This window comes from Xyrauchen texanus, chromosome 1, assembly GCF_025860055.1.
Source record: "Xyrauchen texanus isolate HMW12.3.18 chromosome 1, RBS_HiC_50CHRs, whole genome shotgun sequence".
Classification (NCBI taxonomy): Eukaryota; Metazoa; Chordata; class Actinopteri; order Cypriniformes; family Catostomidae; genus Xyrauchen; species Xyrauchen texanus.
The window spans coordinates 46,718,435-46,779,382 of record NC_068276.1 but is presented as its reverse complement, the minus strand read 5'-3'; the positions used below and the strand labels follow the sequence as shown (position 1 = coordinate 46,779,382).

Here is a 60,948-nt window from a genome sequence, read left to right as displayed (position 1 = left end):
ACAAATATTTGAATATTGTTTAAAAGAAGGTACTTAATGAGAAAAAGACGTTGTAAAATAAATTATTTAGTCATAAAGGTTGCGTCACTATTAAAAAAAACAAGCTTCTAATTATAATCAAAACAAGCTTATATCATGTCCTGTGTGTGTTTTTATCCATATTTAAACAAGCAATGCGTGAAAACAAAAAAAGAATAGAATGAAAGCATTTATGCTCACGCAAAGCAAAGAAAAAGAAACCGCTAATGACGTAGACCGACAGTTAATGTACAGGACGAGCATAAACACTTGACATAATAGTTATCATGTTTATATTGTATACATAAACAAGCATATCCATGTGCTCAGTAAGTAAGGAATAATTGACGACGGGCCGTTGAATTATTAGAAAAATAATGCACACCCGGTGTGGTAATGCGGTCACGACGCGAAGCGGAGTGGCCGTTACACCCCGGGTGTGCATTATTTTTCTAATAATTCAACGCCCGGAGTCAATTATTCCGCTTATACTACAGTTACCACACCTCGAAACATTGTTCAGATGATGTGATTCTAGACGTTTGTCAAGTTTTTGTCATTAAAACGCTCTTGTATGTAGGACTAATTTCTTACGCATCTAATCCCATGCCTCCGTTGTTAATTCCAAAACGTCATTTTAGAGTTAGTAACGGAGGTTTGAGCCACTGACAGCAGACTAATGCAGTTATTAGTGTAGTTATTAGAGAGACAGAGGTTGTAATAATGAGACAGAAAATCATGATGCGTCATATTATTTAATTTATTTATTAATTCATACGTTATAATTCATTCGTTAATTCGAACGAATTTATTTATTAAAATTAAACTGCACGTTAAACACATTGACAGCCCAAGCTGTTGTTTTTTGGTGTTTTCTTCATGTTTTTCGCCCTCGAGTCGGTCTAGCTGTTCTTCGCTGATTGTTTTATGTCTTTTGTTGTTGCCGGCTGCCTTTGATGTCCTCTTCTGTTTATTTGTTTTTTCATCTGAGCTATCCAATACTGCGGTCGCCCAGTTGTTAAAATGTTTATGTTCACCATAAATATTAAAATTTACTTCCGGAAAATCAAAATAGTCTGTCATTTTTTTTCCTCTTGAAGTTGAAGTGGATTTGTCGCTGTCACTTCTTGTTATGAATTGTATCCTATTTTCCGTTATTACAGTTGACTACGCGAAGTGATATGGAACTGTAATGCGGTCAAGACCTGCCTGGAACTACTTTAGCCGTGCGTTTCCCTGAAAATAATTGCACACCTTAGAATGTTCTCAACCAATCAGAATCAAGCATTCATAGCCCTGTAATATAAACTATAGTAATGTATACGCACCAGTTTAAATTATGGAATGTCCCTTACCTCAGCTAGCAAAGTCTTTCTCAGATGCCATGTTTGTTGTTTACAGAAGCATCGCGGGGATTACGTTGCTACGGGGATGCTGCTTTCTGATGAACTGCACATATACAATAGTAAAGTGTACACCACTTATCCAGTACATTTAAACAGGAGCCCAGCTTTCTAACAGTAAGCCTCATTCTCACAATAATCCGCTTTTCTGTGGTGCCCATCTGAACGTACTGAGTGACAGAACAATTTGCTTAAAAAATGTGTCTGAACTCAACAGTGCCACCCAGTGCATTATGTTACAACTGCCAGTTTTAGTTTGTGTGTTCAGGATTTAACATGCACTGTATATATGGCCAGCAAAACTTTTTGAAATTATTATCTGAATAATTATTCCAGAACGAATATTCGAATATTCGACTACTCATGCACATCCCTAATTGAAACTGAGAGTAATAATACAAATTATTAATAAAACTCTCTATTTTTTTTATTGTACTAACTAAGCCACATTCAAGAAACTAATTGGAGTACAGCAGCCAGCATTTCCTCTGTGCCTCGTTGCGCTTTCAACTTACCAGAATATTTGGATAAAGTATCATTACGTCGCCTGTGTCAGCGTTAAAATCAAAACATGATGTGGTGCTAAAGTGTACTTAATTGGTGCCATTTTAGTGCACAATTTAGTCTATCTTTATAAAATGAGGGTTTGTTTTGAAAATATTAATAAAACATAATTGTTACACGTTGTTTTGTTTTCTAAGTAACTAAACGCATTTTGACAAGAAAAGAAGTATATTTACAGTACAATCATATTTCAGCACTTTCAAAATTTGTGATTAATCACATATAACTAAGAAATTAATGCGATTCATCACGATTAAATATTTTAATCAGCTGACAGAACTAGTTTGCTGTCATTTGTCAAGTTTTTATGTAAACAGTACAACAGCAAATGTATAATGTGTAGAAGTGCAGAGTGCAATTCTAGAGAACTGCAGTACAAGTGTGGTAATTTGGACGCAGTATACCTGCAGTTTTCTATACTGCAGTACAAGTGTGGTAATTTGGAAACGGTATTCCTGCAGTTTTCTATACTGCAGTACAAGTGTGGTAATTTGGACGCAGTATTCCTGCAGTTTTCTATGCTGCAGTACAAATGTGGTAATTTGGAAACGGTATTCCTGCAGTTTTCTATACTGCAGTACAAGTGTGGTAATTTGGACGCAGTATTCCAGCAGTTTTCTATACTGCAGTACAAGTGTGGTAATTTGGACGCAGTATTCCAGCAGTTTTCTATACTGCTGTACAAGTGCGTTAATTTGGACGCAGTATTCCTGCAGTTTTCTATACTGCAGTACAAGTTTGGTAATTTGGACGCAATATTCCTGCAGTTTTCTATACTGCAGTACAAGTGCGGTAATTTGGACACAGTATTCCGGCAGTTTTCTATACTGCTCTACAAGTGCGGTAATTTGGACAAAGTATTCCTGCAGTTTTCTATACTGCTGTACAAGTGCGGTAATTTGGACACAGTATTCCGGCAGTTTTCTATACTGCTGTACAAGTGCGGTAATTTGGACACAGTATTCCGGCAGTTTTCTATACTGCTGTACAAGTGCGGTAATTTGGACAAAGTATTCCTGCAGTTTTCTATACTGCTGTACAAGTGCGGTAATTTGGACACAGTATTCCGGCAGTTTTCTATACTGTAGTACAAGTGGGGTAATTTGGACGCAGTATTCCGGCAGTTTTCTATACTGCTGTACAAGTGTGGTCATTTGGACGCAGTATTCCTGCAGTTTTCTGTACTGCTGCTCAAGTGTGGTAATTTGGACACAGTATTCCTGCAGTTTTCTATACTGCAGTACAAGTGTGGTAATTTGGACGCAGTATTCCGGCAGTTTTCTATACTGCAGTACAAGTGCGCTAATTTGGACACAGTATTCCTGCAGTTTTCTATACTGCTGTACAAGTGCGTTAATTTGGACGCAGTATTCCTGCAGTTTTCTGTACTGCTGCTCAAGTGTGGTAATTTGGACACAGTATTCCTGCAGTTTTCTATACTGCAGTACAAGTGCGGTAATTTGGACACAGTATTCCTGCGGTTTTCTATACTGCTGTACAAGTGTGGTAATTTGGACACAGTATTCCTGCAGTTTTCTGTAGTGCTGCTCAAGTGTGGTAATTTGGACACAGTATTCCTGCAGTTTTCTATACTGCAGTACAAGTGCGGTAATTTGGACACAGTATTCCTGCGGTTTTCTATACTGCTGTACAAGTGTGGTAATTTGGACACAGTATTCCTGCAGTTTTCTATACCGCAGTACAAGTGTGGTAATTTGGACACAGTATTCCACACTGCAGTACAAGTGCAGTCATTTGGACACAGTATTCCTGCAGTTTTCTATATGGCTGTACAAGTGCGGTCATTTGGACAAAGTATTCCTGCAGTTTTCGATACTGCTGTACAAGTGCGGTAATTTGGATTCAGTATTCCTGCAGTTTTCTATATGGCTGTACAAGTGCGGTCATTTGGACAAAGTATTCCTGCAGTTTTCTATACTGCTGTACAAGTGCGGTAATTTGGATTCAGTATTCCTGCAGTTTTCTATACTGCTGTACAAGTGCGGTAATTTGGATTCAGTATTCCTGCAGTTTTCTATACGGCTGTACAAGTGGGGTAATTTGGATTCAGTATTCCTACAGTTTTCTATACTGCTGTACAAGTGCGGTAATTCGGATTCAGTATTCCTACAGTTTTCTATATGCAGTACAAGTGAGGTAATTTGGATTCAGTATTCCTGCTGTTTCTTTTATTCTGCAGTACAATTTCAGTTTCCAGTACTGCAGTAATACTGCGTCAAATTTACCACACTTGTACTACAGTTAAAAACTGCAGTTATTTTTGGTATGAGTGGCATCTGCTAGTGTGATGCCAGTTCAAGTCATTTCATTCTAGCAAACATTTAAAGGAATAATTCAGTCATAATTTACTCACGCAAATGTTGTTTCCAACCCTCACGACTTTTTTATGCATGGAGATGTTTTAATGACTATCATGTCTGTCTTAATCAATACAAAGGCAGTGGATGGTGCCTCCTTTTAAAACTTAAAAAATAACATTAACTATCATAAAAGTAGTCTATGTGATTTACGCTCCACATTCCAAGTCTTCTGAAGGTATACAGTTGGTGAGAAACAACTAAAAAAGAATAGATATTTTTTTCATTTTTAAGTGACAATTTTGACATCACTTGCATCTTCATAAGAGCTTTAGGAGAAGGTTGTTCGCATGTTCACGCAGGAACTTGCGTTAGCACTAAAAAAAAGAGATGTCCTATCCACTGCAAATTCTTTTCTTGAATTGAAAAGATGGACTGAAATATTCAATAAATATCTCCTTTTGTGTTCCACATAAGAAAGAAAGTCATACAGGTTTGGAATGTCAAGAAGGGGAGTAAATTATGTTAGAATTTTCATTTTTATGTGAACTTTTAGCCCATTTAAAACTTTCCTCGGTTGAGTTAAAGAAAAAAAAAGGCTGATATTGTACATGAATTCAGCAAGTTACTGGCTTGGAGTAAATTAGGTTAATAATAGATACAATAATAAGGTCACTTCACTGAACATATGCTCTGCTGTGTATTGTTAGATTATATGACATTCTGTTATTTCATGGACAGAAAGTCAATAGATGGCCAAAAAAATAAATAAAAGTTATTTCAGAACAGCTTCAATCCATAGGTGCTTGCTTTATTTGTATTTGAATCATGTCCACAGCTGTGATATTTACTAGCTCAGCAGATGGTGTCTAAAATTAGCTAATTCAGTATCACTCAAGTCATCTGAGAATGTAAAACACTGACAAATGGGGTCAGATGTATTTCACACTTGCTGAGATTAATTTGGTCAAAGTCAATCTCAGATGTGATGACAATCCGTGATCTTTAATATGTGCATTTAAAGCGTCACAAGCAATTTTGGCTTTTCGGATTACATGATAACCACAAGTAACCCGTGCGACTGACAGACGTTTTAGGTGGGAGGAAATTACTGGGAATGTTTTATTATCTGAATAAAATGTTTTGAAGTCCTTCACATCTGCCTGTGAATTCACCAAGCCTCCAAAACCTTTATTCACGATAGGCATAATACCTTATTTTGGAACAGTGGCCCAGCCTTTTGTGAAGAAATATCATTCTTTCAAAGCAGATTTAAAGCCATACAAGAGACATTTGAGTTCCAATTTAGCATTTCCAACCAATCAAACTATGAAAGTGCTTGATTCTGACAGCTGAAACTACACTTTCAAGGCTCATTCCTCTTTCATCGATAACATGAGGTGTAAATGTGATTATACTGTCTTATGTCAATCCACTAACACATCATTATCACCAAAGAGAATCAAAACACCTTTAAATATAGACAATTGCAGCTGTTCTTGGTTGATGTGAGGAATTATATTTCAGTCTTTGTCAAGCTCTTGAACAAAACAGAGACAACCAACACAATATCAAATGCTTTCTGTACGAGAAAAGTATTATATTTTGTTAAGCCAAGTTATCCCATTCTCTTTTCCCTGACTGTATTTCAGCTACCTATGAATCAAGCACGGTGTGACAGAGACAGAGGAGGTATGTCCCACTTTTTAAACAGTTATCTAAGGGTAGTGATTTAGTAAGCAGTGGAGGCTTCTGTCTTTAATCTTTTTAAAGCCTCTTAATCATAATCCATAGCAGTGAAATTCTGACAACATAAGGTACTATATCATCTGTGCTTCTAAAACCACTGTAACTAGTTAATGTCAATCAAATTGCTTGTTAACTAGCAGGGGTGATATACTGTAAAGTCCCCTTATAGCAAAGAATGACAAGTGTTGTGCACTTATTCATATCATTGAGCTCTTGATGTGTAATGGACCCATTATGCTGTAAACAGCTGAGGAGAATGGACTCAGAGCATGTAATGAGTACACAGATAGCTCATTTAAATGCAATAAACTACTATAAGGAATAAATTGTACAAAAAACAGAGGGGTACTGGCTGGCACTTGGAATGTCCATTATGGAAATTATTTGTTAACAATGCTTACATGCAAATGCATAGAAAGCTTTGAGGCACCATTTAAAATGATACAGAAATCATTTCCATCCATAATCACTTTTGAGCATGGCTTGTGCTTTTGGCCCTGCCTTGCTTTCCTAACAAACACTAGTAGCTTCACGGGTTAACAAGTGCACAAGACTGGTGCAACAAGGCAGACCAGTAGATCAAAACACACCGCCACCTTGACAGGGTGGTGCTGAAACAAAATCCATCCATCTCTCTCCATCAATCCAGCTAACCTTAGCAAAACAAATGCCAGAAGGTTATGCTTGGAAAGATCCACAACATCTCTCCACAAGCCAATATGTGTCAGTCTCTCTTTACATCACTACACTGAAACGACAGTCCCTCTGAATGCTTATGTACCAGCTCAACTTAAATGTTTTGAACAAGTCAAAGCTGTATAATTATGGATTAGGCCTTCAAACCAAAAAATCACAGCACCTTTAAACTTTATAAATGTCCAAGATCACATGTAATTCCTAAGTCATGTTTGAAGGAGTTTTTTTCTCTAGTGAAATTTAAATTTTTTTGGAAAGATGTTTTTTCAACCGACTGTCACCTAAGTCACAGACTTGATTTCATTCAGGTCAAAAATAAAATATGGCGCTACTCTGAATAAGGTATAGGGTATAACTAGTTAAAGACCCCCTGGGGTAAAAAGGTCTTGATTTTATTTTCTAAATATTATAAAAAAATTATAATAATCATTCCCAAAGTATAAGTAAAAATATTTCCCTAAACACCTGTTTGTCACTATACTACACAACATTTTCCTGATCCATGAGATAATTGCGTGTAATGTCATAAGGTTGATTTTGAGGCAGTCTGATCATATAATAGTTCATTTCATTAATGCAAATAGTTGCAAATAGCTAATGAAAATCCCTGAAATTATGACGTTTCTTTTAAGACAAAACACTTCTTTGCCATTTTCAGTTCTGTTCAAGGTGATTCAATCAAAAGTATTTTATTAACTGTCCAATAAGTGAAAAGATTATTTAAAATTATTTAAATTATCCAAAAGGTATTTGGGGTACAAAAAAGGAAAAAAAAACTGTTGCAGTGGCTAAAGGCCCCCCATAAAACACATTGTGTTTCTTAAGTGGGGGGAATAGTTTTGTTATGAATAATGTTAAAAATGTGCTCACATTGACTGATCCAATCACAATGGAGATTCATTTGTTTATAGAATACTAATTTCATGTAATGAAATGCCAAATGTGATTTAAATTAACAAAAAATGTACACCCTTTTCTGAAGCAGGCCTAGTTATTTTGAGTAAGCATTTTCTTAATGTATTACTCAAAAGTATTTTGCCTAAGTTGACAAATTTTACCCTATAACGATTTCCCCCTTTTATTTACAGGATAGGCCTTTCACTCTAACCCCAAGTGTGGGTAAAAGGCGCTCCCTCGCCACCTTAAAAATAGTAATGATTATTGTTTTTAATCAAAACAACCCCAATTTCCTACATCACCTTGTTTATGCCTCAAAGAGATATCTTAACTGATTAATGAGATTTACGCTGTGTCGGGCCTGTGGAATTTGCGCACATATTCATCTCACCAGCGCGCGCGCTGTATTCACGGGTTACTGAAATGCCCGAATACATCCCATAATAATCAAAGAATCACAATTAACATCTGGGTCACGTTTTTAAAAATTAAATGTGACGAATCTTGACGTTTCCACCACATTCGCCGACCGGTTAATTTAGCTTTGACAGTACTCAGCAACTACTACAACGGTACATGGAAATGAATAGTAACCCTAAAAAAATCCAGCAAAAGTAGGAAAACAAGTCCTAATTTTCTTCCTCACCTTATTAGCTGAAAAAATACACTGCGATCATGCAAAATACAGTTATTCATTGCCACTCTTGGTTAATTACTGTGGAGACAAAATCAAAAACGCGTTTAAATATAGGCCTACTCGCTTTAATATATATACACTCTAAAAAAATGCTGGGTTAAAAATAACCATTGCTGGGTCAATATGAGCCAATACCGAGAATATAACCCAGCAAAATAGGTTAAAATATTTAACCCAGCGAATGGGTAGAAAAATAACCCAGCATTTTTTAGAGTGTATATATATATATATATATAGGCTAGGTTAATAAACCAGCAGACACATCAGTGGGCAAGCCAGAAACGCCACATACCAAGACAACCCGCGTTAGAAGCCAGATCAATATTATTGCACCTTTTATGAATGAATTACCTCGACCAGAGAGCAAGACATTTGAAACATCTGCCAATAAGCAAGCATTTGAAGAATTAGATGGCAGATTAAACCTACCGTTGCTGATGCTGAGCTGCGCGTATCGTGTGCAGAGCAGCCTGAGCGCGCGCACACAGACACACCAGTGCGCGTAGAAGAGAGTGGGTGTGGCCTGTTATCACACACATACTACGAATAAAGATGACTGAGATATGCAACAAATGTGTTCACATTTCTATGGATGCATTACTAATTCCAATCCACTTTCAATTTTACAAATATATACTATAGCCTATATAAATTAGATGAAAGTTTAATAAAATGTTCAAAAATCCTTTGCAACAACAACAACAACAACAACAACAACAACAAAAGTTATAAGCAAATCAAATTTGGCATGGTCCAGTTCAAAACTTATCAATTAATGTAATGTAATGAGGTGAGTACAACTGTGGAACTGCATCTCTCCACAGGCCTAATGTGTTCTTAATTTTAGAGGAGCCATCAATCTCAGTTCAATTTACTGCCAAATAGTTTAGTGTTTAAGAGCTAATTGATCAATAGTGCCAAAGAAAAAAACAGAGAGCAGATGGACTCTTGGTCAAAATGAAAGACCCAATTCAAACATTCTTAAGTCTGGCGAGACTTGCTCTTTTGTCCCAGAGTGTTCACATGAAAAATGTAAACAGAGTTATTTTCTGCATCACTTTCAATCACTTAAATATCAGTTAAATATATCACTCTCTTTTCTCCAGACTATATCCATTACTTCTGATTGAATGCTACCAGGATGTCATCATGATTCATGAATAACTGTTTGACACACTGTAACTGTTTAACATATACATAAACAATTCTATATTTCTCAGCTACACTAGGTGTTGTGGTGAGAATGACAAGATTGGGTCGGCTTGTTTAGCAGTTAATGTACAGCTGATCCCAGCCTGACAGTTGCAGCCAGGACAAGTATGCCAAAATCTAACCCATTAACTGCACTCTGTTGATTGCACAGTCTGCCTGGTTCTGACCACCTTCTTGACAATGAGCCAGGGCATAATTGGGTTTACAGTAATCAGGTGAGGTTGCTGTCAATTCAAAAGAATGATTACAACACATAAAAAATAAGAATACATTTATTGCATTACAATGTTTTAATTGTCAAAGAAGATTAATGTGTTTAGATGATACAAAAAGGGTTTGCATTTGTTAAATCACATCTAAATTGATGCCATTACACGATTATAAATAGACACTTCCAGACAAATCCTAAGCAACTGTTCAAAGCAGCAGTCTGGCTGCCGCGCCCTTGCTGCTAGACAGGCTGTGTCCATCTCTTGAATTATCTCCTTTCCTTACAGTCCCATGATAACAGCAGGCTCATCTTACAAAATGGTAGTGCATTAGCACAATACCACAGAGTTAAAGCATTTTCTCTACAAGATATGTGTGGAATAATTGCTTTGCTTTCTACAAAACCCCCATCTTTCCTAAGACCTTTGGTTCAGAGTCTGGGCGTTGGCTCAGGTTTCACTATGGTGCATGTGGTGCAAGATCCAGCCCAGCAATAAATGCCACCATCAGGCAGACTGGAGTCGCCTGAGCAGCATGCTGACACTCAGTGTTCATGTGCAGACTCCAGGGGTGTAAAGGACCAGAATCAATAACCCATCCTGAATTATTAATCAACACTAAAGAAAAGGACAACAGCTTCATAGGTATTTTTTTTTTACTCTTTGCTGGTGTTTCAGACAAGAGATTTGCACTTTTCTCTGTGCTTACGGTGAGATAATCACAAATTTTAAAGTGAGATAATTACAAATCAACGCTTCACCTAACAGCGCAAGTTTCAGGCTTGAATGTGAAAATTAGTTCTAAGCTCAGTATTGTAGCTCTCCACGTTTAGATTTTGCTGTAACAATGCAGCTGTTAAGTGCAGTAATGTCTACATTTCAGATTTGAAAAGAAATCCCCCATATACAGTAGATTGTAAAGAAGCCATAACCACACCATATAAATATCTAGAACTATGAACTATGGCCATTTAAAACACATTGGATATCAACAACATTTAAGTCTTCCAAAATAAATGTAAAAGCTGTGCATTAGAGGTGAGTACTGCTTCTTCTCATCTTTCTATCACTGGAGAGGGAGGTTGCGGTTACACATAAAAGCACAAGCTCATCACTCATTTTTCTCCACCCTGTCAATTTCCCCTGTTTATTGATTTAATTACTTAACTGCATATCTGGAAGCTTTTACAAGAAACTTGCTAAACATACAAGAGATAATAGCAGTGGGCTGTGGTTGCAGTGGTTAATGTGTGGAATGTTACTGAAAAGTCTTAATTAATTGAACAATGCATGAGACAGCTGAGGCCATGGTGACCATCCAGCCTCCTCCCTGCTGTCTCTAGGGACGAAAAGGCATCTGTAATTATTGTTCCAAGGCCCATCCATCAATGTCAGTTGTAAAATCCCTGGCTGATATTTCAGGGGAGGCGATCACTGAGCAACACTCATATGGGAATAGCAACACTTGCAGGTTGGGAAGTCTTTATTACACATTCATTTCATTATTTATTTAAAGAACAACACAGTGATCTTTATAATTATTCATTTATTTTAATAATTCTCTTTGTCTTTTCTTGAAAGGAATAGTTCACACAAAATACAAATTATGTCATAATTTCAGCAACCTCAGGTTGTTCCAAATCTATAGCATTTCTTTCTTCATGGAACACAAAAGGATATGTTAGGCAGTATATTACTTTCAGTCACCATTCAGTGTTTTTCATTATATGGAAAAAAAATATAATGCAATGAAAGTGAATGGTGACTGAGGCCAGCATTCTTTCTAATATCTCCTGATCCATGGAAGAAAGATAGTCATATGGGTTTTGAACAACAAGAGTTTAAATATATTTTAAATTTTTTAGTTAACTATCCCTTTAACACACATTTTTCCCTTTCTAATAACATACTTTCTATGTTGTTGTTGTTTTTTTTTATCACTGTGCATTCACCTGTCTTGTGAACTGTTCTTATTCTGTGCCTGACCTCTATTAATTTGTCCTGGAGGTTGTCCTGGAGGAGTGTTGCATTCAGCTGTCAGAATGCAACACTATTATTGCTCAAATCATAGTCCAGCTCAGAGGTTCCTTTCATGTCTCATCTCCAGCACTTTTCCTCTTGAGACAGAGGTCATGTGGGGATTTAGCAGCAGTGCTTATAAGCACAATTGTAGCTCTCCTGCTAAGAATGTGCAGACTTTCTTTAAAAACATATGTAATAAATAAAAAATCACTGATTGGGTCAATATTAATGCAATCAAAGCCAGGATTAGATGCCTGTTCTGTACTGCTTTGTGTAATAATAGATTCAATCCAATGAGTTTTATGAATGGTAATGTATACAAATGATGTAATAAGGAATTGTAGCCTAATTAAAACATTTGTCTTTTTTTTTTATTCAAATATTAAAAGGCTCAAAATGTATTTTTTACTACAAATAAAACAACATAAGTATGAAAACTGTTGCTTAAAACCTAACTAATCTAATCCAGTATTAACTTAAAGCCACTCAGTTGTTGCACTGACATTTACAAGCCGTCAGCCATGATGACACTGCACTCACATCCTGATCAGTATTCCAAGCACAGCTGCAGGAGTGGCAGACTATACTGAGCATGCTCAGTCCTCCTCCATCACCTTCCACTGTTGGCTAAAACAATGAAAGCGATTTTGTAAAGAGCAGAACAGCAGCCACCTTTCAGGCACCAAGATGAAATAGGGGCAGTCATTATGTCTGCTGGGATAAGAGTGAGGCAGCTCCCTTTCTCTGATTAAGGATAGATTTTCTTCACACTTCTCCCTTTCACGTTCTACCGCAAATGCACTATAGACAAAAAGAGCTAGGCAGTCTGAAGATGTGATGTGTGTCCTCATGACAGCATGCATCTTGGTGGCATAATTTGGACTAACAACTTTGCATCCACATCTCCCCTGTGACAAGTTTATTAAAAGACATGTTCATGTTGTTTATCAATATGAACATTATACTCCGCTTTACCTGTGGAATAATTAGAATGTTACTAATTGCTGTTACAAGTCAACTAAACACCTTGTGACCTAATCATCTACAGCACAACATAGTATATGGGTCACCAAGGTCAGATGGGCTCATTATTGATAGAAGTCTGTTTTTTGGCCAAGCATCAAATGGGACTAAAATAATCTGTGCTTAATGATAACTTATAATACATCACTCTCAATAAAGGAATGTATGTTGAAGATTCTGTGAGCTGAAAAAAGCAGCAGTCTTGCCTCTAAGGCAGATTAAGGTGTAATAATAGCAGACAGAAAGAGTTTGCAGTGGGGCCAGTCCAATTCTGCACTAGGTCATGCACTGATGGTGAAGAAATGGAATGAGTTGGAACCAAGAATTTCACTGAAATATCTTCAATTCCCAATCTGATAGAAATGAGAAACTACACACAATCTACAACTAATACACACCCTTTCAATCTGAGAGACTCCATAAGAACACATTTAATTCTAATTCAGTGTGGCTTTCTGTCAAAAGGTAACAAGCTGCCTTGCATTTATTTGATGTGTTCAACAGTCAACAATGTAGAAAATAATGACCTGATTTGGTCAGCCTGTTAGAGATAACAAATGAGATGAACAGCATTGTTTATGCTTTGAGTCCTGTTCCACATATGTATGTGCATTTTCAGTGCCACACAAAAAAACAAAGCTGTGTGTTCGGTCTCATTCATTCCCTATGTTGGATTTGTAGTTGTACCGATTGACCTCTAATGATGAAGTTCAAACAGCATTTGGAGCCACAAAGTTTCCTTGGTCCCAAATGCTGTTAGAACCCCTCTATTGAGGTTGTCGGTCTTTAGAGATCAGTTAAATGCCACTTTGCTAGCTCTCAACACAGTCTGCCCTTGAGAGTGAGAGACTGCCTCTCTGGCTTCAAAGTAGTTTTGTTTCTCAGTGGTGATGGTGCATTATATCACTTTATCTTTTCACCTCCTGCCCTTTTCAGAATGCTAATTGCATCCTTTACTTGAGTGCACCCAGCAGAATGGTGTTTGTTTTTATAGAGCAAAGGGAAATCTTTAAAACAATGGCTTGTCTTAACAATAACTGAATAATCCATCTCTTTTCATCAAATTAATTTAATCAAATCATCAACAGACACCTCTCTTTGAGAGGAAATTGTCCATTTAACATGGCAAAAGTCTTATAAACAGAAATAAAACATTGAAAACAGTCAGGGATAATTCACTATAATTAATTGTGTTATATTACTATCAATCTTCACTTTCACTTCACATTCTTCTTCATTTCTTTTTGCTATTCACATTCCTTGTGCATTCATCCTCCTACTGGAAAGGGAGGATAATTTATATTAAAAAAGGACTTAAATATTTATCGTTTTCTAAACCCACACCAATCATATCACTTCTGTCATATAGATTACTTTAATGCTGTCTTTATGTGCTTTTTGGAGCTCCAAAGGTTTGGTACCCATTCACTTGTATTTTATGAACCTACAGAGAGGAGATATTCTTCTAATACTCATTGTTTGTGTTCAGCAGAATAAAGAAAGTCATAAATGATGAGAGAATTTTCATTTTTTGGTGAACTATCCCTTTAATTTTCATATTAAGATGTATCTTAATATGAAAAGATGTATCTTAATATGAATGGGTGGTTAGAGAATAAGATGCAGGTTTTTGCACTTATATACTATGGGCAAATGTGGAGCAAATCTTCATTGAATAATTTTTGCAGTTATGTTTGGTAATGCTAGTGGAGAACTAGAGAGAGAGAGAGAGAGAGAGAGAGAGAGAGAGAGAGAAACATACAGCCAGGGTGGAAGGCTAAACATTATGTAAATATATTATTGGATTCAAATATAGAAATAGTTTTAATTGCTTTCTTATTATGTGAATGAAAAGTAGTCTTAATATATATTTGAATTTTGTTTTCAAGAACCAAAAATAAAGGTTGTGTTTTACTGTACTTACGTTTATGTATATTAAATTTAGCAAAAATGTAAATTACATTTATAATATAGTATTCTTTTATTTGAGGGGATATTAGTAAAACCAAATATAACATTTTCTAAACACAAAGAAAAAGTGGGATCAATGTTATCAATTATAAATCTGGTCAAATCTTTCCAAAATGTCCTTACATGAGCACAATGCCAAAATAAATTGAACAAGGTTTCAGCCAATATATTGAAAAAAGAACAGTTCAAATCAATATCCTTTTTAAATTTAACAAGAAAATTATTTAATGGGAAGTATTGGTGTAAAATTTTGAAAGTTATTTCAATAACTTTATTTACAAACAAATATTTGTTTAGTAAAATCCAGATGGCCTTCAATAATAAACCTTCAACCAGTCTATTCCAATAAACAATACCGTTTGGCATACTGACAATGTCTTTTTTAAGTAAAGAACGAAGAGTTTTATTAACATTTAAAACTGGGGGCAAAACAAAGTTTCCCAATTGCAGTATCAAATAAATCAAAAGCAGAAGGGAGCGCAATACTGTTTTGAGTATTAGCTCTGAATAGTGCCAAGACCCCTGTGGGAATCGCATCCATGATAATAGAAAACTCCTTTGGTGTCACTGGGATTTGATGAACATTTAGAAACTCAGAATAATTGAGCAACATGCCTTCTTTATTTAATCATTTATCGAATGGTGTTATGCGTGCTAAAAAACATCTTTAAAAAAAAATTACGATTTATTTTTAAATAATATATTGTAATTGTTCCAAATTAAGCATCTATGGGGTGAAAAGTTATGCTTATATAACAGGGACCAAGCCTGCAACATTTGTTAATGAAAGTAAGATAAATTCAGAGGGATTTTGTCAATTTTGTAATTGCAAATCAAGAGAAACTCAAGACCACCTAATTTGGAGAAAACAAAATTGGGTTTAAAATTCCAAAGAGAATTTGGATTTAGAATGAAATGTCTAATCCAATTAATTTTGAAAATTGTATTTAGAGTACAAAAATTAAGGAAGTTCAATCCACCTGATTCACAAGTATTCATTATTATAGATTTCAGAATATAATGTGTTTTGTTTCTTCAAAGAAAATGAAATAAAGCAGTATCAATAGCTTTACCCATCTCCTTAGAAACATAGAGTGAAGTGGCAGCATAGACTAATCTTGACAGTCCCTCAGCTTTACACAACAAAACTTTACCTTTTAGGGATAAATCCCTCAAAAACCAGTGATTCAACTATGCTTTCTGTTCCCCATCTTTGTTCCCAGGTTTTCTGTGTTTTGCCATCACCCATTTTTCCAACTCATTGTCAGATCTTTAAGTTACCTTGTATGTTATTTAGTATGTTCCTGTGTTTTGGTTTTCATAGCTTATTTGATTCTTTGTGTAACTCCACATTGTTTTGTATCTCCATCACCTTCATTAAAAGCCTGCATAGAGATCCATTGTCTCCCATCTCTGCTACATACATTGACAATATTGTCACTCACACTACTCACACCCTGTGCCATATAAACCTCAGTCACTGTGTGGTGCTGACAGGGTTAAAGCACCTCACCAGCAAGCAATCTGATTGATCTAATTTATAACACCCATAAGACCATTACAGATGCCACTATGCATGAACAGTGCACCACACAGACTGCACAAGTTAACTACACAAAAATAAGGAAAAAAGGAGAGAACTTGGAAGACCAAGGATATTATCTGGAGGTAAAGAATAATAAAGGAGGGACTGATGATTAATTCATGCAGATGTAGATGGGAATCAGCAGTCATGTATTAGGGAGACTAATGGGATTTAGATGATAGCCACAAGGTAAAACACCACCAAAAGACTTTGAGAATATTACAATTTATAAAAATAGGTGATGAGGCGAGGACGGATGTCAGAGCATGCTGTAGTGATAGAGTGACCACGTGCTATGTGAGAGCATGTGCATGGAAGTGTGTGCATGGGTTTGAGCACTGTTATGCCATACTGCAGATGAAGTAAATTTAGATTTAATGCTTCATCCACTATAGCTTCAATTCTGCTGATGGATGCATTGTGCAGCATAGCATGTTGCCATCAGAGCTGCTCAGATGCCTCTCAGATATTGTAACACTTCAGATTCAAACAGAACAGATAAGGATGAATAATAAACAAAGTAAAATATCATGGTGTTTTGTGCTTCAGAATGTATAGTCAATAATTGCGAGGCTTTCCTGAGGTAAATACATCAAACTAATATAAAAATAATAATAAAATAAAAAATATTTGAACATAATTATGACTAAAGCTTTAACACCCAACCTTGACTCAACAAATAAACTAGTACTTTCACACTTATGCATAACAGGATTATTCAAATGTATAAATCTACGGCAACATATTTATGGTTAGACCATCAAGTTGTCACAAATTGCTTGCTGTTTCATATTGACAGTTATTTTTTTGCTTTTATTATTATGGATACAATGCAATTCTTGTGGAGACTGTAGACCAAAACTAAATAAAATAATGATTTAACAGCTTTGAAACACAGAAAACTTATACTGAAACCAATCACTCATTCCAAACTAAATGTACTCTGCTGCAAAATTGACCACATACAAACCTCAATACCTCACTGTCACTGTGAAGTGATCCATATTAAAGTGAAATGTAGATAAAAGAGTGAAATGATGTAATGTCCATTTACACTATGCAGTCATTTCATAGACTATGAAAGTTCAGGTGGGTGAGGCATGGCAGAATCACTGGTGATGAAAAACTGTTGTTTAACACTCACTCTCTCACTTTCACACAGTCTATAAGCTATCAAATGTCAATTCATGACGGGTAGTTTTCTGCTCTCATAAATCTGTGATTCTGACAGAGTAAAGAGAGCATATTATGATCAGAATCTCAAATAACAAATAGATGTCTGTTTCTGAAATATCTGAAACATTATAAATTATACAGTAGATCTAAGCTATTTCTGAATATTTGAGAAGGGCAGAACTGCAGACAGAGCTATAAAAAGGGGTGGGAGCTCCAAATCACCAACAAAGAAGATATAAGGAGCCCCTTCCCTAATATTTTCCCAAGCCCTAACCATCTACTGAGGTGTCACCCTCTTGAAGTTGGTGCCACCCCATTTCAGGAAAAACCCCGCCCCCTTCTGGAGAAACCATATTTTGGAGATTCTGCCCCGATTTGAAGATCTCTGGCCTGCAGCTATGCCTACTTGGAATATTTGCCTGAGCCTGCTGCATATTGCAATGAAGACACTTGTATTTAGACAAAATAAAACAAAAAACTAAATATTTTAAGTATTATTAATTTAATATTGTCAAACATTACACAATTCAATTTGATGGAATTTTGTTTTGAAATAGAAATGTGTAATTCTTAAAAATAGTCTAAAATATATTTTGAGGGATGTGTGCATATGTTGTGTGTTAAAATCGTTTAATTCAGACAAAGACCTTAATCTTTGGAAACTTTAATTACTGACCTTTCACATCTGAAGAGAACTGGGCAGTGTTTTGTTTCAAAGAGCAGTAGTTCCCTGTTCAAGTCACAGTTGGTCAGATTCATTTCCCATGAAAGGATCCCTGTAACATGTAATAAAAGAATAGCAGATCACGCTGAAAAAAACACACAAGATCAAAGATATCTCACAAAGAAGCAAGGGGCCACATAAATTCCATTGACAGGAGACTATTTTAGATTGAAGAATATATCTATCTATCTATCTATCTATCTATCTATCTATCTATCTATCTATCTATCTATCTATCTATCTATCTATCTATCTATCTACTGTATCTATCTATCTATCTATCTATCTATCTATCTATCTATCTATCTATCTATCTATCTATCTATCTATCTATCTATCTGTCTGTCTGTCTGCCTATCTATCTATCTATAAATCTGTCTGTCTGTCTGTCTGTCTATCTATTGTAGTATGATCATACTGTATATAGAAGTATCATCTGACTTTTTGTTTGTGGTACAACATGGCAAGGCACCCGGTAAAAGGCAGTTTTTTTTATTTCCTAGCAAAACACTAAAAAGCAATAAAAATAAAACTACCAAAGTATTTTCCTTAACACCTGTTTGTTGCATTGCAAAAATGTTCTTGATCCATGAGATCATTGTGTATAATGTCTAAAGGTTGATTTTGGGGTCATTTGAAATCTTGCAAATGTATGTAACTAATAAAAATCCCTGAAATTATCACATTTATTTTGAGACCAAATAGCCTAATTATTTATCATTTTCAGTTTTGTTCACGGTGATTAAATCAAAAGTTTAAAGATATCTGTCCAATAAGTGAAAGGATAGTATTTTGTGTAAAACACTATTAGCAGTACAGTTATGCACTGTATGGTCCATGTGACTACAGAACTGTCCTGTTCATGCCACTTGGTAAGGGGCCGTTCATACAGAAAACGTTTTTGTGTTCCGTTATTATTCTATTGCTTTAATAAACATGCGCTGGACGGGCGTATTTGACCGTCGCGTCTCGCGGTTTTTTAGATGCCGTGACAGGTGAAAAATAACGTTAACATTTTAGAGCATGGGTCTCGGGACACCTGCGATCTGTTCTGTTCTGTTCTGTTCTGTTCTAGCTTTTTCTGAACAGCCCCAAAGCAAACTAAGCGTCGGCGACTCACCCCGTTTAATGTGTTCTTTCACTAAATCACGCTGAAGATCCGTTGAAAGTTCCCCGATCACAACGGACTGACGGTCGCACCGCTGCTGTCCAAGGTGCTGAACAAACTCGCGCTTCTCCCGTGGACCTATCTCACGTCTCCAATCGGCATTTCCATGGTAACCGTATCGGGAGACGAGGGACTTCTTGCATTTCCATGACAACTGCAGCCAGAGCAGTCTCTCCGTGGGGCGGGATCGGAGGAGGAGCACTTTAGAAAAGACGTCGTTCTATTGGTTATTTGATGCTAGCAAATGCTTAGGTTAGGCCTACATATCATCATGAGAACTTTGGTATCAATAATGCATGCTGTGATGCATGGCGGGCATTATTTGTTTATGCTGCATTTGCAACTATCCCATGGAAAACTGGATAAAGTATAATGTAAGAAAAATTTTGCAAATTCAAATAGGTTACTGGAAGAGCAGAACAGTCAATATTTTAATAACAAGATTACAGTCAAATATTACTGGTCAACAAGCTTAGACTACTTTAAGCTGCTTTGGCTGACTATGCCAGGAGACAATCAGATCATGGCACACAATACTTCCAAAGCATCAGATACTTTGTCTACAACAATTTGTGTTGACAACTCATTTTGTAGTGAGATGGCAGTTATGTCTTCAGAGTATTTTGAATTGTTGCACTAGCCTTTGTTCTATTGTTATTTCTATTACAGTTGGACAGAAGAAGACACTTTTCTCCACTGTGACTAAATGCCATTATGGGAAGATCTAGATTAATGTTGAGCTTTTTGTTTTATAAATCACATCTTGATCTAAAGAGCAAACTATGAATAATTTGTTCTGCTCCATGAAACATGTATGTGAGATTGACTTACACCATGACACATGTGCAATGTTTTGTCCATAGCAGATGAAATGTGATCTTAATTCCTCTAAAGCCACACCTCAGAGGGACTGGTTGGGATCTGCTTGAGTGTGGGTGTTACTGTCTTCTACAAATCTGTGGTATATAATTTCCACTGTCTCTCCTAGTCATGAGTCAGCATTCTTGGAGAAGTTTACTGCAAGGCCCTCATTGGAGCTACAAGAACATGAAGAGCAGGATTACATACTGCCCTCTGCTGGTTGCATAAATGCACAAACAACATTTTATTGTTATTGTAGAAGAATGAAAAACTGAAACATTTCACTTATGAATTATTTCAAGGTATAATATATCTATGTTAGAAAACATTATTTTATGAAAAGTAAAAGAAAATATGTTACAGATAACATACTTGAAAAAGTAATGCTGTAATATCTACTTTAAATCCTTTGTGTCATTGACTGTTTTGCATGCTGCATGGGAACATTGGTATGTCCATTCTTGACTGGTCCACTGTAGAATATTTTCTTTGTTGTTCTAGAGCTACTTCACCCTTTGAAATGTTGCATGAACTCATTGTCCAGCTGAAATGTAAACTTTACTTTTCTTCTTTTGTAATGGACCAAATCAGGTTATATAGAAGAACATCTCTGTAATGTGTGTCGGCAATTTTAAAACGAGTTTCTGACACACAAGTTCACTTTTTTCACTATACATTTAAACTAATATTTTACAGTTATACTGATTCTACATTTATTGTGTCTTATTATTATGTTTATTGCTTAGTTGCTGTTGTTCAAAGGATAATAAATACAATTAATATTATTTTCTTCATGGTACCAAGGACAGCTTCTCTCTGTAATATCCAGAGTGCCTATATTATTTTTTGAAGTTGGTTGATTGGTATGCTTTGGAAAATCTCTGACTGCACTTCAGCTTGCTCTTAGATTACTTCCTATCCTGTTCTTTCTTAATTAATATGTTTTGTATTATCACACACTGTGATGGCATTTTGTCTTGAATGAAGAGAAATCTTACAATATTGTTTCAATACTAACAACATGCCCAGTCTCTGCATGCTGAGAAAGGCAACCTCAGAGCACCTTAATGCAAGAAATAATATGCTTTTGATATAGTTCATTTAATTTATTTGATATAATTTCCTTCACATTTCCATTCTCTAAAGCACTGAACTACAGCTCTTTCTGTGTGACCTAATGGCCTCTCATTTGTTTCATCTTATTTTTTGGCATCTCAGTAGTGGTATGATTAGATGATCATTGCATGTGTCATTGCTTAGTGCTACTCCCTTATCTGAGGCATATCAGAGCATGAGTGGTGTAATCTCAGTTTATAAGTAATGTGATTTGTGCACTTTATGTTGCTTAGGTAAGAAAGCATCTGCTAAAAACAACAAATGTTCACATCTTTTCAATGGTACTATTAATTTGTTTAGCAAGGGTAAATGTTAATAGTTCATATAACCAATTCATTTTCATTTGCAGCATTATTTATGCAGAGTTTTCAACAAAGGGTGTGAATAATTAACACCCTTTAAATTTATGAGGGAAAATCATGAAAGCCTAAATAGACAAAAACGTATAGAGCTGTAGACACTTTGTCATTGTGATGCATCATGAAATCTGAAATCTGAAACCAGTTATAGATGAAATGTCATGTGCAGGCAGATACGCTCCAGGTTGTAATCGAGCAGGGTCATCGAATGAAAAACTGTCTATTAGTAGCATGTAAAGGCCGGAACACACAATATGTTCCCTATTCATTTTTGTATAGGGAAAGAGGTGCCAGGCGGCAAAACGGAGACTCCTCGGCTTGTCAAGCCTGTTTATGAGAATTCAATTGCATTTTCATGAAGGTCAAATACATTTAAACTCAGTTTTACACAATTCCTGAAATTTATCGTAGAAAACATTCCCCGTCTTAGGTCAGTTGGGATCGCTACTTTAATTTAAGAAAGTAAAATGTCAGAATAATAGTAGAGAGAATTGTTTATTTCAGCTTTTGTTTCTTTCATCACATTCCCAGTGGATCAGAAGTTTACATACACTTTGTTAGTATTTGGTCACAATGCCTTTGAATTGTTTAACTTGGATCAAACTTTTTAGGTAGCCTTCCACAAACTTCTCACAATAAGTTGCTGGAATTTTGGCCCATTCCTCCAGACAGAACTGGTGTAACTGAGTCATGTATGTAGGCCTCCTTGCTCACAAACTTTTTCAGTTCTGTCCACATATTTTCTATCAGATTGAGGTCAGGGCTTTGTGATGGCCACTCCAATACCTTGACTTTGTTGCACTTAAGCCATTTTGCCACAACTTTGGAGGTATGCTTGGGGTCATTGTCCATTTGGAAGACCCATTTATGACCAAGCTTTAACTTCTTGGCTGATGTCTTGAGATGTTGCTAAAATATATCCACATAATTTTCCTTCCTCATGATGCCATCTATTTTGTGAAGTGCACCAGTCTCTCCTGCAGCAAAGCACCCCTGCAACATGATGCTGCCACCCCATGCTTCACAGTTGGGATGGTGTTCTTCAGCTTGCAAGCCTCACCATTTTTTTCCTGCAAACATAATGTTAGTCATTATGGCCAAACAGATCAAATTTAGTTTCATCAAACCAGAGGACATTTTTCCAAAAAGTAAGATCTTTATCCCCATGTGAACTTGCAAACTGTAATCTGTCTTTTTTATGGCGGATTTGGAGCAGTGGCATCTTCCTTGCTGAGCAGCCTTTCAGGTTATGTCGACATAGGACTCGTTTTACTGTGGATATAGATACTTGTCTACCTGTTTCCTCCAGCATCTTCACAAGGTCCTTTGCTGTTGTTCTGGGATTTATTTGCACTTTTCGTACCAAACTACATTCATCTTTAGGAGACAGAATGCGTCTCCTTCCTGAGCGGTATGAAGGCTGTGTGCTCCCATGGTGTTTATACTTGTGTACAATTGTTTGTACAGATTAAGATGATACCTTCAGGCATTTGGAAATTGCTCCTAAGAATGAACCAGACTTGTGGTGGTCTATTTTTTTCTGAGGTCTTGGCTGATTTCTTTTGAAATTCCCATGATGTCAAGCAAAGAGACATTGAGCTTGAATGTAGGCCTTAAAATACATCCACATGTACACCTCCAATTCAGTACACCTCCTATTAGAAGCTAAATGGCTAATTGTCTAAATGCTTGACGTCATTTTCTGGAATTTTCCAAGCTGCTTAAAGGCACAGATAACTTAGTGTATGTAAACTTCTGACCCACTGGAATTGTGATGTAATCAATTAAAAGTGAAACAATCTGTCTGTAAACAATTGTTAGAAAAATTACCCTTGTCATGCACAAAGTAGATACCCTAAACGTCTTGCCAAAACTATAGTTTGCTAATATTAAATCTTTGGAGTGGTTAAATGATAATGACTTCAACCTAAGTATATGTAAACTTCTGACTTCAACTGTATTAATATAATATAATAATGATAATCGATTCTTAAATGTAGTAATCGATGCATCAATATTTCTTGATAGATGCATCGCGATGCATCGATGCATTTTTCCACCCCTACAAAAAAAAAAAAAAAAAAATATATATATATATATTATTAGTAATTTTTTTTATTTGTTTGGAAATGAATACATTCCTAATAATTACCATGCGCGCGCACATCTAAAGATGCCAATGTGTCGTCAAGTGACACCACGTATGCCACACACACCCCGTCTTCATAGAGAGAAAATCGACCGCACAGCCATTTATTTCTTCCAGCATTCTTCCTGAAATAGACAAGCCTACTGGTTTGCGAAGGATCCATTTCTCAGGTAATGGGGCTTATGTTCGTCAGCTTTCGCCATCGCAGTGACTTGTCTTTTTTGTTTGTTTGTTTTTTTGTGCTGTCAGCTCGATGATTTAAAGACGAAGTGTTTATGTGATCCGTTATAAAGGCATTGATCTAATATGATGCTCGTTTCTACATTGATTATTAATGAGGATAAGGCGTCGTGTGTGCTTTGAGGCGACAGCTGTAAGCCGTCATGTGCTTATAATATGTAGGCTATGTTGGTGTGGTAGCCTATATTAAAATATTGCTGCAGAAATAGCATCATGGCATCAAAATGTAGTCTATGTCACCACATGTTTGCAGTTGCTAAACCAATTAAATGCAAGATGCTCTTGTACTTCAGCATCACTGATTATTCAGTGCAATGATAGAACAGCTGGATATGCTTGTATTACATGTTGAATGTAAATAGATTAATACACACATCTAAATAACTTACATTATATATATAATCATTCCAAAAGACAATTTAAGAATAATTAAAACTTGCTCGGTTTATATTTCATATCACGTCACTAAAATAATAACAATATAATAATAATAATAATAATAATAATAATAATAATAATTAATGTTAAAAATGCATATACCAAAAACAAACACAAAGTACACATTGCCAACAGAAATGAATATCAACGTATATTTTCCATTAGGTAACGAATGGACAAAAAATAAATTAACGTTGATGTCTTCATTCCTAAATGTAGGGTATCAACTAAAATCCCATAGGTCTATCAAATCTCTTGTATCTCCCAAATAAATATAGTGGGGCCAAAATTCTAATTGTGTATTATATTTTCAACTCAAATCTGTCCACGTTACTGTCCTTGTAGGCTTGGTAACTTAATGTGTCGATATTGTATTTTATTGTCTTTTAGGGGTTCTGCTTAATATTTAGTCGTATTATGGTATATACTATTCAATTTCAGGTAAAATGCAGGTAAATAAACACGAAAAGAACCATTGGGGCCTTTTAACATCTGCGCAATACGAACTTCCACTACAGATCGCAAACCCCGCCTCAAGCTTCTCTCTCAGCCAATCAAAAGAGGTCTCCTATAAGTTTGGTTGAGTCAAGAACTTTTCTAACCAATCAACGGCGAGTATTCCTGCAGGGGTTTTGCCGCGAATTGCAGGGTTTCTCCAGGGATAGGCTGTGTAAACAGGAGTTCTGTGAACTGTAAATTCATACATCCACTGTCGTGGTTTAAGATGCCAGGGATCCAGCAGCTATTCAAGTAAGGAAATAAATACTGTCGGGGTCGTTTGTTTACAGGACGGGCGGCGTTCTGTCATTGCAATGCAAGCTAGTTACCCGCATCGCTGTTTGCGCACATTCCTCGCGAGAAAGCTACAATAAAAATGTTGTTTATGGTAGAAGACGCTATGGAAAGAATTAATTACTTTCTTGCGTGTCTTAGCGTATCGTTTGTGCATTTCGTGTGTTCTATGATTGTATTGATTTATTGACGCACGCTGGGGAAACTCAGCAACGTGAAGCAATGCGCAGTCTCGTGCTGTCGCGTAGCTAGAGGTCTCGCGTGCTCTCAGCATACAGAAATGATATCGCATATAAATGTATCTTTTATGAAAAACATCTTGTTAATAGTGTTTTATCTAAGACACATCATTAAGATGTTACATTTGAACAGCATAAGAATGTCTAGTTACTTTTGATATGGGGTTCTTCCTGGACAGATGTTGTGCTGAGTATCTATATTTACATTTAGTCATTTAACAGATGCTATTATTCAGAGTGCCTTACAAATAAGGAAATTAACAGCCATATTATCATAAAAAAAAATACAAAATAGTGATTTTCCCATACCTGTAGTTGAACCTGGGCCGCCTGGATGAAAATCAGGAATCCCAACCAGTCTGGAACATTGTCAAGTGGTCTTTGCGTGCTATAACATTACCTTATTTCTTTGATTTTATTGCATTGTCTATTTGCAAATATCAATCAAACACTTTTATTTGAGCTCATCTCCTCATTCTCTGTTTATGTAGACATCTGCTAACCCTGTCCCACCCTTATGGATCCTGGTGAGAGTGATCTTGATTCAAGTTTTCCCCAGACAGAGAATCCCTGTCTTATAGTCGAGGACTCTCAGCCTGACAGCGTGGCCCTGGAGGACGACCCTGACACCAGCTACTGTGCTATTCTCGCCCGTCGCCTCTCCAACCTTCAGCCAACATCTCACAGCCCTGTGCTGGTGAGGCATTAAAGGCCATAGCGGCTTGTGGCATCCTATCTTAACTGTTCATAAGACCTTTATAGTAGTATTGAATGATTTTTGGGCTAACCATATGGCCTCACATCAGGGTAAACAAATGGCAGTATAAGTGACTTGCTACCTCCCGCTGTGTCTTTGCAGGAGCTGATTTCTTCCCCTACTAAAACACATTGTGTGCAAACTGACAGTCAGATTGATAAGAGCGACAATACAGCCAACTCGGGTATGTATTTTACAGTGGTGGTGGTTATTTTAAATCAGTGTCAGTGACACAATTCTTTTGAATCCATTCGCCAAAAAGATTTGTTCAGATTCATTCATTGATAAGTTCTACAAATTACACCTTCGTGCCATTAGATGAAACAAAATGAGCCTCTTTAACATTTGGTACAAGAGTCATTCACGATCCAGAACAAGTCTAATTATCCTTTATTTAAATTTGTTTGTCTACTAAGAGATTTCAGCACTACAGAGTGTTTAAGCCTTTTCCCTACTAATGACAACAAAGCTTATCATATTGTTCTCTTGTGCAACTTCTGAGCATGACTTTTTTTATCAAGCTATACAAAAAAGACAATGATACTTGCCTTAAAATAATAATAATGAGTTCCAATAATGTCCATATGTCATTGCAATTTGTGGTCATCACTCACTTTTATTTATAATTTTTTCAGCCCCTGAACTGAATGAACAGTATCATTCAGTTGGTGAGCATATCTGCATTTACAAACATGACTGATTCATTCAGTGTTCACGAACGAGATGGCCGATGGCTCATCTTGTTCAGACTCAAATGACTGACTTCTAGTTCTGTGAAGGGGTGTATTCTTTCAGTGGGTAAAACTAATGATATGCTCCATCACAGCCAGCACTTTAATGCTATTGGCTATAGTCAGTCTTTAAAAGCAATACAAAACAACACAAATAGAATTAGCATGTCTACGAAGATACTTTAAAAGTAGATTTTAACACCATTACTGTTTTCACAACAAATGGCAGGTCTTATTTTCCCAATAATTTGCAATTTAAACTTCAGCTCATTGGCTTCAAAAGGGAGAGATGTCAGTGAATGAGAAATATGAGTCAGTGTATGGACGTCAACAAGGATGATTCTTATACTTAAAAAGATTTGTTCAAAAAGACAGATACGTTCAGGAATGAAACATTGCTAGTATCTTACCTAACTGACATTAGATTTAGCTCATTGTTTGTTTACATATTTCTAAAGAAATGTTTTCTGTTTCAGATCATTTGCAGTCCAGCCAGGATCCCGCAGCTACAGAGAATAGTCTAGTTTTTGAAGTTAGCTTTCCAAAAAGGTACTAAAACTATGCTGCAGATGTTGAGTCATCTTAACACCTTTTACATTTTCCAAGCTGAGAGAAATATTTACGTTTCATAAACGGCCGTCATGTTTGCTTCTATGTGGTATCTTAATTCATATTTGTTCACTCAGAGGTGTTAAAGAGCACATGGAGTCTGAAGCCAATTCCACTGCACACTGCACAGAGACACGTGGTGAGATATACAACCCCAGTTCTGAAAAAGTTGGGAAAGTATGGAAATGCTAATAAAAATAAAAAGGTGTGATTAGTAAATTATTTTCACCCTGAGCTTTATTGAAAGCACTACAACAACACATTATTTGATGTTTTACCTTGTGATATAATTTGTTTAAATTTATTTAACCTGCTTTTACCACTGTGTAACATCACCATTTTGCTAATAACACTTATTAAGCAATTGGGCATTGAAGACAAAAGTTTAAGTTTATCAAGCTGAATTTCCCCCCATTCATCCATTTTGCAGGTCTTCAGCTGCACAATTATACAGGGCTTTGTTGCCGTATTAAGCGTTTAATTACGCACCACACATTCTCAATTGGAAACGGGTCAGGACTGCCAATTTAGTACCAGTACTCTGCTTATGCATAGTGGTAGTGGCGTAGTGGGCTAAAGCACATAACTGTTAATCAGAAGATCGCTGGTTCGATCCCCACGGCCACCACCATTGTGTGCTTGAGCGAGGCACTTAACTCCAGGTTGCTCCGGGGGGATTATCCCTGTTATAAGTGCATTGTAAGTCGCTTTGGATAAAAGCATCTGCCAAATGCATAAATGTAAATGTACGCAGCTATGCTCCTGTATTCCGGGCAGTATGTGGTTTGGTGTTGTCCAACTGGAAAATGCAGGGATGTCCCTGGAAATGACAGCATCTGGATGGCAGTAAATGTTGCGCCAAAATTTGTTTTGATCTGTTCACAGAGGAGATGTCTCGGTTTGGTCTCCTGGAGCTGTCAGAGACCCAGGGTGTCATTGATGAGAAAGATGAGCTTGATGGAGTTCCTGCCAATCAGAGAGACAGTCAGAAACCTGCCAGCCAAAGTATGTTTACATATTCCTGTATCCATCTGTTCTTCAGCTCTTGATACTTATGTGATTGGCTTTGTTTCTTTTCCTCTATCAGGTGGTTTGAAGAGTTCAGAAAGGACATCGGGCTGTCAGGATGAAAATTCTGGAGGGCAAGCACCTTTTTTGGACTGATGATGCTAATGATGTTGTTACAAAATGTATTCACAATGACGGTTGTAATTTTCTTGATCTTGTAGTAGGTCAGAGGTCAGTTCAAGCAGCCTTTCAAGGCCTCAGGACGGGGAAGGCAGGAAGCTCAGTGTTCAGGCCATTCTGCACTCTCAAGTACCGGACAGTCAAGAGGATGAAGATGATGAGATAATTTCCTCTCAGGATGACCTGTTTGAAAATGATAGAAATGGTGTGTGTAGACCCAAGTTTATCTAATTATTATCTGTTATCACCTAATAATAGATTTTGTTTGTTTATTGTTATTATCTGACCATGTTTACCATCACAGGCACTAGGGCAGAAAGCAGCATTTCACAGCTTGACAAGGAACACATGCCAACATCCACTCCTGCACATACTCTTCGCCTGCTTCACCTGTCTGGTCAGGGAACACTTGTGCAGGAGAGTATTTCACAGTAAGTGTTTACTCCTAGTACAATATGTTGATTTGTATTTTTGGTTGAAGGGGTAAAACTATGGATCCATTCTTATTCTGTAATTATCTACTCACCCTCATGTTATTCCACTAAATCTTTCACAATTTTCTTTTTCATTATCAAAAGTTCAGCAGAATGTTGACACTGGTCTTTTCCATATAGTTCTTGCATGCTCCAAAAGGAGCACCATAAATGTTGTCCAAATGTATTGCGCTATATTTGAAGTCTTCTTTGTGTATAAAAAGAGCAATGTCAACATGCTAAACTTCTCTATAAATCATATGGGTTAAGAACTAGATGAGGTGAAGTGATATTCACTTTTGGGTTAACAAATTTCTTTTTTTAAAAAGTTTTAACCCCTTTGTCTCTATGTACTGTGACCAAAAATAAATTTAACCATGAAAAAAAAAAACAATAACTGGCCTATGTTTCTTCATTTCATTAGGCAATCTGTTGACTTTGTGGCGGCCACTCAAGACAATTTAAGCCAGACACCTTACATTGTCCCAAATTCACCCACAGAAAAAGAGCAGAGTAAGTCTGATGTAGATATAGATTAGGCTTTTGTGATGTAACATGCTTTTTAAAAGCACTCAGATATCATTTCATTTAGATTATAATGAAGCTGCTGAATCCCCAATGGACACATCTGGCCCCCCTGAGGACCTTCCACAAAGGAGAGAGGAGGAGCCAATGGACATGGACCCCTGTCCCAAACCACAACCCACAGCCTCTACCCCAGTGTCCCAAAATTCCCCTGTATTCGTTCTGGAGAAAAGCCTCTCTGTGCCTAGCCAGCCTGAATTCTCACATGTAGGCATGAACTATTAGAAGTAACTTTGTATTCAGTCTGTAGCACTCAAATTTTACATCTTGTGCACATCCTTTTGTTTATAATGTAATTTATTTTATTTTTTTTATCAATGTAGGACGTGTTTATTTCCACTCCCAGCCTTGACCCTGGGAACAATAGTCAGGGGACAGAGGCCCCAAATAACAAGTTGCTTCACCAGAACAGTGCATTAGGAACAGAGTCAAGATTCCCCAAGCAGACTGACCCACCAGAGAAGCTAACAAAACCTTCAAGTAGCTCTTCACAGCCCTCAGAGGTTGCTGAGTGTTTTCAGTTGGAACTTAGCAGTGAAAACAATTATTCTCAGAAAACTCAAGCATTCATTGTTGAGGAGGATAGCCAAGCCACGCAGATTGAGGAAGAGAAAGCAACTCTCGATGTTGATAAGAGTGGCCTTAAACACCATTCCCAAAAAAACAGTAAGAATGGCATGGGGCCAGAGCCTGGTAAAACGTCAAATTCACAAAATAACTCCGAGGTGCCTGACTCCAAATGTACAAGTGCTTTACCAGAAGGGGCAGAAGACTGTACCTCTCAAAAGCTGCATTCTCAGTCTGTTATTGGAGGGAGCCAAAGTAAAGTAGCTTTCGGTGCCACTCAGTCCCAGCGACCTGTCAGTACTGGGTGTGTTTCAGACACCCCTTCATCACCACAGAAGAGTAAAACTGTAGATCTGACGGTCACCAGCTCTTCACAAGCCTCACAGCCAGAGGGGAAACCTGTGAGCTGCACTCCCATCCCAGTCACCACACAGTCTCAGTCTCAATCTTTCCTGACTGTGTCCTCTCCAAAGAACACTGAGAATGCAAAAGGTCTAAGTCAAAGCCAGAAACTCAGCCAGCCTATTATTCACAGTGTTATTACAGACAGCATTAGAAATACTGAAGAGGGGGAGCAGATGGATGAAGGTGACATCCAGAGTACAGAGAGGGATGAAGACACAGGACTCAACCTGGCCTTGTCTCAGAGCCAAGTACTTTCTCCAAAGCCCATAGAAGATGAGGAGGTTGTGGAGCAGGAGGAGAGATCCCAGTGTGAACCCATCAAAGATCACCACTCCTCCAGCAAAGAGGAGAGCTTCAGTGTCATGGTGCTTGAGGAGAGCCAGAGGGTCTCTCAGGAAAGAGTAAAGAATGGAAGGTCACAGCCATTCATAAGCTCCTTGCAGCCTGTGAAGAGCTCCATGCTGGACAAACGTGAGCCCACTACAAAGATCTCAGGGTCTCAGCCAGTGAGATCAACTGAGGTCTCACCTTTACAGCTTGAGAAAGCGAAGTCACAGAGCATAAAGCCCACAGATGCAGGACAGCACAAAGACCCTGAGAGAATGAACTCGGACAATGATGCCAACAAAAGTCTAAGCGACAGTTCTGGAGGTGGGATTAAGGCTCGAACAGATGATCTATTATCCTTGGCTATTATGTAACCCGTCTTTAGTAAATCCAACTTGATGTTTTCTGTTTTTTCCCCTTTCCTCGCCAGAGCTTCCGTTTCACTTTACTTTGCCCAAAGAGGGCGAGCTGATCCACCCAGCTGTGAGTGCAACTCCTCTACAAATTAGTCAGCTGAAAAAGACACCAAGACACAGCACTCCGATTGGTGTGTGTCCCTCTCCATACATTGCATAACACTTGAATATATGGGTTCTGATATATCAGAATGCCAATCTGATGCTGCACACTCCTCCCTCCTATTTTTATTTTCCTTGCTGTACTATACCAAAAGCTCCTGCTTTTTAAACTTTTTTTAATTTGCTTTTCATACCATTTTTATCTTTTGCAGAGATGACCTCGTTCTCAGAGCCGTCAGAGGGTGATGTTACCAGGGAGACGACCATGGCAGCCAGTGAGATTTCGGTGGAGGAGAGCAGAGAGGGCGAGGTGCCAGTAACTGTGGATGGAGATGGGAAACTGAGTCTCAGGATGAAACTGGTTACTCCTGTGGAGGAGGGCAGCTCGGGCTCTGAACATTTCAGTTTGCAGAGTAAAAGCCTTTTCATTTTTCCTTCCTTCCTTTCTTTCCATCCATCCTTCCTTGCTTTTTTAATTCCTTTCCCTACTTTCTCTTCCTTCCTTCCTATCTTCCTTCCTTTCCTAAATGTCTCTCCTATCACTCCATATTTCTTTCCTATGTCTCTCCTATCCCTTCCTTCCTTCCTTCCTTTCCCTACTTTCTCTTCCTTCCTTCCGATCTTCCTTTCTTTCCTATATGTCTCTCCTATCACTTACTTTCTTCCTTTCCCTGCTTTCTCTTCCTTCCTCCCAATCTTCCTTCCTTTCCTAAATGTCTCTCCTTTCACTCTTTTCTTCCTTCCTTCATTTCCTAAATGTCTCTTATCATTCTTTCTTTCTTTCCTATATGTGTCTTCCTGTCCAAAATGTCTCTCCTTTCACTCTTTCCTTCCTGCCTTCCTTCCTTTCCTAAATGTCTCTCTTTTTACATACTTCCTTCATTTCTTTCCCATCCTTCTTTTCTCTCACTCTACTAAAGACACATGCTAAATACTGTATATAATCATAAAAATAGATATTTGTATTTTTTATTTTATAAATTGTTATATACTGTTTAGATGAAGATTTCATTTTTTTTGGATCTATACATTTAAATATTTATGTGTAATTTAAAGTAAAATTACAGTCAATTACATCCTAATGATATAGTTTGTAATTGGTTCAGCGTAACAAATTTGCTTGATTTTAATGCTTTCGCAGAACCACCATTAATGGATGAAGAAGGCTCTGTCTCCAAGGCTACTACTGTTGCCATGGCTGTAACCAGGTAACCTGTGGTGGTTGCTATGAAAATGCTTATCTGTGGTCTGGATTAATTTTTCTTCTGTCACTCACAGCTGCTGATTCACTGCCACAGTATTTTAACACATCTGAAATTCAGAGCATTAATGATGACCTAGACCGTAGAATATAAATAGTTCAAATACTGATTTAAGCAGCAGGAAACAGAAATGGATAGAGAGCACTGATGTGCATTGGGTGCATAAAATGGTTTATTTCCCTGTGTTTTGTCTTTCTTTCAGTCCGTCTGTGTTTAGCCGTGTGCGGGAGGCCCACAGGCAGGTCCAGGTGGAGGATGATGTGGAGTCCAGTGATCTTCCTCTCAGGTATCACAATCCTCAGAAAACAGAATTCAATGTCACTCTTTCAAATGCATTACTGCCACCTGCTGTTCATTAGAGGTAAAGGTTTTATAGGAATAGTTCAAATGAAAATGTTGTCATTATTTGCCCTTCATTTTCTCACCTTCAAACCAATATGCTGTTGTTAATTATTTCTTTACAATGCAAACTGAGAATTTTGAAGAATGATGAAATCATAAAATGTCTGGCAAGCTGAAAAAATTCACCATAAAATAGTTCATACAACTTGTTCACTATATTCACATAAGTCTTTTAAAGCCATTTAATTTTGTTTTGTGACAACCATACTGAAATTTAAGTCCTCAAATTACAGAATACAGACATCTCCAATAAAAATTATTAGTAGTTCATGTGTGCTTCATAGAAGATATTGTTAAAACTTTAAAATAACTATCATTTATAACATTAACAAACATCAATACCTTAGATTATGTTAACTAATGATTAGTAAAAGGATAATTAATTAAAAACGTTTAAATAGTTAAGAATTACATTTTATATGAAAATATTGTAATATACCGGTAGATACTTATTTGAATGTTCATATACACTACTATTCTAAGCATACTATATTCATATATTTCTGTTTACCAAATGTACTTAAAGTGATCTGTCAGTGCTGCTTTTGTAGGGACACAGATGTTCTTAAATAAAATTGTAAGCCCAGTGCCAAGAATTTTATTGGGCGCAACTGACCTTCAGAGTTCTGTTGGTGTTGGATATCTTTAGAAGCTTTAAGTAGGTTTGATAGTGCCACTCTTGCCTAGGCAGGGTTGTAGTGAGCTGTAGAATGGCGAATGACCCAGTTGCACAGCTCAAGGTTGTTATCAGTTTTTTTTTTTTTTGTGGATCAGAGAAGCACAAGTAGAAAATCTAAATGTTTAATTAAATATTATAATTTGTGAACATTATTTAAAGAATTGCTCAATGTAGTTACCCAGAAATCTCTTGAGGCTTTTCTGTATAGATCTTCAGTTCTGTTGCACAGCAGAAATGCTGTCATTTTGAAAGCTCAATGCAAGGCTGCTTGTGGCTGCTTGTGGAAAAGGGCCTTTAGACAGGGTTCCCATGTGTCCTGGAAAACCTGGAATTTTGCAAAGCAGTTTTTCAGTCATGGAAAATGAGAAAAATACCTAAATGCCCTTAAAATAATTATTTGTTCTTGAAAATATTACAGTTTGATAAGACATTTAGATTTTGTCGCTGACAAGGTTTTTGTACAAGTATTGATATAGTGAGTTTTCTTCCCGTTCCAACACTACTGTGGCAATAACAACAAAAACATTTGAATTATCCAAATTTTATTGAGTAAACTTTAGACAATGATGGTCGGATGGCCTTTTAAAATGAATTCACACCCTGAGGTGGTAGTGTGGTGATGCGGGCCTTTACATCTCGATATGTAAATACATTTTCAATAATTCAATGATCAGAGTTCATGGAGTTCATATTTATACTGCTGTTAACACGTGTAGGGCCCAATGATATCCACGATGCAGAAAACAGATAAAATCACTGAATCCGGCCATTAAATGGCTTTGGCTGTAAAATGCGGAATGTCACGGAATTTGGCATATTTGGAATGAAAATGAATGTTTTTCACAATGAATCTAATAAAAATCTCGATATGTCCCAAGTGTGATTATTAAACCGCAAAAGGCTCCAATTTATTTAAAAACGTGCTGTATGAGCCAGCCACTCATCCACCGAAACACCTTATCATGAGCATTACATGCGCTCTGGATGTGTAATAGATCAGTGTTTCTCATCCGGGGTCTGCGGACCCCTAGTGGTCCATGGCGTAATTGCAGGGGGTCCATAGAATAATTTAAAATGTATTACAAATCCGGGGGTCCAGAACATAAAAAAGGTTGAGAACCACAGTATGTCACAGATGACAGTGAGCAGAGAGATCTGAAGCATGCAGCTCATACAGACAATATATTTATTTTAATGTATCATGTTTAATACAATTAAATAATAATAACAGTAATATAATAAGGTATTAAAGCAATATCTCACATTTGTGATGTTCTGTTGAAAAGCACTTCATTTGATAAAAATAATGCAATATTATGTTAAAAAGTTGTATTACTTAAAATAATTAAATTTTTATTTGATTAACGTTTTAGCACATTAATTTGATTAGACACCATTTATTTTATGAAATGTAATTAAACTGCTGTGTCATGTGTTTTTGCTTAAATATTACAACCGAGTGACACATAAAATGTCCTGTAAAATTATGCCTTGAAAAGAGTGGGAACCCTGCTTCTCTTTTTCAGAGAATCTTAAGTGAAACATTACAGTCAGATAATATGTACTTTAGTCTTTCAAAGCTTCTATCTCTAACTTGTTTTTCTTACCACTCCTACAGCAGGCAACAAAGCCAGCCATTCAACTGTTCCCTTAAAACTGACTCAGCACTGTCTCCCAATCGCTCGAGAGGAACAGTGGGCAGCAGAACCTCAGGCAGAGTCAGTGAAGCCATACCGCATCAGTCTCTGCATCCTGGTGGTTCTGAAGCACACTCTGAGCCACTGGTCAGTGGCCTGTCCTCCCCTAACAAAGAACAAGAGGTCCCCAGCACTTCCGAAATGCCGTCTCCCAGAACCCCTTTCAAACAGAGAGCTGTGTCTCAACAAACTAGCGTGGATATCACCTCAACTACCAGCCCACCCAGCAAAGTGAGACAGTCACTCTGAATAAATTTAGACAGATAATGAAATGCATTTAAAAAAATATATATATATTTAAAATTTAATTCCATTTTGTCTCTTGGTTTGGCAGAGAGCTGTGTCTCAGCAGACTAGTTTTGATCTGTCTGGACCACACAACCTGTCTGGCAGGGTAAGATATCTCACTTAGTCCTTATGATGATGCAGATCTTTTCAATAAGCCTTCGAGGTTATACCAGGGACTGTATTATAGAAACTTCCTATCTTACGTCTTAAGTTAAGTTCTGAGAAATTAAAGTCAGCATCTAAACCTCTAATAAAGAAATTAAGTTAGAATGTTCGTGTAATATAGTCCCTGAATCCTAACATAGAGTGGAACCATTGAAAGTCAGCTAAACTTCCATGAATCAAGATCAACCTACTATCATTTATATATTTAAAAATAACTTTCATGTATGCATTCAACTGTTCAATGGTATGTCATTCTCTCTCTCTTTTTTCTGGTGTCATTCCATGACACCCAATAAAACCCAAAGCCGACTTTGTCAAATTGTTTACCCAAAAATGAACATTCTCTCATCATTGCCAGATGTGTATTAATTTCTTTTTTCCGAAGAACACAAAGTCTTAAAACTTTGAAGCTCCAAAAATCACAAATGCAGCATAGAAGTACTCCTTACAGCTCCAGTGGTTAAATCCATGTCTTCTGAAGCGATATGATAGGTGTGGGTGAGAAACAAATACCAACGTACGTCCTTTTTTACAATAAATTCTTCTCCCTGCTCAGTCAGTCTCCACATTAATTTTTCACTTTCAAATTCTTATTTTGTTTTTGGTGATTTCACATTCTTCATGCATATGCCAAATAAGCAATAAGGTCTTAAATATTGATCTGTTTCTCAACCACACCCATCTTATCACTTCTGAAGACATGGATCTAACCACTGGAGTAGTATGGATTACTTTTATGATGCCTTTGTGCTTCTTTGAGCGTAAATATTTTGGCACCCATTCACTTGCATCAAGAGGATCTACAGAGCTGACATATATAGTTCTAAAAATCATATTTTGTGTTCTGCAGAACAAAGTCATACACATCTGGGATGGCATGAGGATGAGTAAATGATGAGAGAATTTAAATATTTGGGAGAACTATCCCTCTTGGCTCCTAGCTTAAACGAGTTAGACTGAAGAAAAAAAGGCTTATTTCAGTTGGTATGTGCACAAGATTTGTGTTTAAAATAAAGGGCTGTAGCTTTTTCTTCAAGCTTCATCTTACTCTTACGTTATGTAAAGGGAGAACAAAGCACACCCACCAGAACCCAGCCAGGTCCGTCAATGCGCAGACATGTTCGCACCATCCAAGAGGTCCGCACAACTGTCACTCGCATCATTACAGATGTCTACTATGAAAACGGCAGAGAGGTTGACCGCAAGGTTACCCAGGTAAGAAGTGTAGCCTTGATTGTTGTTTGGTTCTCTGTGCTAGTTAAATGTTTTGATTGCAAAAGATTGACATATTCATAGCTACTGTATATTCTTAGGAGTGGATTAAACCTGTTGCTGTTAGATTGATAGGCTTTGATCCAAAACAAACCTACTGTATTTCTTTCTCAAGGAGTCTGAGGACCCCATGGTGGACCGCTGCGTTGTGGATAATGACATGTCCCCATCCCGCACAGGGAGCTCCATGACATCAGGAGACCTGGCTGATGTCAGTTCACTCTCCTCTAAGGCCCCGTCACACCACAGCTCCAGTGGGACAAGCAGTGGGGGCCTGGGCCCCATCAGAATGCCTGATTTTATCATGCCACCCAGCCGAGGGGCCAAGTCTGGCAGGTGAGAAGTGTGGAGTCCTGTGCATGGTTCCTTTTACTAACACTCTGCAATTAAAACACAACTCTCTTCTCCACTGACTGCTGCTTCTGTGTAGACACACAATCACAGTATATACATGTACTTTGGAAATGGTCACACTAGTAGGGCTGTCCTGTTGTGTGCATGTGACTTTCGACATGTTTCTTAATTCTCTTAAGCATCTTCTTACCTTATCATTAGTAGACTTACTCCCTGTTTACACCTGATGTTAACATTTGTTACAATCAATCTGATCAGATGTGGACAGTGCTGAATTCAGGTGTAAATGTTTTGCGATCGGATCACTCAAACCACTTTCAGAGGCTTTTTTTTCCTACTTTGTTTTTCAAATTCCTATCCCTGATCTAGAGCACCTGTGGAATTGTTTGAGTACCAGATGCGCTCGTTGACATTTCTTCTTCACATTCGGAGGCTGTTGAAAACACATGTGCAACATTTGTAGTGTAAACGCTAATGCGTCCTGATGCATCTTGCAGCATAGGACCACCTGTTCATAATCCATTGCGCTAAAACAAAGGTTTAAAACTTTGTGTTGCTTTAAAATAAAATAACTGTCCGATCGATATTTTGAATGAGCTTGACTAAAAATGTCACATTTGTGGTGACATTTGTATTATTTCTTGTGCTTGATGAACATGCATAAGACGTAGTAAGTGATATACTGTATGAAGTCACAAAATCAGAGACCCTCCCTTCCAAATCCACAAGCTGTAAATGGAGATGCATTTGAGGCAGATGTTACTATCAAGTGAATTGGCTGACAACTTGTGATTGGATTACAAGAGATGGATTTTGATACCAAGTGGAAACAGGGATGCAGACACAGTAACAATCTATGTAATTCAGCACAATATAGGCTCCTCTCATGGCTGCTGCACGCATACACTTTTGGTCGAGGGCGTTTCAGCTGAGCGCTTCCTCTCCTTGTGTGTGTTTGTACTCATCCCCAGGCGGTGGGGATGGCAGCAGCCGAGGACCCAGAATGCAGTGGTGGGGTCAGAGGTGACGGATGCACGGGGGTCTCGGGTCACTACCCAGCTGAGCCCCCGTGGCCGTGCCCGGCGAGGAAGGCCTCCTTCCCGCAGCCCGCTGTCCAGGTGAGCTACTTCTTGTAGGCTTGCTGGCAGGGTCCAATATGCTGTTTAAACCCACAATTCGACAAATTCACTTCATAAATCCCTATGTGAATCTGTTTTTATGTTATTTAAAGGGGTAGTTCACCCAAAAAAAGAAAATGCTGTCATCATTTACTAACCCTCACGCCTTTCCGGATGTGTATGTCTTTATTTTTTCTGCTGAACACAAACAAAGATTTTTAGAAGAATATTTTAGCTTTATAGGTCCATATAATGCAATTCAACAAAACATTGAAGCTCAAAAAAGCACATAAAGGCAACTTAAAAGTAATTCATATGATTTAAGAAATCAATTTCTTTTATAAGTGATATTATTTGCATAGGTGAGAAACAGATCAACATTTAAGTCCTTTTTTACAATAAATCTCCACTTTCAAACAGCCCTCCTTCAGGCTATAATATGTTAAGAGTTTTATCTTTTGTTTTTTGCGATTCACATTCTTTGTCATATCGCCACCTACTGGGCAGGGAAAATAATTTGTAGTTAAAAAAGGACTTTAATAAAGATCTGTTTCTCAACCACACCTATCATATTTCTTCTGATGACAGATTAAACCAATGGAGTTTATGCTGCTTTGATGTGATTTTTGGAGCTTCATTGTATAGACAACAGACCTGAGATATTCTTCTAAATGTCTTCGTTTGTTTTCAGCAGAAGAAATAATCTATTTCTTTAACTGTCTTGCATGACCCTTTCTCGTTTCTAGTGTCAACTCTGCTTTATGGGTCATGGATATTCTGTCTATAGAGCTGAACCTTTGAAGAATAAACCCTCTGTATCGGTCAACAAATGAATGTCATGGCTGATGCTCGATCTATTAAAATTGATTATTGTAATATATTATTAGCTTATTTTATGGGTGTTGCAATAGTAATGTGTTCACCATGTCCTCTTCTGTTGCCCTCTCCATGTCCTAATACTAACTATTAGAGGTGGCAGGATAGGGCAGAGAGGTGGAGCCCATGGCCAGACTGTATCATCCTCAGAGGAGGAGGCCTTTGCCCAAAGACATGCTGGAGCATCAGGCAGTCCAGCAGAACCCAGCACTACGGGCCGCTCCGATTCCCTCAACACCACCTCACCTGACAACAGTACTGGAACCAGCAGTTTTGTTGGGTTGCGTGTACTGGCCAAGTGGTCTTCCAATTCATACTTCTATTCTGGGAGTATTACCCGAGACCTAGGCGAAAACCATTTCCGCCTTCTATTCGATGACAACCAAGAATGTGAAGTACAAGGAAAGGATATCTTGCTCTGTGACCCCATTCCTCTGGAGACAGAGGTCACAGCCCTGACTGAGGAGGAGTTCTTTAATATAGGTAAGATGGATGGGTCAAACAGTTTAATGGTCTGAATGTTCAGGACAATAACTTATTACCGGTAAATAAAACGCTGCGTCATTATGGACTCCTTTACACTGAGTTTCAAAATTTTTACTTCATATTTATTATAGCAGTATTACTATTGTTACTAACAGTGGATTATTATTATCATTCTGCTGTGATGACTATTAAGTTGTAGTGATGGATTGTGTTTCTGTGGTGTCAGTTTTTATTTTGCATAAAAACATTTGTATTTCACTTGCATTCAAATATACAGTATATACAGTTGAAGTCAGAAATTTACATACATTAAGGTTTAAGTCATTAAAACTCATTTTTTAACCACTCCACAGGTTTCATATCAGCAAACTTTAGTTTTGGGAAGTTGTTTTACATCTACTTTGTGCATGACATGAGTAATTTTTCCAACAATTATTTACAGACAGATTGTTTCACTTTTAATTTACCATATCCAGTGGGTCAGAAGTTTACATACACTAAGTTAACTCTGCATTTGAAAGCTTGGAAAATTCCAGAAAATTATGTCAAGCATTTAGCAAATCAGCTTCTGATAGTCTACACATTTTTAAGCTAATACATTTATGTAATACATATTTTTCTTTATTTTTTTGTTCTTTTATTTTCCACATAGAGCAAACAAAAAAGAAAAGCAGTATCCTCTCCACTTGGTTGTTGTCATCTCTAGAGAAAGAAAATACAAATCGAATTCAAGAATAAAGCCACAATAATGATTGTAGAAGGAAAATAATAAAATGGACCAAACAAACAAACTAGAACCAAAACCAGAAGAAAAATAAAAGCAATATTATAGCAACAAACACAACAATAACACTTTGTTACATTCTTTAATTCGTGTATAGGAAACTACAAAATAAAGTGGTTTTGTCTTAATATTACATTAATATTGAACTGTATGTCTTGATTATTTATTAATTCCAAAAAATAAACCCCATATTTTATAAATTACACCAGTTTTTTGCTTTTTTTTTTGAAGGTGAGAGATATTTTTCCAATACATGGAAATTAATAATTTTTCATGTAACAGACACAAGCTGGATTGACCAACTTCAGTTCATGTTTCTGTCAAAGCTACCAAGGTTAGGGCACAGAGGATCCATTCTCACTATTATATTGGAGATTGTATCAATTATTTATTTCCAAAAATTGTGTATTACTGTGCATTGCCAAACACAGTGAATTAAGTTACCATTATATATTACATTGAATGTAGATATCAACAGTTGATCAATAATCAATTGTTTGTGCTATTTAGGTGTAGTGAAGGGGCATAAGACGCAAGGTTCTGCATTTCTGTATTTGGATGGGTTTTTCTTTTGAACAGGTTTTTTGTGTGCTTTTCAAAACTTATTTGCAAACTTTATTGTATCAGACTTGGCTTAAACAGGCGTTAACTATTTTACATTCAGAATTTATGTTTGCAATACAAATATGAAAAATTATATGACAGAACATATTTTAAAGCTATTCAACTGTTTTTGCCATTCAGGTGTAGTGAAGGGGCATAAGACACAAGGCTCTGATTTCCTGTACTGCATAGAGAAAGATGGTCAGAGTATGTGGTACAACAGAACATCTGTGATTCTCAGCATGGAGCAAGGCAACCGGTTGAGGGAGCAGTATGGACTGGGGCCTTACGAACCTTCTACACCCCAAACCATGGCATCTGACATCAGCCTCGGTAAGTCTTCCACTGTCCTGAGCTTGTAGTACATTTTGTGAAAGTAGTTCTGGATTCAGGCTATTTAAGGACAAGGCAGAATCTGCAAGCAAAATACATGAATTTGGGATGTCTCATACCACTAGAGAGGTAGCATGTGTGCATCATTGCATTAAAGTAGTAGTTCACCCGAAAATAAATATACATTTTCTCATAATGTGCCATTTCTCAAAATGATGCCATCCCATACTTTCTTTTCTGCAGAACACAAAGATTTGTAGAAGAATATTTCAGCTCTGTAGGTCCATACAATGCAAGTGAATGGTGACCAGAACTTTGGAGCTCTAAAAAGCACATAAAGGCAGCATAAAAGTAACCATACAAATCCATTGGTTAAATGCATATCTTATAAAGCAATAAGATAGGTGTGGATGAGAAACAAATCAATATTTAAGTCCTTTTTGACTATAAATCTCCACCTTTGACTAGCCTCGACCAGTAGGTGGCAAAATGCAAAAAAACGAAAATGATAAATGTGTAATTAAATGTGGAGATTTTGTAAAAAAAGGACTTAAATATTGATCTGTTTTGCACCCACACCTATTATATAAGATGTGGATTTAACCACTGGAGTTCTGTGGATTACTTTTATGCTGCTTTTATGTCTTTTTGGACCTTCAAAGATTTGTTCACCATTCACTTGCATTTAATGGACCTTTTCGTGCAATTACAAATCATATCTATCTACATATCATATCTATGAATTTCTACTAATAAATTATTATTAATAGTAGTAGCAGTGTTGTAGTTGGACTATTATTTATGATCATAATAACAAAAATAGGAATAATAATAATAAATAATGATTGAATATTAATCATGAATTTAATTTAATTCATCCATCTGCTTCACACGCAGTATAATTACTAACTTTTCTTCAACAGCTTTTTATTTTAATCTTTCTGATTGTCGCAAGGGACTGTAACTGAGTGCTCGGACATAGATTTACAAGGGCTCATTTGTTACATAAATTGAGTCGGCATAGTTATTCAGCACAATTGTGTTCATTCTGTCATCAGATAACCTGGTAGAAGGAAAAAGGAGGCGCAGAGGGAACCCCAGTGGAACAGGCACCCCTAACCGCAGCTCCAGCAACAGCCCGAGAACCCCAGGGCCTTCTGGGAAACGAAAACTCATCAGCGGCTCTGAGGATGAAAGGACTCCTGCGAAGAGAGGACGCAGGGGGGGAGGGGCCAGAGTGGGTACGGAGCCCTTTGCAGACAGCAGCAATGTGGAGCAAAACATTTGCACCACAGGATCTTGAGACATTTTACAATAACGTTTTATTACATGCCTGGTTTTATTGCTTAATTTGGGCTTTTTAAATTTTTTAGCAATGTGTGAAGAACATTTTATTCTTTTTAATATCTATGAATTGATGTCACATTTTAGAACGTTTCCTGTAAATGTATTTTAAATGTACTCAAACCAAGTAAACGACAAACAGAATCATTGCCTTTCTCCCCAGTGTTAAATCTGTTGCGGGTCACCATTTAATATTTCAATATAAAACCAATGATGAACCATTCAAAGGTGTGAATAAATAGTGCTTTTATATCACTTAATGGAATGCAGATCTCCAACTTGAAACATCAACTGGTATGTGGCGTACCTTTTTGCTTTTGTTTGGGTGAGCACTTCACATGGTTGATGGGAGTGGTGCCTTTCTAATTCCTCACAATTAAAAATTTATTTTACCACCAGTCATTGATTTGAATAATGCTTGTGTTTACCTCCAATTTTTTGGAAGTTTTATTTTGTTGTTCCACTTCAACAGGGCAGCGGACAGCAGCTTGCAACACATCTGGGAGCGGAATAGACTTGCCATCTGACCCTAATGACCTGGTGGCAACACATGGCCCTCTTCCTGAGAACTCTTCCCTTTTTATGGGCTTTGTGTTTTTGCTGACAGCATCCTCTGAAAGCGAAAGAGAGTCTAACCTGCAGAGCAGCGATGATGATGAAGGTGAGGGCAAGAGCAAACTCAGACCGCATGTGTGATTTGATGGTTGGGTGTTTTTTTTAAGGAATAGTTCAATATGAACATTGTCAATTTAATCACCATTATGATGTAGCAAATCCGAAAAATGACTTTCTTTTATCTGTCAAACACATCAGATGTTTCACAGAATGTCCCAGGTGCTCTATTCCATAAAATTGGTACTGTTGAGTTCCAATGATGACATAAAAGCACCATAGAAATGTTATAAACGTTGTTCCTATGACTCATACTCTTTGTTTCAAGTCCTCTAAATCCATACGATAGCTTTGCGTGAGGAATAGATTTAAATTGTATTCATTATTCACTGATTGTTTTATTTTTTTACAGTAGCTCTCAAATCTCATTCTTTATTTTGCATGTTCAAATTGGTGTGTGAGATCTAGGCCTGGGATCGATGCCTTCGTCACACATCGATAATCAGAATTTTTCTAGATTGTCGATCTTTATTGCCATTTTTTTTTTTTTTCCAGAAATAAATTGGGCTAATCATTGCACAATAGTTTTTGTATTCCTCAACATAACTTTGGTAATGTGTGAGCTGTGGGATTAGTTAAAGGAATATCCTGAGTTCAAGACAAGTTTAGCTCAATCAACAGCATTTGTGGCATAATGTTGATTACCACAAAATTTTATTTTGACTCATCCCTCCTTTTCTTAAAAATAAAAGCAAAAATCTGGGTTACAGTGAAGCATTTACAATGGCAGTGAATGAGGGCTAATTTTTGAACGTTAAAATACTCACTTTTTCAAAAGTATAGACACAAGCTACATACAGGTGAAACTCGAAAAATTAGAATATCGTGCAAAAGTTCATTAATTTCAGTAATTCAACTTAAAAGGTGAAACTAATATATTATATAGACTCATTACAAGCAAAGTAAGATATTTCAAGCCTTTATTTGATATAATTTTGATGATTATGGCTTACAGCTTATGAAAACCCCAAATTCAGAATCTCAGAAAATTAGAATATTACATGAAATCAATAAAAAAAGGATTTTAAATACAGAAATGTCGGCCCTCTGAAAAGTATAATTATGCATATGTACTCAGTACTTGGTTTGGGCCCCTTTTGCATTAATTACTGCCTCAATTCAGCGTGGCATGGATGCTATCAGCCTGTGGCACTGCTGAGGTGTTATGGAAGACCAAGATGCTTCAATAGCGGCCTTCAGCTCTTCTGCATTGTTTGGTCTCATGTCTCTCATCTTTCTCTTGGCAATGACCCATAGATTCTCTATGGGGTTCAGGTCAAGCGAGTTTGCTGGCCAATCAAGCACAGTAATACCATGGTCATTGAACCAGGTTTTGGTACTTTTGGCAGTGTGGGCAGGTGCCAAGTCCTGCTGGAAAATGAAGTCAGCATCTCCATAAAGCTTGTCTGCTGAAGGAAGCATGAAGTGCTCTAAAATGTCCCGGTAGATGGCTGCGTTGACTCTGGACTTAATCAAGCACAGTGGACCAACACCAGCCGATGACATGGCTCCCCAAACCAACACAGACTGTGGAAACTTCACACTGGACTTCAAGCATCTTGGATTGTGTGCCTCTCCATTCTTCCTCCAGACTCTGGGACCTTGGTTTCCAAATGAGATGCAAAATTTGCTCTCATCAGAAAAGAGGACTTTGGACCACTGAGCAACAGACCAGTTCTTTTTTTCTTTAGCCCAGGTAAGACGTTTGACATTTGAAGCCCATGTCCAGGACCCGTCTGTGTGTGGTGGCTCTTGATGCAGTAACTCCAGCCTCAGTCCACTCCTTGTGAAGCTCCCCCACACATTTGAATGGCCTTTTCCTGACAATCCTCTCCAGGCTACGGTTATCCCTGCTGCTTGTGCACCTTTTTCTTCCACACTTTTCCCTTCCACTTAACTTTCTATTAATGTGCTTTGATACAGCACTTTGAGAACATCCAACTTCTTTTGCAATTACATTTTGAGGCTTTCCCTCCTTGTGGAGGGAGTCAATGATGGTTTTCTGCACAACTGTCAGGTCAGCAGTCTTCCCCATGATTGTGAATTCAACTGAACCAGACTGAGAGACCATTTAAAGGCTCAGGAACCCTTTGCAGGTGTTTAGCTGATTAGAGTGTGACACTTTGAGCCTACAATACTGAACCTTTTCACAATATTCTAATTTTCTGAGATTCTGAATTTGGGGTTTTCATAAGCTGTAAGCCATAATCATAAAAATTATATCAAATAAAGGCTTGAAATATCTTACTTTGCTTGTAATGAGTCTATATAATATATTAGTTTCACCTTTTAAGTGGAATTACTGAAATAAATGAACTTTTGCAAGATATTCTAATTTTTCGAGTTTCACCTGTATATGCATGTAAACATGATTTTAGTGTGATAAAATCACTTACTAACCTTTTCTGTGAAAAGTTCTAATCAATTTTACAACTTTGTTGCCATGGTGATGTAATGTCAACAAACCATAAAATGACTGTACAAATTACAATTTAACCGAAAGCTCAAATAATACAAATGTTTTAACAGAAGAATTAATGTAAGTACTTAAAAAAATTATAAGCTTCACATTTTTGTGTTTAAACCCTCCAGAAATTGGCCACATTCACTTTCATTGTCCTCATTTACTTCCATTGTAAGTCCCTCCCCACAACTCGATTTGGAAAGGAGGGACGAGTCAAAATAATTTTTTGTGGTAATCAAAATCATGGCACAAATACTGTGAATTGAGCTTAACACTTGTTTTAAACCCAGAATATTCGATTTAAAGGGGGGTCGAACACTGAACGCGTCTGGTGGACATCATGGCACGTTCTAAAATTAGAAACAATTAATTTCTATGAAGGACGCACACTGCATTTCGGCGTCTTTCGGCGGCGCCAAGCAATGACTCTGGAGGCTGCTCAAAATCCTCTGCCTCCTAGCGAACCACTCCAGTACCACCGTACCATACCTCCTCGGCGTTGTGACCCTCCAACAGCTGCGAGGGCTTACCGATAGTGCATCCCTCCTCCCTCCCGGGTTTCACAGCATTGGCAAGGAGGAGGCAGGAACTGGCTGAACAGCAACATAACTCAAACATAACATAAAAGTGCTTGCGCGCACACACAACACATGCATCTCTATCTCTCGAACTGGCATCCTGGCCCCTCCTTATCTCTCTCTCCGGCCGATTAGAAAACTCAGTGCCAGGCGTCCAACAACACAGCCCAGACACGCCCTCCTCCTCGTCACACCAGACTACATTAAACAGAAGGCCAACTGACAGTGAATTGGAAAACACTTAAATTAGGCTTCTTATTTAAATGTGGGATAATGTTAATATTTCAATGCTTTAAAAAACTATTGAGAAAATAGTGTGCTGATCAATAATCAATGTATTGGTATTTTATGACATTCCTAGCGAGAACACATCATAGCATAATTTATGGTTTATGACTTAAAATTTCAGTCTATTTCTCATTTAAAGCTGTCATATGGCTTCAGAAGACTTTGAATATAGCGGATTGGTTGTGTGGACTACTATTGTGGTGCTCCAGTTGAGCTTGACAACATATCCATTCATTTTCATTGTATGGATTCATATTCATTGAGTTTTTAGGTATACTAACCCTCAAGTCTCGACTCCAAATTTCATCTTAATATTGAACTGCGATGTAGCTCTTTTCTAATTCAAAACCTGATTCTTCTATTATTAGAATATGTGCAGAGAGCTCCATATAACAAAGAATATACGGTGAGGCAGCTGGAGGCGGGAGGAGGAATGATTCTGCCTGACTTTAATGAAGAACAGGTGAGCCGTTTTCAACCCAACTCAACCTTATTCTTCCCACGAGCTGGACAAAATACTTATTGCTTTGTGCATTCTTGTGCATGTGTGTTTTCTGGGTTTTTCAGTGTAAAGCAGCCTATCAGAGCTTGCTGATTGCTGACCAGCACTGTCGTACCAGGAAGTACCTGATGTGTGTGGCAGGTGGTGTTCCCTGTGTGTCTCAGATCTGGGTGAGAGACTGCTGCCAGGAGAAGAAGCTGCTAAACTACAGGAACTATCTGCTGCCTGCTGGTCAGGGGCCAGAGGGACGCATTGTAGAGTGGTAAGATCTTGTCTTTTTTAATTTTCATCTAATATTACTTGGATGTTGGAATTCATTACTGAGGCTGCATTCACACCGCAGCTGAATGTGGCCCAAATCAGATTTTTTTTCACATGTGTCAGATTTGTTAATTGGCTGATCGTGTGAACAGCCAAAAGCTCTTTTGAATCTTGATATTTTCAAATCTAATCTGGGCCACATTCACATGTGGAAATAAATCGAATACTTTTCTTGATTTTTTTTTTTCCAGTGTGTCTTCGATGTGAACAGCCAGGTCAGATTTAATGTGATTTTACATGAATCTACCTCAACGATTGTCATTTTCACACGTGATTCCCAGCATATGCCTGTTATATAATGTCTAGTTAATGCATTCAGTTTCTTTTTAAGGGAAAAAAACAGTTTGCTTCAACGAATCATATGGATTGCCCGTTAAATATGCGTATGTAAATGTATATTTATGTAATGGTGCTCTTTGCCTTTCACTCGCTATATTTCTCAAACTGTATCAAAATACGAATGCAAGCCAGTCAATGTAAATATGAAATAAATGGAGAACTCTTCTTACCTTACATAAAATGCCGTTTTTCCTGCTGTCTTTCAATTTGATGGTGTAAAGTATTTTTATGTAGTCATTTGCCTTCATATAGTGGACTATAAATAGTCATCAAGTTCAAGTGTAATATTACCTATGATAGGTGATATTACATATCACTCATAGGTAATATTACACTTGAACTTGATGACTATTTATAGTCCACCATATGAAGGCAAATGACTATATAAAAATACTTTATCCATCAACCGCCTTTCTCCATCACTCACGTACATAATATCAGATAATTTGTCCTGTCTGTGTTAAACTGATAATTAAATGTTTAATTAGGCCCTATAATTTAATTTGTTATTCATATCATAATGATGAACATGCATGCGGGTCAGTTTAGGAGTGTCGGCTGTTCAAACCAGTGTCTGTTATTTAAAATGTCATGTGATCAACCTAACAAAAAAAAAAGATTTGTGCAACAAAACAAAAAAATCAGATATGGGCCACATTCATCTGTAGTGTGAATATAGCCTAAGTGACATTACTGTGTGTGTGTGTGTGTGTGTGTGTGTGTGTGTGTGTGTGTGTGTGTGTGTGTGTGTATTCTCTGTCCTCAGGCATCCTCGTTGTAACCCTTTTAACGCCTTAAAGATACTGCTCATATTAGAGGATCGAGTTGATTTGTGGACTTCTTTGCTTTCCATGGGTGGAGTGGCGAAAGTTCATCACCATAAAGAAAACCAAGACATTTCTCGTGAGTAACACTATCCTTAGTACAGACAAAATAGATGGCTTTTAATGGCGCAACAAATATTTTTTTTATTTACGTGTGTCTGGTCAATACAAGAGCCATCTTTGTCTTAATACTGACACCTATCGGTGTGGCTGCAGCAGTTGTTTGTCACCAGTGAATGCTTTTTACTGGGACTTAAACTATCTGATAATAGAGGGGATACAGATTCAGCTGTATTTGATAACAAAAGGAATGCCACCCTTGTGTAGAATAAAATAGCCTTATCTGATTTTACTAGTATGACTTATTTAACATTCTAACATAATTTACTCATTCTCATGCTATCCCAGGTGTGTATGACTTTCTATCTCCTGCAGAACACAAATTATGATTTAAGGATTTAAGAATATTTCAGCTCTGTAGGTCCATACAATCCAAGTGAGTTGGTGCCACAATTTTGATGCTCCAAAAATCACATAAAGGTATCATAAAAGTAATCTATATGACTCTAGTGTTTTAATCCATATCTTCAGGAGCGATATGATGGGTGTGGGTGAGAAACAGATCAATATTTACATATTTAAGTTAGTTTTCTGCTAGAGAGTCTCCTCTCTGCCCAGTAGGGGGCGATATGCACAAGAATGTGAATCACCAAAAACACAAGAAAAAATGTGAAAGTAAAGTTGATATTGACTGAGCAGAGAGAAGAATTTATAGTAATAAAGGACTTAAAATTGATCACTTTTGAATATATGGATTTAACCACTGGAGACTTTAGATTACTTTTCTGCTAACTCATTAGATTTTTGGAACTTCAAAATGTTGGCACCCATTAACTTGTATAAAGCAAAAGAGCTGAAATATTCTTCTAACGATCTTCATTTGCGTTCAGCAGATGACTTTGAGGGTGAGTAAATGATGAGAATAGCAAATGATTCATTATTGTTAACTATTACTTTAAGTCAATAAGTTAATTGCTGTGCCTTTTTATATGAATTTATTTAAGTGGTGATAAAGGTAAACCATGTGGAATAATGTGTAAATTGTCATTAACAGACATTCCAGCTGTCAAGTTTGACCTGGCAGTGACTGCATCTCCTTGTGAGGTACTGAAACATGTGGCCAAGGACATTCCTGTCGTGTCTCTGGAGTGGCTGATCCAGAGTCTGATTTGTGGGAAGTGCCTCGGCTATGACAGTAATTCTGAATTTTGTCACAATCTGTCTACATAAATCACCCCTCTGGTGTCTTCTCACTTGTCTTTTTAACCGTCCTCCGTGTTTTAGTGCATGCAAATTACTGTATATAGTTTTTATTCAATTAAAAAAAATTGTGATTGTTTCACTTGTCTGATTTATTTCACAACAGCGATCACAAACCACATGATATTTACAAATGTTACATGTTCCTGTTTGAGAAATATTATTTAAAATGGCATAGACCATTTTTGTGTGTACAGCAAAGACATGAACAGTGATGAAATGAGAAGGGCCCTTCATATTAACAATAATTTAATTCACAAATCAAAACAAATGTTGAAATTGACATTTGTACCATTAAGCAGAAATAGACACTTGTTAAGTTTGCATCTGGGATTTTCAGCTCTATGGCCCAAAACTGAAAGACATCAAGTAACCCAACATTAGTTTAAATGAGCATTAATCAGTGTACAACACTACTGCATCACTCAGACATACATTCCCAGTGTGCCTCCTGCCTGGGTATAGTATTTGTTGTAGTCTAGGCATTACAGCAGCTGAGCCAGGTCAGAGTTTATCTGGTGGTTACGCACACTGGAAAGAATCTCGAAGAGCAGGACTGACTGATGACTAAAACCCTTTAGAGTACAAATATAGCAATGTCATGTACTAATGCAGTATTACATATAAAAACAATTTCAAAATTGGCTCACACAATCAAAGCTACCTTAACAAGATGATCCAGCTGGGTGGCTCCTATTTCATCCAGAGGCCCAAGGTTCTGACTGACCAGGGAACAGAAGTTGTGACAAAGATCCAGAATCTCATTCAAACAGTGAAAAACCTGGGAGCAAAACAAAGTTAATATTTAATCACGTCACAGAATGCAGCCTTTTCAAAATCCATTACTTGGTTTGAATAAATAAGACATGGAGATGTTTGTTCTGGACACTCACAGGCTTGAGCAGAATGAAAGATTGCTGAGAAAATGGTCATGGGCCAGTCGGATGCTCTCAAAATCTCGAGTAGAGTTTATTTGTTGCAAGAGCTGAGACATCTGGGACTCCAAAACATCCACCTGATCAAGACATGCCAAAATAATTATACATTTTTGTACATAAAAAAGACAAAAAAATGTTGTAGTCAGATGCTGCATCCCAATTGGCATACTATCCCTCCTAAAGGGTATGCAAGATTAGAATTAATGTCCCAAATTATAGTATGTAGTAAATAGTTATGAGCTTGGATTGCATACATTACCTAGTGGATTTTTAAAGTATGTATTTGTGCATGCTTTAAAAAAATAAAATGGTGAGGAATGTGAGGCAGAAACTGCCAACCCAATGTATGAACATAAAAGTTAATAATTAAATTTAAGCTAAGGATTTTCACTACATTTGAACACTTGCATGTATTATTAGTTTACCTAACAATGTATCAAGGGGGTGTTTGGTATCAAGATGCAATTTTTTTCCAAGTTAAGGTAGAACCTGATGGTTGTCCACTAAGAAGGCCATATGATTGCAGAGTCTCCATTTAACTGTATCTGTCTAGTTAAATTAAAGATGCTTGCGCTGTATCTGCAATGCCCAGCAACTGGACGCACACTCAGCAGGTAATGGAACACTATGTTATACCTACAATTAAGCAAATAGTCTCTAATAAAGAGCACTATAAAATGCAGGCTGTTGTGTTCATACTGTTATTAATGTATGAAGAATACTAATATGGCACAATGACTTACTTTTCCAAAACAGCAGGGGTGAAAAGAATATGCAGTGGCCATTGAACCTTGTAAGCCAATCCCAGAGCAGCCCAAAGAGTGGGAGGAGCCTCACGAGGTGAACTCTCCTGAGGTGGTGTGGAGCCCTCTCGTTTCCCTGAAGCCTCATGCATTAGTATAATAAACTAACAAAGAACAATATATTTTTATAGCATTCATTACTCTTGGTTATTTTTAATGTACTGTATAAAAATATTCATTTATGTGCTAATTTATAAAACAAAAGATCATTGTACATCCATAATGCATTAATATTAGCATATCCAACTTTCAATTGTAAAAAATGTATTAGTATAAGTAGTGTACTAATGTTAACAAATACAACCTTATTGTATAGAGTTACCAGTAAAATAACAACCATGTTCAGTAACTGCAAATGGTGAATTTTCAGCATTTGCTGAACGAGGTCAATAAAGGCCTGGTACAGTTCACCACGCCCCAACAAGTAAAAGTCCTTCATAATGTAAAACAAAAACATGTGCATGACACAGTAAATCAACAAATTGCCCCCCTTACCTTGAGCTGTCCCAAGAGATCAGATTCCTTTACCATCAAAGTCCATTAGTGCTGAAATACAGAAACCCACCAACACAAATGTATCTGGACACCTGATGATGTGTTTGGTAGTGCTGTTAGTGTGGGTGAATCTCACAAAGACATGCCCAAAATTACATTTTATATAAATATAGAAAATGTGTACTATTATAGGACCATAAAGATGTTTTGTATTGTGACATAATTAAAATATTATTCATTCTCATTAACATGTTGGGATGTTTTACTTTATAATTTGTTTGTAATTTGCTTTTCTCAATGATTGTTCTGTTTATTTATTTATTTATTGTCTATTACTGCAATGCAATAATGAGAATCCTACTGTCAAGACACTACAATTTATAATGTTGTATAAATATTTCACAATTTCAACAAAATACCTCTATGGAATTTGGCATGCCAGTGATTAGAAATGGGAGGAATGATACAAATTTCTCAATGGCCAAAATTCTATTCTAAAATCTATATGCAAAATATTTTTCTCCCTGTTTTTATATCGGGTTGAAATATGATCCAGACGTTTTTTCTGACAATTCTCAACAGGCTTGGTGAGATTCACTTTTGTAAGCAATAAACCAACCTCAGCAACTGTGCTCCAAATGCCATCAACCAGATTCGCAAAGTGTACCAGACCAAAGAGAGGCTGCTGCTTGAGCCTGTGGAGCTCTGCTGCAAACATGTCCTCCTGATGCTTCAGTATGGATCCCGAGCAACCACACGAGGGCAGTGTTAGAACAGAAAACCCACACAAATACTTAAAGATCCGATGAGCAGCTGCAAAACGGCCACCCACTCACCGGCTCAGGATGGGCTCTGGTTGTGATTTTCAAACATTTGTACTGACTCCCCAACTAAGAGGATTTTTTCAGCTACTCGAACAGGGATGTATGAGGGAAGTATCTCCACACGCAAGGAGAACTGTTGCAGGGATGGTGCGAGCATGTCCTCTTCCTCAATCAATCTCAACATAGAGGGACAGTAATGAACAGAAATTCAATTAAATGCCATAAATATTCATTATACACAAACATAGGCAATACTTTACCATAAGGTTGTATTTATTAACATTAGTAAATGCATTAGGTATCATGAATGAACCGTGAACAATGTTTTTAAAGCATATAACATTGTTAGTTCATAATGCATTAACAACGTTAACATATACAACTTTCAGTTTAAAAAACATAGAAATTGAAATGAACATTAACCAACATTAATAAGTGCTGTAAGATTTGTTCATTGTTAGTTTGTGTTAACTAATGTAGTTAACGAATGTTAATGATTATAACCTTACTGTAAAAAGTTACCTATGCAAATGTTTGAAAGTGAACAGAATCACAAACACATTTATACATTTAAAGTTTTTGAAATCACCCCAGATATACTGTACAGCAGGGGTGCCCACATTTTGTGTGTGATGATCTACTTTTAAATAACCAACTCAATAAGATCTACCAACTAAAAAAAACACAGTTTCGTTTAAAAATAAGAAAATGCTTGTTGGGACTACTGCATGTATCCCTACGGAAGATGATTAGGGCCAAGCAATAATAAAAAAAAATAAAGCCATCTCGAGATTAAAGTCATTATAATGCGAGATTAAACTCGTTAAATTTCGAGAAAAAAGTCGAAATACAATCTTGAGAATAAACTCATTAAATATCGAGAATAAAGTCGTTGTGTTTCGAGAAAAAACTCGTTAAATTTAATCTCGCATTATAATGACTTTATTCTCGATATTTAACGAGTTTATTCTCAAGATTGTATTTCGACTTTTTTCTCGAAATTTAACGAGTTTAATCTCGCATTATAATGACTTTAATCTCGATATTTAATGAGTTTATTCTCAAGATTGTATTTCGACTTTTTTCTCGAAATTTAACGAGTTTAATCTCGCATTATAATGACTTTAATCTCGATATTTAATGAGTTTATTCTCAAGATTGTATTTCGACTTTTTTCTCGAAATTTAACGAGTTTAATCTCGCATTATAATGACTTTAATCTCGATATTTAATGAGTTTATTCTCAAGATTGTATTTCGAATTTTTTCTCGAAATGTAACAAGTTTAATCTCGCATTATAATGACTTTATTCTCGATATTTAATGAGTTTATTCTCAAGATTGTATTTCGATTTTTTTCTCGAAATGTAACGAGTTTAATCTCGATATTTAATGAGTTTATTCTCAAGATTGTATTTCGACTTTTTTCTCGAAATTTAACGAGTTTAATCTCGCATTATAATGACTTTATTCTCGAGATGGTTTTATTTCTTTTATTATTGCTTGGCCCTAATCCTCTTCCGTACTCTTCCGTATATCCCTACATGGAATTCATCTTCTAATTAATAAAAAAATATATAATAATGTTCAGTGTTGATATCATTCAGTTTTAAAGCTAAACCCAAAACACCTACAGCACAGTAGATTACAATAGTCAGGGCATTTACCTTATTCTGATGATTTGCACTGAATGGAATCAGACAGTTTTGCATAATCCAGGCAGTATTATCACAATTTCGCGCTCTGTTCTCAGAAGTCCTTAGAAGGCGCATGCGCAAACCTAGTTGTCATGGCAACTGAATAAACAAAACCTTGCCTGGTCAATATTTACTCGTCAAGTGCAAGTCAGACAGACACTAAAAGAAGGAAAGACATTACATTTATTTTTATTAAAATTTCACGAAAGTACAAATTAACATTTTGTGCGATCTACCAGCATTGCCTTTGCGATCGACGTATTGAGTCCACTTGTGAAAATACTTTTTTTCATTTTTTTATGTTATAAAAAAATATTGTTTACTTATTATATTATCAGACTAACATGAGTGAATGTTTTCTTGCATGTGGGAGTTTCTTTGTATGCTATATCCTCCTTTTGCTTTAATGACAGCATGCACCCAAGCTGGCATGGACTCCTCAAATTAGTGCAAAACCTGATGATCCATGTCATCCCAGCATAATGTAAGAATGTTTCATAGAGCATCTTTGGTGCTTCAGTGGAAGAAAGGAAATCTGACCCTTTGTACAAAGGAGTAAATATTGTCAGTCACAAATTTGCTTATTTGATTAGTGACCAATTGTAACCATTGAAATAGCATATTATCTTTGAGTCACAGATACTATGAAATGTGAATTACTTTGTATCTACATAAAAACAAATGTTCAACAATATTCCCCCAAATGTTGTCCCAACTAGCCTAACAGAGTTGTCTGAATAAAGTCAGCAAACAGCAAAAGAAAAAATATATATAATAAAATATGTTTCATATTGAACAATATTGGTGATTTGCGAATTCCCGGCATGCATTGCAACATAAATGAATTATGCAGTTAGTGTTATAGTTTTTTTTTTTTTTTTTGCTGTTTGCTGACTTTATTTATACTGTTATTGTTGTTTTTTGTTGTCACTGTCAGTCAGTTGTTGTGTGGTGATGTTAGGAGCTCATCTTTTAACTTGATGAGGTTTACTGATTGTCACCATTGATGTTTGTGTTAATGGTTGTGGTTCACTGTCAAACAATTGTACTGCCTTGTCTTGCAAGAAATACCTCTTTTCAGAGAAAAAAAAACTGCAGATAACTTAATGTAAAAGTAATTGAAATGGTGAAAAAATTAAAATTCTCATATTACAAATTCACAGTTGGCTGAACAGCCAGTTTGTGTATAATAATTAATGATCATGATGATTTCACCACATGGTTCTGCCACGTACATGTTTTAGTAAGAGACATTATAATAATCATAAATCAATTGAAAAATAAATTGAAATGCATATCCTGCATAAAATATCGGCAATCCATTCCTTTTATTCCAGGTGAATATTGTTCCAGAATATCCGCTCAATCCCAGTAGTTAGTCAATGGCGTTGTTAGTCAGATAGCGAATGAATGAATATCACGATAATAGAAATATAGATAGAAACTTCACATCACATCTTTGATATTTTCACACCGCCAAAAATCTCGTCGCATGTTGATGACGCAACCCCAAGCTCGACCAAGCAAGCACACTGGCAGTTCCACCACAACATTACAAATAATCATATTTTATTATATATAGTTGATGAGGAGTCAACGGAAGGGATAACTGTAGAGGTAAACGTTGCACGTTATCTCATATTTAACTGTTGCAAACTTTCTTGTTTTTGCTCTTGCCGTTTATTTTAGCATCATATATCTTTTTTGAGTAATCCCTGACTCTATAAAATGAAATTCAAGTTGTCATTAGAGCCATGTAGAACTTACAGTTCGTGCAAATAATAAATACTTACTTACTTGCTTTAGTAATTACAACGTGATCAATAGTTTAGCCAAACTATAAGCAATTCGATCTCAAATACGGAAGCTCCGAACCGCAAGGTGAAAACCCCCAAAACAATAACACTGACCACACTGAGGTTAAGTTACGATGCTACGCTATCCAGATCTAGTCTGCAACGTTAGATATTTTGCCAGCCATTAATCCACTGTATTTTTGTCGCTGAGTTACAGGGCTATATTTACAGCCCTCATGGTCTTGCATCTTAAGCCTTTATACACAGTTTGTCTGTGATTAAAACAGGTGGCACACTTTGTGAACATATGAACGTCAGAATCATCAAACTGAGTTGTTTAAATATGTGCGTTGATTATTCTGTGTGGTTTTAGTGATGGCGGAGGGGAGAGGAGGAGACATTGTCTCTGAGTTCCTCGGTCAGAATCCCCACCTGGTGAACTGGGTGGAATCATTAAGAGGACACTGTGAGACAAATAAACAGTGGGATGCTAGAAGAGAGTTTGTCCTGCGCAATATGGAGATCTTCCCTACCATCCGACCTGGGACCCCAAGTCCTAGTTTGGACAGGCTACTGTCTCTGTCCATGGTTTGGGCCAACCATGTGTTTCTGGGCTGTCGGTAATTATCATTTCATGATGGACTTTTTTTAATTAGCTGTACTTTTACTTTTTATTTCATAAATTATGTATTTGTTAAAACATTGTTTGTAAATGTGGTTAATGCAGATACCCACAACCTGTAATGGACAAGATAAATGAAATGGCAGAAGGAATCACTGTGAACAAAGCCCCTGGGCGAAAGACTAGAGATGAAATCATGGGGAAAACAAAAAGACCTGCCGCCTCAGGTAAAATGGACTGAGATTTGTGTTTTATTTTTTTAATTTATGTTATTGAGTTCAGGCAATAAAGATTACATTTAAAAAAACAAATAGTGATTACTCTGAATGCTGATTGGTCAATAGAATATTCCAGCCATATGGTGCGTTCACATACAATACGAAGTGAGCTTTTCGCACAGCGCGATTATATACAAAGTCAATGCAAAGATGCGAGTATATACGAACGGCTCGACTCGAACACGCAAAATCGCTTCATTCGTGTGAGTTTACATTTTTTAACTCAAGCAAAAAATCTGCATGACTCGTGGTAGCGAAAGCCTATCAGCATTGAGGTTGTCCGGATGTCACTGACGTAGTAGCAGAAGAAATCTGGACAAATTTATGAAAAAATTGTTGTAGCGGAGTATGGGTACCCGGAATTGCATGACACAACATCATACATGTACAGAGACCGGATGAGAAAAGACATCGCTTGGAGGAAAGTGATTGAGGAAGTTGGACTACGTGGTAAGTTCTGAAAATATGCGTGTCTACTTGATTCCAGCTATTGGTTGTACTTTACTATGAACAAAGTCATAGAAGCCGACAGTAGAGTTTTAACAGTAGAATTAATGTAAATGCTTTTATAAAATGATTAGCTTCATATTTCTACCTTTTAAATCCTCCAAAAATTGGCTCCATTCACTTCCATTGTAAGTGCCTCAGTGTAACCTCGATTCTTGCTTCTTTTTTTATTTTTTAAAGAAATGAGGCATGGGGTCCCTGGGTAGCTCAGCGAGTATTGACGCTGACTATCACCCCTTGAGTCATGGTTCGAATCAAGGGCGTGCTGAGTGACGCCAGCCAGGTCTCCTATGCAACCAAAATTGGCCCGGTTACTAGGGAGGGTAGAGTCACATGGGGTAACCTGCTCGTGGTCACTATAATGTGGTTCTTGCTCTTGATGTGGCGCATGGTGCGTTGTGCGGATCCCATGGAGTATAGGGTGAAGCCTCCACACACGCTACGTCTCCGCGGTAATGCGCTCAACAAGCCACATGATAATATGCTTGAATTGACGTCTCAGACGTGGAGGCAACTGAGATTCGTCATCCGACACCTGGATTGAGGCGATTCACTACGCCACCATGAGGACTTGAGTGATTTGGGAATTGGGCATTCAAAATTGGGGAGAAAAGGGGATTAAAAAAAAATTATAAAATAAACAAATAAAAAGAAAAGGAGGGATGAGTCGAAATGAATTTTTTTGGTAATCAACATTATGCCACAAATGCTGTCGATTGAGCTTAACCTGAATTTAAATATTTATTTTATTATGTCACACAATTATTTGCATCACTGATTTACTCTAAATTTACTTTGCAGCAGTGGCTGCTGACTGCCAGGTAAAGAAGAATAAACCCAATGATACTGACCTTAAAGCTCCAGTGAAGAGTGTTGCGTGTCCAGCTGCCAGTAAAGTGAAATCAGGCCCTCCACTAGGGGCTCCCGCAGAACACCAGCCCTTTTTCAACCGACTCTACAAGGCTATTGCATGGAAGCTTGTGTCTGCGGGTGGCTATGGCCCCAACCTTGAACATTTTGAGATCTTGCGCAGTTGTGTGGATTCATGCAAGGCTAGCCTTAGCTGTGTGTTCGTTCCACTCAAAGACATTCCTGACCTGCCCTCGGGACGTACCCAGAAAGAAGGCCAGGTATGTGAACTGCGCTGCCACGCCGTTTACATGGGCACAGGTTACGGACGTGATAAATGTGCCGCTAGGGCAATGGCCTCCAAGGAAGCCCTCAAAGTATTTCAAGGGCGGAAAGTGACAGTGAAAGTTTGCCGCCGCAGGTTCAGAGGACTAGACGTCGAAGATTTGGTTCTGCTGGATGAACAGCTCAGAGCTCAAGTCTTTCCTCCAGCTCTCATCTACCCCTTTCAGGGAGACCAGTAAAGTTGCATTCTGCTGGAGATTTACCAGGGTTACTGTTAAATATGAAGTTTCTGATTCAGTTGTGACAGCCTTTGAGATCCTTTCTGCAGTTTCCAATGTTTGCGTTGTTCAGAGTTCAGTTATGCTACATGGTCTTTCAGAATGGCACTTTGAAGAAGGACGTAATGGGTTTATTCTATGGTTTATAAAGAGATATAAAAAATAGTGGCAGACAGTTTTTTTGTCCCAAAATGTTTGATTTGTGTTTATCAAGTTTTGGGTTGTTAAACATCTGTAACTGCGTTGAAGTGGTTTGAAAACCTGTTGTTTTAATTAGTAAAAGATTCAAAAACCTTGAATACGATTTGTTTTATTTATTGCTACAACCTTACATTGAGAATATACAGTTTGTGGATGACAACCTGTTGGAAATGGAATATGAGTGTCAATTCAAAAGGATGTTATTCACAAGAGTACATCTGGAATTTATTTGCTCTGATTATTTATCTCATAAAACTTTTGCCTCCCCTTTAAAATCTAAGACATTTTTTTTAATTTATTATTTTTATACAACCTATCACAACCAATTTCCTGTACATACATTGTCAAAACAGTGCGCAATATTGTTAATGTTTTTGTGGACCATTGGGCAGAGTTGTTTAATGTTCAAATAAATAGATAAAAAAGTAAAAATGTCATTGATTAAAAATGATGTTAAATGTGGGAGTTTATTTTAGTCTGAAATTCACCTGTGTGTTGCCATGGTCCAGTTTCTATAATACTAGATACTCTGATTTCTTATTTGTATTAAACTATATATATATATATATATATATATATAGATTATATATTTTTGCTGACATTTCTATCGTTTTGATGA

The 60,948-nt window shown here is 37.1% G+C and overlaps 2 protein-coding genes and 1 pseudogene across 7 annotated transcripts; 2 read left to right on the top strand and 1 right to left on the bottom strand.

Annotated features, from left to right (window-relative positions):
* Positions 1 to 23,961: 23,961 nt before the first annotated feature.
* tp53bp1 (tumor protein p53 binding protein, 1) lies at positions 23,962 to 50,828 on the top strand. 6 transcript variants are annotated; one of them, XM_052131661.1, is made up of 29 exons: positions 23,962 to 24,087; positions 26,118 to 26,323; positions 26,486 to 26,567; positions 27,591 to 27,663; positions 27,801 to 27,862; positions 28,609 to 28,728; positions 28,811 to 28,865; positions 28,953 to 29,116; positions 29,216 to 29,342; positions 29,809 to 29,897; positions 29,977 to 30,176; positions 30,293 to 31,592; positions 31,699 to 31,815; positions 31,999 to 32,199; positions 32,928 to 32,994; positions 33,251 to 33,334; positions 35,748 to 36,057; positions 36,161 to 36,220; positions 37,345 to 37,494; positions 37,667 to 37,887; positions 38,877 to 39,023; positions 39,994 to 40,382; positions 41,914 to 42,105; positions 43,164 to 43,346; positions 43,922 to 44,110; positions 47,820 to 47,914; positions 48,019 to 48,215; positions 49,380 to 49,516; positions 50,552 to 50,828. In XM_052131661.1, the coding sequence occupies exons 2-29, from the start codon at positions 26,144 to 26,146 to the stop codon at positions 50,725 to 50,727; spliced, it is 5,367 nt and encodes a 1,788-aa protein (XP_051987621.1). In that variant the 5' UTR covers positions 23,962 to 24,087; positions 26,118 to 26,143; the 3' UTR covers positions 50,728 to 50,828. The 6 variants fall into 6 exon arrangements, with proteins under 6 accessions (XP_051987621.1, XP_051987627.1, XP_051987611.1 ...); XM_052131667.1 differs by lacking the exon at positions 23,962 to 24,087 and adding an exon at positions 25,230 to 25,345 and having other exon boundaries at positions 28,956 to 29,116; XM_052131651.1 differs by lacking the exon at positions 23,962 to 24,087 and adding an exon at positions 25,230 to 25,345.
* Positions 50,829 to 51,182: 354 nt separating this feature from the next.
* On the bottom strand, positions 51,183 to 53,966 carry LOC127645478 (gamma-tubulin complex component 4-like; annotated as a pseudogene).
* Positions 53,967 to 57,012: 3,046 nt separating this feature from the next.
* On the top strand, positions 57,013 to 60,700 carry LOC127646920 (protein CDKN2AIP homolog A-like). The gene is made up of 4 exons (XM_052130904.1): positions 57,013 to 57,130; positions 57,683 to 57,929; positions 58,037 to 58,158; positions 59,518 to 60,700. The coding sequence occupies exons 2-4, from the start codon at positions 57,685 to 57,687 to the stop codon at positions 60,087 to 60,089; spliced, it is 939 nt and encodes a 312-aa protein (XP_051986864.1). The 5' UTR covers positions 57,013 to 57,130; positions 57,683 to 57,684; the 3' UTR covers positions 60,090 to 60,700.
* The last annotated feature ends 248 nt before the right edge of the window (positions 60,701 to 60,948 follow it).

What these genes read in the sequence shown, in the direction of transcription:
- tp53bp1 (XM_052131661.1), top strand. Translation starts at nt 26,144, where the DNA reads ATGGATCCTGGTGAGAGTGATCTTGATTCAAGTTTTCCCCAGACAGAG. An exon ending in CACACAACCTGTCTGGCAGG is followed by an intron (nt 36,221 to 37,344) that starts GTAAGATATCTC and finishes CGTTATGTAAAG; the next exon opens with GGAGAACAAAGCACACCCAC. An exon ending in AGAAAACCAAGACATTTCTC is followed by an intron (nt 49,517 to 50,551) that starts GTGAGTAACACT and finishes TGTCATTAACAG; the next exon opens with ACATTCCAGCTGTCAAGTTT.
- LOC127646920 (XM_052130904.1), top strand. Translation starts at nt 57,685, where the DNA reads ATGGCGGAGGGGAGAGGAGGAGACATTGTCTCTGAGTTCCTCGGTCAG. An exon ending in CATGTGTTTCTGGGCTGTCG is followed by an intron (nt 57,930 to 58,036) that starts GTAATTATCATT and finishes TGGTTAATGCAG; the next exon opens with ATACCCACAACCTGTAATGG. An exon ending in AAAAAGACCTGCCGCCTCAG is followed by an intron (nt 58,159 to 59,517) that starts GTAAAATGGACT and finishes TTTACTTTGCAG; the next exon opens with CAGTGGCTGCTGACTGCCAG.